The 64940-nt window shown below is 43.2% G+C and overlaps 1 protein-coding gene across 1 annotated transcript; it reads right to left on the bottom strand.

Annotated features, from left to right (window-relative positions):
* Positions 1 to 4269: 4269 nt before the first annotated feature.
* On the bottom strand, positions 4270 to 51291 carry LOC104512263 (neural-cadherin-like). Its single transcript, XM_010155182.1, has 33 exons — positions 51165 to 51291; positions 50126 to 50351; positions 49232 to 49436; positions 47424 to 47535; positions 46334 to 46583; positions 43271 to 43413; positions 40200 to 40372; positions 39070 to 39238; positions 38122 to 38292; positions 37006 to 37178; positions 35771 to 35938; positions 34947 to 35196; positions 34723 to 34850; positions 33669 to 33855; positions 32778 to 32921; positions 30941 to 31224; positions 28832 to 30446; positions 26982 to 27075; positions 25623 to 25807; positions 25180 to 25409; positions 21566 to 21843; positions 20503 to 20717; positions 19377 to 19504; positions 18695 to 18822; positions 16161 to 16284; positions 15418 to 15598; positions 14369 to 14535; positions 13452 to 13602; positions 11441 to 11621; positions 10234 to 10478; positions 7443 to 7597; positions 5177 to 5350; positions 4270 to 4431 (listed from the first exon to the last, which is right to left on the bottom strand). The coding sequence occupies exons 1-33, from the start codon at positions 51289 to 51291 to the stop codon at positions 4270 to 4272; spliced, it is 7323 nt and encodes a 2440-aa protein (XP_010153484.1).
* Between the last annotated feature and the right edge of the window lie 13649 nt (positions 51292 to 64940).

Here is a 64940-nt window from a genome sequence, read left to right as displayed (position 1 = left end):
TGCGGAGCCGTACACACCCCTGTCCTGTGCATCCTCTTCTCACCTGCGGGGAGGTCCGGGGAGTTTGTAACCACCTCGAGACCCTTGGGAGTAACGGAACGTCATCGTAAGGTCGTGTGCTTGTGTAGAGGGGACACGCTGGGTTCCAGAGAACCCAGTTCCTCAAAACCTCCTCGTTCACCAACAGCTACCAACACCGTGGTGCAAGCTATTGATTTCAGTCCCCAGGAAATGGCTACGGTTTTTAGCATTTCTGTAATTAAGAAAATGCTCATCTTCCTTCTACTCTCCTAATCCTGCTCCCCCTGCGGCCCTGTTTCCCTTCTAAACCTGCTGCACCAGCCGGTCGGTCGGCCCTCGGGGCAATCAGCTTTCGCACAGCTCGGCTACACGTCGCCCGCTTGCAGCGGCGTTTTAGAAGGGGAAAACCACCAGGATTAATGCAGTTGACAGGCAGACAGATTAAATACGAATATCCACACGATTATTTAAATTTCAGACCTTTACGAATGTTTTATACTAAATAAAATGTTCTTACCGCGTGTTTAAAGTCTGTAAAGAACACGGAAGAAGATTAATAGAAGTACCAGATTACTGAAAATCCCGGTACCTAGGGACCCGAGGATTTTTCTCTCCTCGGCGTTTCTCCTTCCCCCTCAGCCCTCGGCAGGCCGGCTGCTGTCAGCCCTGCTGCCCTGCTCCCAGCGATGCCAGCGCTGAGCCTCTGGCAGGGGGGCTGGAGTACTCCTCTGGCTCCATAAATGTGGAACAAGCGAAGATACGATCCTCCAGATGTGCAGTACTTCAAAGAGCAGCGTGGTAGTTAGAAAAATCAAGTGAACTAATTAGCAGTCCCTGGTAAGAGGGGGCGTAGGGTTTAATAGGGCACGACAGCCCCAAGTGAGCACGTCCTGTTACTGAGGCTCTATCGGCGCAAGGTCCTGTAGCACCTCTACAACGTTTTCTGACCTTCAGTTCCATCCCGCAGAGGCGATGTCTGCAACGACACGGGCAGCTCGGAGCCTGGGGCTCTTCGCAGCGTTCGTTTACACACCAGTGCCACAGCGGTGCCGAGGATCACAGCGCGCATCCCCCGCGCCAGCTGCTTCTCTGCGCCTCAAATCCCCGAACAGGGAATGGGCCGATGGGTAACGCAACCTGAGTAATTCCACTGGATGTGAAGTTCAGGGTTTCCTCCTTCTCAGACTCGTCGTCTGGTTTGCTGCAAAACCCCTGACCGCGCCACGTGTGAAAAGCACTGGGACGGCTGAGACAAGCGGGGGCTGCAGCCCCGCCAGCTGCAGCACTCGGGGGACACGATCGGACGCCTCCGGAGCGCGTACCTAGCGCTTGAGTCCACCCGCCCCTTCCAACAACTGCGGCTTCCCTCGGCTTTCCGGCGGGCTTTCCGGCGGAGCCGCGTGCGTGACTCCCCTGCGGAAGCGCCCGACCAAAGCTGAGAGCCAAGTCATCCAACAGAGCCCAAGCTTCGGTCCCGCTTGCAGATGTGCATGGAAAAGGCGGCACAACAGAAGGCTTACGTAACGTTCAGGGGTGCCTCAGATGGGCGTGAGGCAGGCAAACGCAGACAGTCCTTGCCCTGAGGGACTTACAGGCTAAATTAAATTAAAACCTGCCAAACCCAGCAGCGTATCCACAGCTCCGCGAAGAACACAAGGTACGCAGACGAAATTACTGCCGGTCGGGGAAGGGACAGATGTTTGTGCAGGATGCGGATTTACTTCACCACCCACATGGTCTGCGACTGCTGCGAGTGCGAAACACGGAAGCTGAGGCACCTGCCCTGTGAACGCTGCAAGGTGGTTCCTCACAGGTGAACAATTCAGTGAAACTGCCAACCCAAAAGCCACAAGACCCCGCACCGGATGGGAATCAAACGAGTAGGCGAAGGTAAGGATGGCATTCAGCTCTGCCAGGCCACATCACCCGCAGCCTGTGACTGTTACTGGATCATCGCATCACTGGATGGTTTGGGTTGGAAGGGACCTTAAAGATCATCCAGTTCCAACCCCCCTGCCATGGGCAGGGACACCTTCCACTAGACCAGGTTGCTCCAAGCCTCATCCAGCCTGGCCTTGGACACTCCCAGGGATGGGGCATCCACAGCTTCTCTGGGCAACCTGTCCCAGTGCCTCCCCACCCTCTCCGGGAAGAATTTCTTCCTGATATCTAATCTAAACCCCCCCCCTTTCAATTTAAACCCGTTACCCCTTGTCCTGTCACTACAGGCCCTTGTAAAAAGTCCCCCCCAGCTGCCTTGTAGCCCCTTCAGGCACTGGAAGGTGCTATAAGGTCCCCCCGGAGCCTTCTCTTCTCCAGGCTGAACCCCCCCAACTCTCCCAGCCTGTCCCCATGGCAGAGGGGCTCCAGCCCTCGGAGCATCTCCGTGGCTTCCTCTGGACTCGCTCCAGCCGGACTGTATCCATCCGATGCTGAGGGCCCCAGAGCTGGACGCAGTGGATGGTGTGCTCACGATTTTACAGTGTGCCACAAGCACATGCAAGAGCAGGGTACCCTCCAAGCATTGTTTGGGAAATGTGCAGATAACCTAGCCTGCAGGCTGAAATGACCAAGACACATATCTATTTCTATATATATAAAAAGCCAGACCTCCCAAAACAAGCTGCTGATGGAACAGTAAGCAAAGAAATTTTAATGTCTGCTACAATACATCGTTGTATGCTATTTTTTAATGAAACAAATTTATTATCTTTGAATCTACATGGCATATTCATATTATCGGCTGATAATAACATATAATTTACATACGTAAAGAAACAGCACTAAGTAAGATTCTGTTCTTGCTGCGCTTTACTCCATTTATACATACCAGTGGTGTCAATTTAAATAACAAAACCTAAATTAATTTTATGGAGCCTTCTCTCTTCCAGGCATTGTCAAGGTTAAGAAAAGATCCAGAGCAGTAGCTGGGCATTGAACAGTCTGGAAAAGGGGCTGATAATTTAGAGCATAATGCTCTACCCCCTGCAACTGCTGGTTTTCCCCGTGTTCCTGTCCCTAGCTGATTTGCTACCAGAGGGTACCTGAGGGAGGCCTGCGTTGTTACGTGCCGTCATTCGTGGGTTTGGGAAAATCACAATCTTTGAATCCCTGACTACTGGCAGGGTTTTATCCCAGGATTTATTTCTTGAAGTCCCAGTGCTGAGTGAAGTTCTTGTTTGAATACAAGAAAGACCTTCAGTGTTCTGACATCCTAAAGACACGAGGTGTTTCGGCAACTTGCAAGGGATGTTGCATTTTTTCCTCACTGGAAATGCACCTGCAGCCAGGCAGCTCTCCCTGGCCAGGCGTTACTTGGCTACAATTGCAGCTGGACAGTGCTGCCCATCTCCAGCCTCTCACACCTACTTCTTGCAGGACTTCTATGAAAGCAGGCTCAGCAAAACACGAGGGGCAGGTTTAGATGCAGATCACAGGGTTCTGGCTGGTCCTTAGTTTAGGCTCCGTTTGGTGGCCCATTAGGAATGGCAGATTAAGGTGAACTGTGGTGTTTGCTACTGAAGTTCCTAACGACTGACCTTCCAGGCTACCACCTTAGAAAGCCTGTCCTTTTAATTACGTGTGCAGCTGCAAGCAGCTGATTTGACGTGTTGTGCCTAAATTCAGTTTGTATGAGCATAAGGGGATTTCGTGAAGTTGTGACCAAAGGCAAAGACCACCCTCCACGCCGCTTCGTTCCTTTACCTGGATCCGAGGGCTCCCATGTGCACAAGGTGCTGTAACTGCGGCTGTCATGAGACCAGACGGATAGAATACAACACGGACTGGATTTCCACAAGAAAAATATAATTTGCTTGTTTTCTTCAAATAAGGGCTAAAGCTCCTACTGGAAACAGTACACAGAGCGTGCTTCCTCCATGCTGTGACCACCACCCCAGGAACTCTCAGAGCCCCTCATGACCTCAGGGACAAAGACATCCCGGTATTCCGTAAGTGCTGCAGGTGAAGGGCTCGGTACCCCCCGGGAACAACGCAGCCTTGGGAACCTACAGGTCTGCGTCCATAGGGGAGTACAGTGCACTGAGTTTCTCAGACTTGGGTGCCCACTCTGGAATGTCCTCGCACACCGCACCCTCCTCCGGCCCGGGGGAGCTCGGGGTCCTGCGGCCGCTTGTGACCGAGCCTTCCCCTTCGGTGCAGAAGCCCCGCAGCGAGCCCCGGGGCAGGGCCTGGGGCTGACGGTCAGCATCTCTGACGGCCGCTGGCAAGAACCCACCGAAGCCTCTGCTAGAAAAAGCGGCTTCGGCAGCCGCTGGGGGGCCCCTGCGCGGCTGGGGACACGGTCCGGAAGGAGCTGCTTGGGTTTGATGGTTTCTCCTTCTTTGTGTAGAGGGAAGAGGCCGGGCCGGGCTGCACCGACACCTGCAGTTCTGCCATGTTGTAGGCGTCCTGGAGCGAGAAACCGTTCACGTTAAATTAACATTCCCTGCAGGTCCCAACATGTCACAGTCAGGGGGAACTAAAGAAGGAACGGACCTGTGGCAGTCCTTCTTTGCCAAGACGGGAGGGACTGGCTCGTTCAACCCACTCGGCCACCCCCACTGCGCCTGGGACAGCCAAACCCACTCGGCCACCCACACTGCGCCTGGGACAGCCAAATCCCACCACGGAGGTGAGAGCGCACGAGGAACAACCGGTAGCCAGCACTACCACAGTTAGGCTCAAAATCAAGTCTCATTTCGTATTGGAAGGTAAATAAAACTGATAGAAATGCTCCACATTTTATTTTGAAATTCAGATCTGAATATTTTTCTGTCATTAAACACCCACACCGAGTCTGGCAACCAAGGACGCTGCAAATAGCACGCGAAGTCTTGCTGCATTGTGCCCGAAACGTCTCCTGCGGCTCCTGTGAGCGTTTTGTCAGTCTGCGGAGCGACCACCAGCCGTGTCACACGAGTGCCCTGACGGCACAAGCCACGTAACTGCCCATTACCAAAAACCCCTCCTGGTGAGGCAGCGGCCAGCGCTGCCCGGCCATCCCGCCGCCGTTCCCGAGGGGCTGCCAGCACCCTGCGTGCTTACCGCGTGAACCGCTTACGATCTCTGTGCCAGCTGAAGGAGAGCAAAGGCGTGTTGTCCTACAGCATCCTCACCTTCCCACAACCCAAAGGGTGTCTCTGGACTGACTTACAGGCAAGGGAACGTTGGCAGGCTGAGAGACAACTCCCACGTGACTAGTGGCCATCAACGACAGAGCTGTCAAAGCAGCACGTTCCGAAAGATTACACTTGCTCTCGCACGTTGAAATGCACGTGACCGTTTTATAGGAGATTATCCGCGGTAATCTTCGTGAGCTTTGGCTGAACTTCAATCAGAGACACAGAACCGCTTCAAAAAAAAAACAAACCCCACCTGCAATCAAGAAGCCACCGAAGTGGCACAACTGGGCCTTGGGACGGGACTGGAATAGCCGCTCCCATCCCTCCACCCAGGCACTCGTTACCACTGGTGCCGATCAAGGCGAGCCCCACAGCGCGGGTGCCCGTCTTGGGCACGCCCCACGTGTGAGCTGCACGACCCCATCCCGCCCTGAGCATGTCAGAACACATGGCTACGGCACAATCCATCCGCCACGGCAACTCCCGTCGTACGAAAGGAAAGTGGGAGACAAACAACTCGGCATTAAGCAGGGCACTGGGAAGTTTTAGCTGCAGCCCCAGGAACTGCAAAGTTTGAGTCGTTGAGGCACAGCACACGGAGCCCGCAGAGGCTTCACTCCAAGCAGCGTCTCTTCAAGTCAAGAGCCTCCGATAAAGACCGTCAAGTGACAGATTTGATTCCACTGCTTGAAACAAGGCGCGTGTGTTCAGAGCGCTCCCCAAGTAATTCAACATGTCACACAGTAACTGTGGATCCCCTCAGCCTGTAAGACCATCTGGGTGTAAAACTGCCAAGTATTGCAGAAGTTAATCTTACTAAGGAAAACAGGATTTATGCATATAGCTGCCTACGTTAGCACATGGAAAATGCCCCTGTGTTATGTTCACACTAATTCAAGAAATTAAGGGTACAAGTGAAGATATTTGGAATTTTGGTACAGGTCACATTTATTTTTTTTTAATCACTGGCATTTTTTGATCCATCACATCAGTGCCCTGACTGTTACTACCTCTGCAGAGTCACACCACCTCTTGAATCCATGAAGTGAACAGTTCCAAAGGCAGCAATGAAGTTCCTTAACTTTTTCAAACACAGCAAACGTCTATAGGTCAGCAAATCACCTATTTAAATGGTTCATCTGTAATATCTGCAGTTTCCCTGCAAAAAGTTCTGGATTAAACTGATATCAGAAGGATATAGACCAGTTGGAGTGCATCCAGAGGAGGCCACGGAGATGCTCCGAGGGCTGGAGCCCCTCTGCCATGGGGACAGGCTGGGAGAGTTGGGCTTGCTCAGCCTGGAGAAGAGAAGGCTCCGGGGAGACCTTATAGCACCTTCCAGTGCCTGAAGGGGCTACAAGGAAGCTGGGGGGGACTTTTTACAAGGGCCTGTAGTGACAGGACAAGGGGTAACGGGTTTAAATTGAAAGTGGGGAGGTTTAGATTGGATATCAGGAAGAAGTTCTTCCCGGAGAGGGTGGGGAGCACTGGGACAGGTTGCCCAGAGAAGCTGTGGATGCCTCATCCCTGGAAGTGTCCAAGGCCAGGCTGGATGAGGCTTGGAGCAACCTGGTCTAGTGGAAGGTGTCCCTGCCCATGGCAGGGGGGTTGGAACTGGATGAGCTTTAAGGTCCCTTCCAACCCAAACCATTCTGTGATTCTATGATTTTATGTAGGAGGCCTTAAAACAGCCAGCAGAAATGGTGATACTGCCTGTTTGGGGTACAATCTAGTGTACTATAAGTACAAACACAGCTTGTTCACTAGTGTGTTTCTCTCCAAAACAGAAAAATGCAGAAAGGTTCTTCCACACCCACCACGTGCTTTAGGGCTTGGGCGGAACACACCCAGCACCTCGGTTTCTTAACCCGTCATGTCTGAGTAACGGCTGGGAGGAACAGTCGGCAGGAAGAGACTGCCCTTGCAGATCAGCTCACACCAGGCTCTTTTGGCTACGGCAGGAATTACCGCTGAGGATTTGGTGGCTCCTAAGCCACGAAACCAAAAGCAGCAGCTGTTACTTCTTTACCGCTGAACTCCCCCTAGGTTCATTTTTAAACGTGCACACAGGATCACTTGCTTTAGGACAAATTAAATCGATAGGCACCTATCTCCGCTCAACACAGGCACCCTCGTGTACACGTCCCTGCAAATCATTCACCTGCTAATTGCAGTCCTGAATCAGCTGGAGAAAGGAGAACTGAGGCTCTCGGTTACAGAGGAAAGCACAAAATACATTTTCACTAGCAGAGGGAGCCGCCGATCCCCTCCTCGCTGTAAGGTAACAGTGGGGCTTACCTGGTCTTGTTCCCCACCCCCTTCTTCGTTGTAGTTGAGGATATTTTCTCTGATGTCCTCCAGATCCTCCTGATGCGCAGAGGCGTGGGGAACTCCTCCGCTGAGCGCTCCGCGTCCCTTCCAGCGAGCCCACAGGAACACCGCGCCGAGCAGAGCTGTGTCAACACAGGAGCCAAACAGAGCATCACTCAGAAACAGACACACACGGCCGTGCCGGGGGTCCTCGGGCAGCACCCCCACCCCGCAGCAGCCCCGCAGCCAGAGCCAGGTCTGGCAGATGTTGGGTTTTGGCACCCTTCAAGGTGAACAGCAAAGACAGCAGAAGAGGCCTTTAACGAGCACTTTAAAATACCCCTTTAAAGCACAGGGCGGTAACCAGCTGAAGAGGGGCAGGCCCAGGCGGTGCTCACGGACCCCTCCGTGCCCGTTTGACGTACCGAGCTCAGCCTTGGAAGGGAAAATGCACACCGAGGGGCAGCGCCTCGGTAATGATGCGTCGACAGTAACACACGACCACACAGAAATGAAGCACAAGAAGACACGAGACAAAAGAGGAAATGACTTTTTATGCATTTTACTAGGAAAAAAGAAAAAAAATCAGGCACATTTTGCCTTAGTGTCCATGAATTTCAACGTTTTTCTGAAACGCTTAGGTGCATTTTACACACCGGCAGTTGTAAAGCTTCGACATCAGACTGAGCGTTCTGCAAGCAAACTGGCGCACCACTGCGTTCCCAACCCTGTGGAAACAGATGGAAGCTCCTAGGAAAACCTCAGGCCATCGGACCCCACAAACTAACGAGGTGGCGGATCAGGGACTACGTGAGCTCGGGTCTGGAACTGGGGTGCCTGGAGTCCCTGCCCCGTGCTGTGCTGGGCAGCTACGCCCCGCCAGCTCAACCAGCCCGTCCAGATGTGCAATTACCGCTTCCACCGTGCCCCACCCCCCCTTAACAGAACGTGTCACACAGATGTTCACACGCGCGGTAACTTTTTGGCAGTCATTTTTCAGCTGAGCTGTTTTTGAGATACTCAAGAAGTCTGAATGTTCCACGTCTCTCCCAGCGAGGTACCCTGACAGCTCACAAACAGCCAACACCTAAAATGAACCTACCCCATGTTCCAAGAGCGGAAACCGGTAGAAGTGCCCCCACTGAAGACAGGATCTCTTCCACACAGACATCAAGCGTAAGCTCCTGCCTGATTTTCTGTCGTTAAAAGCCTCCCATGCCATTTATTGTTCCTTTGATCCACAGTGTTTGCCAGGGCAGCTGCGAGCTCCCAGGTATCCCCGTGTTTTTATCGGAACAAAAGGCGCTGACGTCCCCTCCTGGCAGGGGAAGGTTCCTGTGATAACCGACGCACGTGAAGCTGCCCAGGTGTCGATTTACTGAAAAGGGCTCCTTATTTCAGTTTAAAAGATGGAACCACGTATCAGAAAAGCAGCTTTTCTAATCTAGCAGAAACAAATTTATAATCAAATCGCATGAATTAATCGCTTTCAAGTACACCCACCGCTTTGTGGAAGCTGCATCAGAGAAAGGGCAGCTGACACCTTGAAAACAAGGGATTTTATTAAAAACTCTAACACAAGTTAGCTGTGTGATACCACCACTGTCAGTGGCATCTACCAAAACTTTCACAACACGCACACCACTTGGTTAAAACCAACTGTTTCTAACTCCTCATCTAGCCCTGAGAGGTTGGCAGGATTATTAGCTAAGTTACTGATGGCTTTTCAGCACCAGCAGCGACACAAAGTCAGCTGACAACACAACTGCTCTGACACAGCAAAAGCCCTCCTCAGACGTAACGAGCCCTGCTCAGCGAACTGGGATGCCAAGAGCTGGGGAACCAGTCACCTTCCCACGTTACTGGCTGTTCGTATTCGCGTGGCAATCATAGTGCCCAGCAGAGCTGGGGCGAGCGATGGTATTTCAGGGAGCTACAAAGGGATGGAAAACAGTCCACCATACCTTTTCATACTCTTCCTACAACTTCTGAATTGAACTTAATTAACCCTGTGAAAGCCATGAGAAAAATCCTACGGTGTTACTCCACCAAACTTTCATGAAGTTATCATGAATAAACAAGGACTGAAAGATGTGATCCACTCTTCCTACAACTTCTGAATTGAACTTAATTAACCCTGTGAAAGCCATGAGAAAAATCCTACAGCGTTACTCCACCAAACTTTCATGAAGCCGGAATAAACAAGGACTGAAAAATGTGATCCTTCCTCACTAGGGAGATCCTTCTCTGTCCTTCCTCTTCCTTCTGAGACCCATGCCTAAGCCTGGAAGTGGCTGAGGAAGCCAAAAGCAGTGGTGAGGAGCTGTGAGACAACTCTGAAGAGGCGAGAGACTGCTCCCATCTGACCAAGTGTGTTCCTGCCGGGCAGCGTATTTCTGCTCGACTGAAAAACCTGCTTCATGCTCCGCAGTACGTGAAACAATGCTTGTCTGGTAGCAATTCCCACTCCCGCTGTTCAAGTGAGTTCGCATCCAATTATGCACCAGAACGGAACTTTAGCAATGAAGTGAAAACGTGCAGAAAACAAAACTGCAAAGACTTTCCATCGCTCATGGATGTCGATCCACTTAGCACAATGTGCACATGGGGATGAAAAACAAGTTACGGATGGAGCTGAGACCATGGCAAAGAAATGAAGGCAGAGTCAAGTCTCCATTAGGAAACGGAGTTTTCCAGCAGGAGGGTGAGACGACTATTCAGGACAAGACGGATGAATGAGATCACCAAAGGTAATACAAGATGTAGTTGCCATAACTACCTAACAGCGCCAAAAAGCAAATGCAGATGGCAAACATGGAACTGAAGCTCAGGCCGGTGTCCTCGTGAAAGATCGCCAGCGTGACCTCACAGTTACGCCCGGCATAGCCATCGGGGCAGTGGCACTGGAACTTGGTTGGCGACTGTGAGATGCAGGTACCGTAGTTACAGGGCCTTTTAGCACACGCGGTGTGGACGCACTGTCTGCCAGTGGCATTCTCCACAACCATGTGTCCTGGAGGGCAACTGAAAAGACAAAGGCAAAACGAAACCATGAAACTTTGAGAAAAGTAGGCATGAAACACAGCGTTTTAAGATTTAAACACAGCCTTTGCTGACACTCCATATGCAGTTTCTGGAGTAGCTACTAGAAGTGAGTTACGTTCGTTACAGCGCTGTGGTCTTTCCTAAAGCAGCCGTACAACAGCGAACTCCACGACTTTAAACCCTTACATCTGGGGCTTTCCGCACTCGGGTAGTTCCACCGGCTTCTGCAAGATTACCCATGTGAAAAATAGCTGGATTAGGGTCTGCAGTTCTGCCCAGGCAGGATAAGCTGCGCTGCGCTCTTTCTGTTTCCATCACAGTGAATGTCCAGGGAACGGTACCTCTCTAGAGAACCCTGTGTGACAGTGGCAGCCAGGGCTGCTCACAGGGTACGTTTTCACAGCACAACCAACGCGAATCGGAGCTGTCCTGACCTCAGCCCCAGCCACACACAAGAACTCTGAGTTTATGATGCGGTGCTTCTACAGCAACCCGAGTGGACTGCAAGGGAACAGAGGTCGCAGCTTGGGAGCGCGTGGGACGCTGGACTCTAACACAGAAAGCCCACCCGCAGCACACAGCACCCGCTTCACAAGACAGTGCTTGTGTGCTACTGTCCCACCCCGCTCCAGCTAACGAGCCTCTGTTCCTGCTTCTCGGGGTTTACACACGTCCTGGGTTTGCTGCTGTTCTTTAAGGATTTTCAGGTAGGACAGGCAGCTGAAATGGTTGCACATTCAGTGGCCACACCAGCTGAGGGTAGTACCTGAAAGGACAGCCTTCTCCGAGTAACCCGATGCCCGCGCAGGCACCTGGATTAGTGTCTCGCTGCAGTTCGACCGCTTTGATGAGAGTGGCAGTGGCAGCCTTCAAGTTGCACACACCCCAGCGCCCACCCCTCCCCACCTGAAGCTGGAGGGTTTTCTATTTCCACCCATTACCTGCATTCATGCATCATCCACAAATCAATGCAAATGAACTCCTGGTTACAAGGGTTGCTCCTACAAGCCTCGGAAGAACAGCCTTCTTTGACGCCCTGGGCACTCAACACTGACACCAGCTCCTTCGCCTGAGCATCCAGAGGGATCCTGTAGTTATTAAATCTGACATCCTTCATGCATCCTGAGGCAGGGCACAAAGAGACTGCGTTATTTTTTTTTGCAGGAATGAGGTGAAGCAGCTGTAAGATTTGGCAGGTTTTGTTTAACAAAGGACTCAGGCTACCAGAGTTTAAATCTATCACTGAATGCACCTGAACTTTCACGGCATTGTTCTCCATTGTCTGAATTTCCTAGAGTTTTGATCGAGATTTCCAGTGTTTTCCACAAGAACCAAGTGTTGCTGCAAGCCCCTATCTGCTCGTGTTCAAAACAGTGGAACACACAACCCTTCACTACGTTTTAAAGTCCAAATATTATGGAAAACCCTTTGTATGTGGAAAATCTGTTATGTTCTTCAATGTGCACCAGTAGAACTTGTGTTTGGTTGATTTTTAATTGCAGTTTACAGATTAACCTTGTAGAAGAGCAAATCCCAAATAATGGGGTTTATAACAGCCCTGGGTCTCTGGTAGAAATTTTGAACTGAAGATGTGTGGCATTCACTTCATGTGTACAAGATGCCTCAATGTACAAGTACAGACCTTGATGAATTAAGTATATAACTTCAAAGCCCTTAAACATTTCAGCTGCTTAACATTAATTCTCCTAAATAGAATGTTCAAATGGTTACAAGAAGACTTCTTTAATCTATTTCCTTAAAACCAAATACTATTACTCCCATAAATAAAAATTCAAACTATGGTCCCTAGTTCCCAGCAAAAACTTCAGTTATTGGAATACTTTAGTGAAACAATAGAAAACATCTTTTCCTAAATAATGTGTGATACACTTAGGTTGCCATTTGTTATTCTACTTAATGCATATGCATTTTATACGTTTTCCCCTTGCACTTTTGTGTTATTCTCTGAAGTACTTTCATCTGGTGAAAGCTATCCCACCTTGCTTCAAATGGATTTACTAGAATCTGGCTAAAGAGGTGAAAGGCATGTGTGAGAGAGATGATGGACAGAGACCAGGTACACACCACGTAATGGTGTGCAATTCCTTCCCAGTATAAAGTATGGCCTGCGTACCTGTGCGTTACTTACACTGTGATTTTAGGCAAAGGGTGAGCTGCCAACTGAGGACAGTAAAAAGCTGTTATGGACACCTTAACCTTACGTTTCTCTGTATATTTCCAGGCTGAACATCGATTTGTTTTTTAAACAGACATCATGACTTTGCCCACTCAGTTGCTAAAAACTGAAATTGTTAGTTCTAATTCAATAAACCATTTCTAATTTCAGTTGACGCTTCACCAGAGTGGCTGTAAAATCCAGTAATACAAAGGCAGTGCATAAAGGTAACAAACCAGGGTTGGTTGTGTGCTCTGCAATGCACGTGTAGAACAGGAGTATTCCTTTCAGCACAGGGACAGCTGTCTTTGGCAAGGAAAGAGAGCTGCCGACTGGACTGACAGAACCACACAACAAACCAGTTCTGTGAATCCAATGCAATGAGCCAGCCACGGTCCAGCCGGGAGAAGCGTGTGGATCTCCAGGAACAACTACTCTACATACGATCAAGTGAAGCGGGTACCATCTTTGTTCCAAGTCCAGAAGCTAACAGCATTTGCACACCATACCTTTTTCCTAGTCAGAATAGTTTATTTGCCTTTTGCAAAGTGTTATGCAAGAAGTCTCTTTATTTTGGGCTCTACAGAAACAAGAAGGCGTCTCACAACATGCCTATGTCGTCCCAATAAACCTTCATTTTTACAGGTCCACATTCTGAACAGTGAGATCAGGAATTCCTCACCTTGAAAACTCTTGTTTTGACTGAATGGGTAGGTGTTTCCAAGGACCAAGCTGCTGGGGTTTTCCTGCTGCTTTCAGAATTTCTCTCTTCCCACCTCCTTCATAAAGGCGAAGAGTAAATTCATTTTCATTTCTCTCCAGTGTGATATGATGCCATTCACCATTATCAATGTGGTAGGAGGGAAGGCTTACAGAATAGTCTCCATCACCCAGATTATATGAGACCACTAAGAATCCCTGAACAACCTTGTGGATAATTAACAAAGCAGTAAGAGAGAAAAGAAAAGTCATCACCTGGCGTTTTGTATTGCCCTGTAACTGTCACATTACCTGAACTAAGACCTGTACGTAATCATCAGTCCTAAGGCATTCGTTTAAATTCGGGGGACGTTTACACTGCACATACAGTGTACTATAAGGATACTTCAGGTGCTACTGAACTGAACACTGGGAGTGGTGTACTCACAGTAGTGAGTAAATCACTCGGGCTAATTTTACCCTGCTTCTCTCTTGGACAAATTGATGGGGTTCTTCAAATGGTTAAGAACCGGGTGTGCACTGACAGCTCAAGCCAGCCTGGCTGAAGGGGTGACTCGCTCAGCGGTACGCACAAAAGGAACAGGCTGTCATTTTGGGAGGCGGATGTTGTTAGGACTGCTACAGGCACCGGTCCTGGCAGGGTCTGATCTATGCAGAGTCGGCCACTCGTGACCGTGGCCGAACAGGACAGCAGGGGAGACACACTACTCATCCTTTTCTCTATAGCAAACCATACTTCACTGTAACTGGCAATAAATCCATTTGAAACTCAACAGGATACCATGGTTGTGGGGTCAGGGTCTTAAGTGAAGGATCAGAGCTGTAAGTGTCCATAAACTGAATTCCAAATTTTTGTGCTTAGCGTAAGGTTTTCTGTTCTACTTCCAACTCTTAAGCTGATGTTTCTCTGGGCTAACTATTCACTGGCACTGATTTAACCTTATGCCACTACTGTCTGGGACTCCTTGCTCACCTGCAAGGTGATGTGTTCATCCTTATTTCGAGACAACATGCTCGTGATGACGCTGTCGGGCTGCCGTGTCCTAACCATGGCTTCAAACAGCGTCCTGCGGGCAGGCACGCTGACAGGAAGCTGATAGCGAACGTGACTTCCCGGCCCAAATGTATATTCCTTGGCAACTAAAAGGACAGGATAAAAGACCTTTAAAACATTTTTCAGGGAGAGGGAAATATTACTGTTTCCATGTTTTTCACAGTCAGAGTTGAAAGTCACAGACAACATCGCCACGCACGGCATGGATCCATGAGACATAGCTCATCTTTTGGGACACGTCCCTTTATCTATTTCCAGAAATTCCCCAGTCACCCTGACACTTCATCCTCCTCTGTAAAGAGGTGACCTCCCTCCTGACCTGATCCTGCTAATGCTTCTCCTGACAATGCTCAGGCGGGAGGACAGCGGGAAAGCAGAAGCTCTGACCAAAACAAAAAAAAGAGGCTGCAGACAATGTATTAAGTACCACAATCAATTTTTGCAGCCTGAGACTCTATAGTTGTCTTATTGCTGCAAGCTTTGGCTCCATGAGGCCTAAAGAAATCCTGCAGTTCCGAAAGCACAGCTCCTGAAGCCAACAGTCTCCTCCAGACACCAACAGAGCAGTCATTTCTAATGTCGGTACTGCAGTTCTCACTCTGCACAGTACGTGGTACTGGCACACCCACATTTAAGTTTGAGAGCATTAGATATTTCTGAGAGTGTAAACATGCAAATTCAACCAATTGTGAGAACAAATAACCTGGTTCACAATTCTTCTGTTGTGCAGTTACACAGTTGCTGCACAAACCCTCAAGACTAAAGAGATTATCTGATACCCAGAGTAATGCCTCAAAGGGAGTAAGAAAAGAAATGGTTACAATTCGCAGGCAACTACACTGAAACATGGCTTTACACGATGTAAACACCAGAAACCACCCCGGCAATCGCTACCTGCCAACATTTTAAGGTTTCTGTATTGTACAATTAACCCGGCTACCGATAACGTAGCGGAAAAGGGGCTTCACCTTTGTCGCATCGAGAGCCGTAGTAACCCGGCAAGCAGTGGCAAGCGAAGGAGCCCCAGTCCCCGAGACACCTCCCGTGGACACCACAGGAAGAAGACCCCATGGTTTCACAGCTCCCATCCGTAAGCGCGCAGCCGGGGAAGCTGTTGAGGGACTCTGCGGGAGACTGAAGGTCATACACCTTCAAGAGAAAATCGTGTGACAGCGAAGTATTATTTAACAAACACTTGCACTTCATTCTTAAACAGGAACAGCTATGCCACACCACAGTCTGCTCTCCATCTGCACTGCTTAGGATGCCAAGCCTGCTTTTTGACAATCAGATTTCCACTGTCAAGAACATATTTTGCCTCTGAATAAACTCAACTCACTACGAAAGCAAAAAAACCCTAATGTTTCCTAACAAAGCAGGCAGCTGGCATAAATACACCATGGTACCACAGCCCTGCACAAGTTCCTGGGATGTGCAAAGAAGCTTGGAAGTCAGCTGTGTGAAACAAGGGATGAACAAGGGCACGGCTTCTGGCTCACCAATACACCCATTTCTAACTAAGAAGTAACTTTGCAGGGTAGTTATTCTAATCATAACAGAAAAATCCAGAGTTTTCTTGCATTTTACGTTGACACACGTGGCCACTGAATAGGCTCATGGAAGCAAAAGTTTCAGGTATAGTACAAATCTCCCCAAAATTTAATTTAGAAGTTTACTCCACTGCTAAAGCAAAATGTTCCACTTCTCCTACCTGAGTATCCAAGATGACGTTGCGCAAACAACCAGAAAAGTGTTTGTGTAGCAACTGTGGGTAGGAATATGGCAGCGATTCCTTCACACCACCCAGCTGTAGAACAGGGTTCACATTCAGATACCTGTAAAAATTACACAAATAATAAAAGTAGGCATGAATTTGCCTTCAAGCATAGGCATTGCTTGCCATATGTGATAAGGCAGATAAATAAACACCTACACTGTATTTCCAAATCATAGAGGCTTTAAAAAATAACCTTATAGCAGCCTTCCAGTACCTGAAGGGGCTACAAGGAAGCTGGGGGGGACTTTTTACAAGGGCCTGTAGTGACAGGACAAGGGGTAACGGGTTTAAATTGAAAGTGGGGAGGTTTAGATTGGATATCAGGAAGAAGTTCTTCCCGGAGAGGGTGGGGCGGCACTGGGACAGGTTGCCCAGAGAAGCTGTGGATGCCCCATCCAGCTGGATGAGGCTTGGAGCAACCTGGTCTAGTGCAAGGTGTCCCTGCCCATGGCAGGGGGGTTGGAACTGGATGGTCTTTAAGGTCCCTTCCAACCCAAACCATCCTGTGATTCTATGGTTCTATGAAAGAATGCAACTACTTCATCTACTTCTTTCTCTCAAATACAGCTAGGCAGTGAGCATAAGCCAGCCCTTCAAAATAAAGGGTAATTTCTTTTTTAAACGTGACAGGGAAGGCTGTTTGGAGTTTAACTGTGCGACACTATTACAATTCAGGTATTTTTGTGTTCAAGTCAGGAACAGCTCTAATATTCTAGAGACCATATTCTCCTTCAAGTGCTTCTGTGTGTGCACATTCATTCTATACTGTAGGAACACTACAACAAAAACTGGTTTGGTATGACGAAGGCCAGAAACCTGAAAGGTGAGTCAATGTGGTCTAAAAGGTACAGTACATATGTCCAGGCACTGCAGTGTCTCCCAATCAACTCTGAGCCAAAGAATTCCTCATATTTTAGTTCTCATAGAGTTTCTTCTTCCCTGAGTTATCAACCCAATTTTTTTATTTTCCTTTGTTCTTCTATTTTTCCCATTTTTATGTGTTCCTTTCGTGGCCAGGAGGGCTCCGTGCATCTGCTGAAAAGGCTTAACCCCAGTGCTAATCAGCATTGATGGGACTCTCTGTTCCACAGCTCAACTATCTTTGTTAGTACAAAGGTTTCCCTAAAACACACCCCGAATATTCCTCACTGTAACTTAAGACCCTGTACACAAAAGACTGTCTAAATCCTCTTTGCCGCATTCATTTATATACACTGAGACTTATCTCATTCCTCAGTTTTCCCTTCTTTCAGTTAAGTGACCTCAATTCCTTCACTCTTCAGAGGTCTCAAAGGCAAGCCGATGACAGCCATTCTCTTCTCCGCTCTGTACCCTGCTGGTACACACCTATCCTGCACCATGGTGCCCAAACTGGACCCAGGACCCCAGCCGAGGCCCAGCAGTGTGAACCAGACTGGGAGAATTCCCTTCCATGTCTCAGAGATCCACCCATGTGGAGGTGTTATTCACACTAATGTGGCATTGCCACCTCACGTTCCGACTACCCTCCGTATCTTCCACTGGTACGTTGCAGCTGTCCCTTCTATTTGTGAGCCTGGTTATTTCTGCCTACATGCAGCTCTTGGCCCTTTGTTGTAGGTGGAAAAACACAGTGTACTTCCAGGTCCTATTTTCAGTGTGCTGAGATAATTCTTGATGTTGGGCCATGCCCTCCAACATACGGGTCATTTTTCCCAGCTGGTGCCAACAGCATGGGCGACAAGCATCAGTCCAAAGGAGCAAAATACACGGAATCCAAACCCTTGCAGAATGCAGCTGAACACAGCCTTCTGCTTTAAATGTCCTAATTGCTTTTTGAATAAGATTTTCCAACTTCCACGGTTTTAACGTATGACTGTTGCAGACTATGTCTCATGGGGAGACACTGCAGCCCACCGTCAGGCCCGCCAGCACCGGCCTCCTTTCATCAGCAGCCTACCCAGAATTCCAGGCTGTGAACAGCTGAGGTCAGACACATGCACTTCCTCTGGCTCCGCTGTAACGGCAGTAACCTCGGACCAACCGGAGACCTTAAGTGTCATTCTGCCTGAACACCTTCACCAAAGGTTGTCAGTGAGAGCCCTCAGGCTTACACCAATCAGATAGGAAGATTCGCTGAGGATCCCGAGTTATTGCCGTTAGAAAGTCAACTGGTCTAATTGCGTGAGGTTTTCAAGAACAGGCATTTGCTAAAGACAGTGAGGGAAACCCTGTGGGTCAGGGAGGGTACACAGTGCCCACAGCAGCTCCAGTACAGGCCACACAGTGTACTGGGGTTGTCATTTAGTATTGCAAGACCACTTGGAGGAAGACTTCGTTCCTTAAAATCTGTGTAGTGACTCGGCCCAGAGGGTCCTAGAGAAAATGCTTTTATGCTCCCAGACATTAGTAACTTTGCTTCAATTTGATAGGTAAAACGTTCAGTGCCTTAGAATGCACTGCCTTCCAGCGAATCTCCAGAAATGTACCTTGCTCTCCCTGGCACAGACCCAAAGACTTCACAATTTGTACGGTCTTCCGTGGACAGCCATTTGCCTACTCCTTCCATCTCTGAGACAACAGCTGCACTGCAGTGATCCAAAGTGAACCGAACATCCTACACCAAACCATAGGAATACTGAATTAATACTGAATTAAGAATATCTGTAAAATTCTATAAACAAGTCATATAAAATTTTCATCTTTTTCTTTTTGCATACCAAGCAGAAAGAGCTGGGTTTTTTTCCTGCTCTGTTTTCCATCTTGCAATAAAGAGTAAAGGCAAAATGGAACCATTTAACAAAGAAGGCACTTAACTCTGCACTTCATTTATGCTTCTGAGTAGTTTAACCACTTTCACAAAAACTGTAACTGTGTGCACCGAATGTGCAAAATGCAACTAAGACTTTATGCATATTCCACGTGTGTTCCAGAGCTTAAAAAGCAGAAAAAAGATTCCTCTTATTCCAGAATATGGATTACAACACAAGTAAATTTGGAATTGACAATGCTGTCCTCCCAAAATTTGTGTTATTCAACAAATCTACAAGCACAGAATACTACATGTAATTACCCAGTCCCTTTTTCCTACCTGTTTCTGCACAGGCAAATGTTACTGGAAATAAAAATATCCTCATGTGGGAGAAAAAAAAAAAAAATCAAATAACTGACCTGACCATTGATTCTGACTTCTAGTTGATGCCATTTTTTGTCTGCTACATTCAGGTGACTGGGAAACTGCAGCATCACAAAACCTGAGCCGTGGCTCATCTTCAGCACAGGAATACCACCGGAGAGTTCTAATGCAACAGGAAAACGAAACTGAATTCAGAGATGAGAATCTCCCCAGTCTGGATATTTTAGCAGCAAGTGAATGTACCGCTTTAACGGTTATTGCTAGTCATAAAAAAGTGGGGTTCACTATAGAAATAACTAGAATTATATTCTATGACTTCTATTATGCAGACATAATCATGGAATATAGTATTTCTTTTTCTACTTTAGATTGTGCCACTTCTTTGTCACAACACTGGAACTAGTTCCTGATAAGCAATCTGCAATTTTATAATGCTCTAAAACAACTAACACATGCAGGTTTTACTCCTTTCCATCTTCTACCCAAATTTACAAGTAACTGCAAAACAAAGCAAAAAAGAGGTTAATCATTAACAAGAGCCAACAACTTTACCTTTCAGTTAAAGATGAAAATACAAAATACCAACCACACTAAGTGACTAAGTGTCACAAAAAATAAGCAGTGGTAACCTTTTACACATGTGTCAACAGAAAGCAGTGAGTTCTACATGTGTACAGATTTTCCTACAGTGCCATGCTAGGGCTGGATTCATTGCCTGCTAAAAAAAAAAAAAGAGTGCAAAAATGCCCCAAGACTGCAAGCAGTTTAAGGGGATTTCCTTTTCTCACCAAACTAGATAAGAATGATGTGCAACTAAGATTGCATTCATCATGTAATATCTATCTTCAAAGTACCTAAATTCCTTTCTAGTACTACAGTTTCCCTAAGGGGATGGTTTTTTTACATACACCAATCTGTCTATTTTGCTTTCCCCTTGATTTCTACAACTCTGAGATGGACCTAAAGCCATAGGTGCAGGCTACAAAAAAAGGTATCAAAGACAAGAGACCTATTAGGACACATTTCAAAATACTTTCCAGGCAGAAAATAAATTATCTTGTAAGGTGGAAAGACAGAATTCATACAATAACTATTGCACTGCTCACAGGCAACCCATTCCCAAAAGACACATAATTTTTGCACATGCTTTTGCAGAAGTACCTATTGCAATGAAGTTTTCTGAACTCCCAGGTTCTGGATTTGACAAAGGACCACTGTACAGTAAAAGTCCATCTGGAACCATAGTAATAAACTCTAGAGAGAGGGAGCTTTCAAAACAAGGCCTGATGGGACGAAACCATGCATATCCATTTCCATGGAAACTGTGCTTAGTCTGCTGGCAGTCTGGTCCATGAAATGAAGCAGGACAAAGACATCTGAAAGAGCACAAACAAAAAATATAGTCAAAAGTCACCAATGTTCAACTTTATTGTTTGTTTTACATGCAATAAAAGTAGCATTTAAATCACAGTAAAAAACCAGCAGCGAAACAATCAAGATTTTAGCAGAGTCTCAGGGGTGCTTGGCAATTGTAAAAACACTTTAAGAGTACAAAGCATACTTATCCACTATATTATGTCCTTCCGGAAAAGGTATTTTTGAGAAGGATGAATTGTTTCACTAAATAAGTAACAGAGAACACCACACATTAACTGGTCAACTTATTACAGAGAAAACTCAGGGAGGTTAATTCCTAGGATAAACGAGTGTAATTTCATTAAAGGAATACTGGTGCATGCCAGGTGATGCTGCAATACAGCAAGTTTCCTGTCTAATGTTTTCTCAACTCTTTATCACTCGTTGTTTAAACTACGTGTCACTCCCCCCCCTACATCCTGCTGCTACCACTGATACTCACCTTTATTCTTACTCTTCTGGAAGTGATAAAGAACCAGAGCACACTTCCCACTCCTTCACACTGAATTAGGTGCTCTTAAAAACTACACGTGTCAATTATACTGATGTTTTTTTCCCCAGGGTTTTCTTTCTAACTCACAGACTACTTCCACCGCTTTCAGGACTACAGCACTATTACTGGGCCATTAGTAAACTTTACTGCCATTAGATTCCCACTCCAGTGCTCTCATAGGTTTGGTTTTTTTTGTGTCTCCTTGTTTCAGAAGTACCTTCATGATTTTTTTTAGACTTGTACCTTTTAAGCTCCAGTTGACACTTTAAAAATAGAAGAAAACCAAAAGAGCATCTGCCGTACAAGTTTCCTCACCTGTAACCATTCGAAGTGTCAATACACATCCCACCATTGAGACAAGGGCTTCGAGGGTAGGAGGAGCACGGCTGATGAACTCGGTCCCTAGCTGAACAGGTGCAGACCGCCTTGATGGCTGTTGTTACCCAGACAAACGACACGCTTCCAGCATCCATCACTGTTGGGATGTCACTCACGGTGAGGTCGTTCGTACAACCGTGGCCTTCACTACAGTTTGCGCTCCTACATTCATCTACATCGATCTGGGAAATGTTCAACTGTAAAGCTGACTGGACCTAAGAGAAAACAGTTTAACACATCACCAGCCTCTTCCTAATGAATGCTTTTACTTACTCCTTGATGTCTGAAAAATCTAACCCATCACAGACTTAATAGAATGCTTTTGTTTCTTCAGTATTAATTAGTAACACCCCTGACTATACAGGTATGTTGGTTTCAGTCAGGAAAGAGTTAACTCTCTTCACAGTGGCTGGTACGAAGCTCTGTTCCTGGATTTACCCTGAGAAAAGCACTGACAAGGTGTCTTTTCAGCTGGTGCTGGGCAATGCCTGCACCAAATTCAATGTCTCTCTCAGCTTCTGATGCTGCAGCTCGTTCCCAACTCTGGCTGCAGGCAGTGTGGGGGACACACAGCTCAGACAGCCGACCCACACTGACCCAAGGGGGATTCCATGCCACAGCACGGCATGCTCGGGGCATAAGCGGGGAGTGGGCTGGGGGGCCATCGCTCTTTTTGTTCCTTTGCTAACTCCTCTGTTAGCTCCTTCACTCCTTTGCTAACTCCTCCGTTAGCTGCTTTGCCAAATCCTCTGCTGACTCGTTCATTCGTGAGTTGGTGGGGTGGTTGGCTTTCCCAGTCGCGCTGTCACTGACAGGGTTCGCTGAGACTCTGCTGCGATTGCTCTCAGGCTCTCTGGCTCTGACTCTCCTACTCAGGACCTGGCTGTGTGTTGGTCAGTGGGTGGTGAGAAATCATGATATGTTATATTTTCTATTATTTGAATTGCTTATTATTAGTAGAAGTATTTTAATACATTCATTTATCTCTATATAATTCATTACTGTTCAACTAGTTCTTATCTCCGTTTTACGAGCTTCCTTGTCTTTTTCCTCCAATTCTCCCCCTCTGCTGGGGAGGGGGGAGGTAATTGTATTGCTGGCCGGAGTTAAACGACAACAACAGGCAAGCAAAATGATTTGACAAACGTAGGAAAATTCTCAAAAAATTACACTAGCAATACTTCCTAAAAACATCAACATTGACACCATCGACGGTGGCGGTGTTAAACCTGTACTGGCCTACCTACATGATTTCCAAGGACCAAAGCTCTGAGAGCAGTGACAGACACCTTCCAAGCTGTGCTGTCTGCCTCACGCTTCCCGGCACCCTGGCAGCAACAGGTGTGCTAAAGCTCAAGCCAGGATAAAAATTATTCCTTATGAGTTATACTCAGACATTATTTCTTATGTTCTCTTGTGCATATGGATCTCTGTACAAAGGAAAATGCAGGGCTGAGCTACGTACAATAATGATGTCTACAGACAGTGGCCTGACAAGACCACTTTGTGGCAATGAGGATTCAGCCTCCTCATTTGAGCCCCCCAAACTCACCTCGAGTGTCAAACCGTCTGAAACAAAATGCAACTCAGCATACTGGATACTATATTCTACCCTGCCTCAATCTTTGCTAGTTCATTGTTTTTATCATTAATTGGGGTTGAAATGCATGAGAAATACTTTAAAAATAAGCTTTGAAAAGACCAAAACAAATACATAAATACTGAAGCGCTTCTGATTTTTTTTGTTTTTTAACTTATGCAGTCATTTAAACTCTGTAAGAACTCTGACCTGCATAATCCATTGTCAGCATATCCTCAAATACCATAACGTATATTGAAAAACGTGGCCCCACAGACATCAGATATGCTTTATAATGCCTCGATGCCTCCCGCCAGCGCAGCTTCGTGCCTGCTGCCCGCGGAGTCTATAACGCACGCTCAGAGAGCTATAGGAACACACAGCGTACATAAACAACCTCGGCGCTTTACAGTATTAGGATGGATTATTTTTCTGCTAAATAAAGCTGTGTCCCAAGGAGGTAATGCAAACATATTATTTATTTAGCAATTCGATGAATAATTCCAGCGCTAATTACTTATTCGCTATATTTATAGTTAAACACAGTACAAGAACTCCTGGAGAAAATTCTCCAGCTGTGATTGGTTTTCTGTAAACTATTGGTGATTACTCACTAGAGCTATTCATTAAATATTGAAAGGTGATTCATAATTAATACAAACATATTTTTTCATTAGAATATGTGAAGCAATCCCCTTGTTACCACTTTGATTGATTCACCTGCCATATATTATGGCACGGAGTATTTGGAATCTATGACATTTCCTGTATTATTGTTGCAGTAATTCAATAAATATGCAAAAGAAGCAGTCGTTATGCTTCATGAATGCTATCTGTCTCTGGTATTTGCTTCTTGGTCACTCTGAAGAGTCTCTCATAACCCACACTACTATTTAAGATAGAGTAAGATGCAGGCAGGTGGTAAGTTAGGATATTCCTGTTTGTTTCCCAGACTCAGGCAGACCCTACCATATTCACACAAATGGAAAGCGCTGTTTTCTCTTCAGGAAAACCCTCCACTAAGAGGTACCACGTATTAAACTCCATATGCCCCCAGGGCCACAGATGACATGCCAAGAAGTGCTGCCTTAGCCAAGCAGTGGCATCTGGCCTTTGTGCGAGGCAGCAGCTACTCAGCAGCATCTGCAGGACTTCAGCAAAGGCAGAATCTGGAGGACTACAGACATAAAAGTGCAGCCAAGACAGACTGTGTCTGGATAACAGAGTTAGAGGACATGCAGGATCTGGGCAGAGAGTAGGGCAGTTAGGGAACATCAGGAAGTAGAAGAAAACGTCTTGCATTCAAAAACTATTTTCCCCTTCTAACAATGAAAAAAGTTAGGGTAGGGTGTCAGTTTGTATTTACGTCGTTCTTTGGTGAGTTAAATACAGTCACAAAACTCATTATCTCCATCTCACTTCGCTGTTGTAACCACCCTTCTAACCTGCACGTTCCTTCCAGCAGCATTTTTTGCTATGGGCTGTCATGTTTCTGTACAGTACAATTCCTACCTGGGTGGCATCAAGCCTCTACTTAAGTGTCTAACCACACGCTGATGATTTGGGTATTTCCACCAGCATCTGGAACGTCTAAAAAGCCATAGTTTCTCTGTACTACAGTACCACTTTGGCTTCTAGGGACTCCTCTGGTTTCATGTCAAAGTCTGATAGGTTACACGATGAAACACTGACTGGAGAAAACAGAGTTAACTGCGCCATGAGGGGAATGGAGGGCTATGTTTCTGCAAGGAAAAAGTGAGCCAGAAGTTAGTACAACTATAATTGTATGGGACTAAGAAGGGACGAAGCTTGAATTAAGCCCTTGCTTGACAAGTGGTTTTGTCCTCAGTGAGGCAAAAACCCCTTGATCTGTAGATCTAGCACATTCTTTCACTGAGGTTTGGGATATATACCTCACAAACTCAGTATTCGGGTGAATTACCCAGATGCACGACAACCCTAGAGAATATACCTCATTTTTAAACGCTGCCATCTCCGCATGCAGTTTCTCAGGTCTGTAATAGGCCAAGCCACCTCGGACTGAAAATCTTACATCTGTCTGCTTTCCATCAACATTCATCACGCTGAAGACAACGATATCACTAAGCTTAGCAGGTAACATTTTTGCTAGCAATTCCTTGAACTCGTCATGCCTCGTTTTGCCGTGGTCATCTCTCCTTATGAATGCCTCTGCTGTGACATCTGAGTTTGGGATTCAAAAACAAATCAACATTAAATACTGGGAGACCACAGGTTAATTTCTCAATTTATTTCTTATTTAATGATATGGAAACATACTAGAAATTACCCTGCAGCGATAAGTAAAGCACATATTGATATCATAATGCCTATATCACACAACCATTCAGTTATAGAAGCAGCTGATCTAAACTCTCATCAGCAAGTAAAACTAACCTGATAGACGCACAGTGGCTGAGTTGTGTAAGGCTTCATTTTCCAGCTCTTTGACGTGGATTTGTACTGTAGATATAACATCAGGACAAACTCCATCAGAAACTCTAACTTTTAAGTTGTATATTCCTTGAGGAGTGTTATCCACCATCATCAAAGAACCAGTCCTCTGATTTAATCTGAAAGACCTAGACATAAACCTTCAATTAGAAGCCTTAATAAATAAAAATCAAGAACTCACTTTATTAATTAACATCATTCAGAAGGTCTTAAGCGTTACTATGAAGGTCACAGGATAAAAAACTTATGGGAATTAGCAACCAACTTCAGAGAAGCACCAGAAACACCTTAGTTCAGAAATGACAGTCTGCAGATCTTATAAAAAGATATTTCTGCCTCTCCCCAATCCTGAATAAAAGCAGCGTGTAGTTGAACCACGGGATTCAACATCAGCATGACGGGCAGGTCTATGAGATAAGTAATAGAAAATGACAAAACCATACAAAGTTATTCCAGATGCTCATTTATCCATCTGGAACAGGATAAAGTCTGTATGAAATGTCTGATATCATTTTTGTTTGCCACCCTCAAAGGGACAGTAATCAGTAATTATGGAAATATTCCATGACTGCCATTATGGAACAGTAACCTCTTAATATGGAAACAGGCCCAGGGGCTACTGACAGACAGAAAGTCAGTCTTCAATCTGGGGCTACATAAAGCTTTTAAACTGTTATGCACAGCGGAGACAAATTCACATTCATTTGCACCTCTATTTTCTGTATGTTGAGCAGCATACAATTATGCTATATGTCATCTCACTTTATGATAGGAAAATATAATGTATAGGTAGGAATTGAGGATCCAGTTCAATACTGCAATTAACAGAAAAAACTCCACTAATTTAAGAGTCACGGTTCTTGCACATAATCATAAATTTAGCCATCAATGGAGATCACCAAATTCCCTTCCACTTCTGATGAAATGATTCTATTCTGCCCATTTAAATTTGGGATTTGTATTCCATCAACTCTAACATTTGAGGGCAAGCATTAAAAACTCTGCCTATTTTTAAATTAGTTCTTAGAGAATGCACATTTTAAAATAAATTAATTATGACGTCTGACTAAAAATCCACATCATGGTGTGATCCTGCATTCTCCTGGAAAAAATATTTCATGGATTAATTTCTTAATACACAGTCACCCAAGTGAGAAAGGAAAAGAGCATTCAGAAGGTGCATCCCTTAATACACTCAATAACCCGGCTTTATGCACATCTTGAATGCAGCGAAATACATGGCGAGTAAAATAATTACAGGAGCATAAATATTACTCATTTTCACACAAACACTGTCCTCACTTGAGCAGTTTTCCTTCCGAGAGAAATGTTTTATTGTCCCAGTCATCTTGATCTGGTGCAAACACTTCCCCAAGCACTGTCGTTGACCATTTTCCTGTTGAGATAAATTATAATAAATCTGCATTTAATTTTTGCTTTTCAGGGCACGTTGTATTCTGCCGCATTCATTACTGCGTTTATTATTTTCAGATGCCTGCTCCATTCAGTGATGGTTATGATCCAAGATTCTTAAAATAAAGCACAGCCTGCCATACGATTTCTGCCAGTTCTGGGAAGGTGAGTACACTAGGGATGTCACGTGACAGAAGAAAAGCTGAAAACAACACAGAACAGTAACAGGGTGACAGGTAAATACAACCCCTTGTAAAAATCTCAGACCAAAAAAAAATCACCACAGCAGGAGTTAATCCCAAAATGTTTCATTGCTACTCTATTTCAAACAACAGAACAGTGGAATCCAGCAAAAGAGGGAGAGCATCTTGTGGGGTGCAGCTGGGAGAGAAGGACACGACTGAAAAAAGAAACGGGCAAGAAGCCACCAAAACGTGCCAGTCCTTGGCCCTTTTTTCAGGCCGCTGTGGGCTGTCACAGAAGTGGAACATCCAGGCAGCCATTCTAAAATAGCAAAAGGAGCAACTCGAGGGGAAGAGACCTCTGAATTCTACAGCCAAGATCCGGACACATGGGAAATTTTTAAGGTTCAAATCTGGAGCCAATCCACCCTAGAAACTTCATTCTCTCATTTCTCCGGTAGATCTGGCCACGTTTTTTTCTAATTTAGGCGTGCTGAATTCAGCAAAATAACTCATTGCAAAAATACTTTCCTTAGAGTGATCTTTAACATCCATCAGAAATTCTACCACTGCAGTGACAACTGCGACGTAGCCAAGTCTGTCTGGAACGCAGGATCTGGGGAAAGGCGTCATAGGCCATGCTTAAGAAGGGCCACCAGCACTAGTTTGAGGTCAAGTTTTACAGGCGTAACAGAAATTCAAGACGAGTTTTAGAAAATACTATTCAATTGTTCATCCTCTGCTAAACCACTCTGACCAGAACACGTGAAGCACTCACTTAACGGATGCATTTGGTCTGCTCTGTCCCACTAGAGCGTTAAACCTCACGGTGCTGCGGCTGTGGCACACACCACCTCCTGCTCAACCACCTCCTTCAACCAGGCACTGCGCACCACCCATGAGCACATCCAGAAGGGCATCTTTTTTTCTTTTCAGTTCAAAGACTACACGTTCTAGGGAGCACTCGCATACTGTACCCAAAGATTATTCTTTTCTTAAAACAAGCACTGACCCAGCTTTTGCTCAGACCCCTTCCTGCCAGCAGAAAAACCTCCCTCCTCAAGATTTCTATTCTGCCCAGTCACACAGGGGCTGTCACAGTGGGGACAGGATTGGCCTACAATTTCTGGGCAGAGCTCCCCTACGAACCTCTGTTTCTCTAATTTGGTACAGTTCTGCCACCCTCATCTCCAGATCTGACAGCATCAGGTATTTTCCGAATCATGTGTGCACACACAAAAAAAATTGTCCTCTGCGTAGGTGAAAAGTAGTCAGTAGAAAATAGATATTATCGGTTTATAAAATTACTCCTTTTTCTGCAAGTGCAATATATACTTGCTTGCAAATAAAGAGTTTTTTGGTGGATGACCCCTAGGGTCTGAGCTTTTCAAATACACACCTTACTCGTTCCACTTTATCGAGTAGTTTACAGAAATGGAGTTTCAGTGTCAAAATACGTAAACCATTTTGCAAAGAAATTAAGAACCGCAAGACAGAAATTATATGTAAAACTGTGTTACATTCATGAATCCGATATAATCCCCAGACAGCACTTACCTTTGTAATGGTACACATATACTTCCTTATGGCCAGATTCATGGCAGTTGTCATTCTCATCACCGATGGTTATAGTCAGGGTGTTTGTAGAGCTCATAGCTGGAATCCCACTATCTGTTATCACTATTGGCAGATGAAACACCTTCTGCTTTTCCCTGTCAAAGGACCTCAGAGCAGTTATAGTTGCTGTGTCATTTCTGTTATCAGTAAGAGAAAAATCCAAAGCATTCCGATAATCTGGTGGCAATGAAAATGTAAAGGGCGGCCCATTTTCTTCACTGTCTGGATCGAACGCATGAAGCAGTTTTGATGTGTGGTTCATAGACACTATTTCAGGCCTTAATATGTTTTCCCAAACCACAGGCATGTACGGTGCCTCAAACCTTGGTCCATTGTCATTAACATCAAGCAAGTGGATCAAAACTGTAACGCTTCCAGTGCGGGCAGGTGTCCCTTGATCTGAAGCCTGCACAACTAAACTGTATTTTTGAATGACTTCACGATCTAGTGTATTTGCCACAATCACGTGACCATATTGGTCCACCGTAAATTGCCTCATAGGATCCGAATCTGACTTTATAGAATATATAATGTTGCCATTCAAACCAGAATCCCTGTCTGTAGCTCTCACTGTGGTTACTGTAGTACCTACAGGCATGTTTTCAAAGAAAGGGCTCGTCTGAACGAACTGAGAAAGGAAAACTGGACTGTGGTCATTAGAGTCTTCAACTTCAACCAGGCACACTGCCATACTAGAAAAATCAAGATCTTCCACCGTGATAGTAAGATTAAACTGCCTTTCACGTGCATTCTCAAAATCCAATTTTTTCTTCAGTCGAATAGCGGCACATTGCCATTCTTTGTCATTCTCGATATAAAACTTCTCATCGGGGTCTCCCCCAATGATACTGAATGTTAAGTCAGCACTTTGTCCAGCATCTCCATCTGTAGCACACACCTGCAGAACCTCCGAGTCGATGGCACTGTTTTCGGGAATTGTCGCCTGCCACATCTGTTTTGTGAATTTCGGAACGTGATCATTGACGTCTGCAACCCAGATAGTGGCAGTGCCAGTTCCTGTTAGCCCTCCCCCGTCCCTGGCTTCAACGGTAAGAAAATAATTTTCAGTCCTTTCTCTGTCTAGCGTTCCTCCTGCTACACGGATGGTACCAGTGCTGGGATTGATATCAAACATGTCAGTACCAAACTCATTTTTCACATTCTTTGTTATCCTGTAGGTCAGGACAGCATTAAGACCTACATTTGGGTCATCACGATCAGCTGCAGCCATTTCCATGACTAAGGTGCCCGCAGGAGCATTTTCAAAGACACTCCCGTTGCAATCATCTGGCATGCACATGAACATGGGTGCATTGTCGTTTATGTCCCACACGTTAATCATTACATCAGCAAACCCCGTGAGTCCTTCTCCGCCCTCGTCGGTAGCCAAAACAACAAATCTCCACTGTGCCCTCTCTTCCCGATCCAGCATCTTGTGTGAATAAATGCTGCCCGTTTTCTCATCTATTGTGAAAACCTCAGCCGCGCCGTGCCCGTGCAACGAGTACCGCAACTCTCCTTCATCCACATCGCTGTCAGGATCATTCGCCATAACCTATGGAAGGGTTGGAAAACAAAGACACTGCCAATGACCGCGTCATTTCCCACACCCTGCTGCACCCGGAAGCACGTGACACGCTACTGATATGTGCATGCCAGGTGAATGGCAACGGAGCGGTGGCTGAGGGACGACTCGGAGTAGGTACACACGCTTTGCACTACAGTAACAATGTAGCTGTTCTAATAATGCAGTACTACACTTCTTTGTATTTGCAGAGGTAAGTTAACTACGCTGTTCTGACAGCTACTTCAGAATGTCCATAATTTGTATTTCAGTATCACAAATGATCCATCCTGCTTATCCTACTTAGTATCTTTGTAATTATGTTTCCATAAAAGTCCATTTATCTTACTCTGTTGACAACAAAACTCTTAAGTAAAACGAAATTTCATTAATGTACCTGTGATGGATTATTATTAACATAATTGTACCAGAGCATCTGTGCTCTTTCACTGAAATAGTGGAATCTCTGAAACTGCATACACTACCTGAAGTACAAAGACTGGTAACCCATCCAGTTCCTCAATTATACTTCCATAGTATTCATCGATAGAGAAAACTGGAGTCTCATCATTTTTATTCATGACATTGATGATGATAACTGCATAATCTTCCCATTTCCCATCAGAGGCCAACAAGTGAATCTCATACTTTTTTGTTTCTTCATAATCCAGCGGTTGGGCAATAAAAATGGCTCCTGTTTCTGATTCTACATCAAGTACTCCTCCTGCGTTTCCAGCTGTGATCTGGTATCGTAATTTAGCATTTGTACCTGTCAATTAGCAACAGTGTCAGAAAACATACATTTCTTGAAGTAGATTAAAACATGGAATGTTAAGATGAAGTACAAATCATATGCTAACTGATTGCTGGTATTATAGTTTCGTAGTCTTAAAACACGCAGCTATGTCAGATTACTTATCAGTATTTTTAATTATGGTATTTTCAATCATAACTTGTGTCTAATTATACCAGACTGGATGAGGCTTTGAGCAACCTGGTCTAGTGGAAGGTGTCCCTGCCATGGCAGGGGGGTTGGAACTGGATGGTCTTTAAGGTCCCTTCCAACCCAAACCGTTCTGTGATTCTATGATTCTGTGAATGAGCTATTAATTCTGCTTTTACTTATGATCCCTCTGGCAAGGTTATGGGACCAAAAAGACAAATTCTTAATTGCTAACACCCAGCACGTAAGAATGAGTTAGCATAAAATACGCCATACCATAGAACCAGTCTGCACTCATTTACGCATAGACTTTACCAACAAACAGGATCATTATGTATCAAGCCAGAGGAGATAGTCTCACAAGACTTCTCAAAATTTCAGACACAGTACCAATTTGCCAATCATTTTAGACTAAGTAACGCCTTTCAGCCTTTCTGCAAGCTCTGCCCTCACATTACCATTCTTCTCCTCTTTCCTCCTTTCACAGCCACATCTTTAATCGGTTACTTTATGAAGAGGAGAGAAATGAAGTGCCATATACACATCATATCAAGTCCCCTGATCCGACACTCTAGAGTACATTTACAGGCAGCCTAAGTAACAAATCAAAAGTTCCTTGAGTAGGTAAATCCTTCTTCAGCACAGCTTAGCCACATTTGCCTCAAGCTCCTTGGGCGGGTGAGGAATCAAGTGCAGCCAGGATGTACCTGCACTTCACAGACCTACTGATAGAACAGTTCTTTGGGACTTGAGCAACAAAAATGATGCTTTCATTATACAGCAAAGTCAAATTAGTAACACACCGTGGCCAAAAGGCTGAAGTCTGTATCGTTCCCGCTCTCATTTCTGAGCGCTGGTTACGTACCTGCTGTTACATGACTTACGGCAGAATTCCTGGCTGGTTTATTGGCAATACAATATAGCTAAGACTCACCATGTGCATTTAGGAAGTTCAGTTTCAAATAGGAGAATGTGTACCAAAAAATTAAAGAACAATACAACTACACTTTCCAGAAAGAAAGCAATTGAATCTCACTGAATTCAAGCCTGATTCATTCTAGATAACCAGGACATGTTTATTGGTGCCCATTTGTAAGAAAATTATATGATCTATAGTAAATTTATATTTGTTGGCACAGAAATTATTCCCCATCATCCCACATTAATGCACTGCCTCCCGAAACAGGAGTTATTTGACTTATGCCTCACAGCTCCATTACGAACTAATGTTCATGCCCAGTAAGTTCACATTTAAAGAAGTTTTAAAATCTAGAGACAAAAAGACATTTTCCTTTCTAACACCACTAAATACGTCTTGGCGTGCTGAAATTAACTCATTAATATTTCAGACAGAGCTATGGGGAATTCCAATACTTTACCTTCATCTTCATCATTAGCACTGACTGTAATGACAGTCGAGCCCACATCCTGGTCTTCATCCACATTTCCTTCATAGACACTTTGAGTGAAAACAGGCTTGTTATCATTCACATCGCTGATAAAAATGCGCACGTAGGCTGCGTCTGGAGAGACAAGAAACAAGAGATTAAAATACTCATCTGTGCCACTCCTGTCAGCTACAATTCCTTAAGCTGTCTAGCTGCACATTAAATGAAGACAAATACGCAGACAATACAGAAACAAACCCTTAGGGTTGTGGACAATATATATACCGACATTCCTCAAAAGCACTTGGATATCAAATGAATGTCACATCCAATTTGTTTGAACAGATAATATGTGAATAATTGATGCCTAACAGGGCAATTGTACAGTTTGTACTCATAACTTTTTGTCCTGAAGCCACAAAAGCCAAATTTTTAGTCTTTATTTCAGCACAGCCATGGATTGAGAATGGAATTTTCTATCTTGAACTTTCCTGCTCCATCGTTCGTAATTACTTTTGACTGAATACAGTGCCATATGCAGTGCTTTCAGAAACACCACCACTTCCCAAAGATCTGCAGCCTACAGATAATGGGTGCACCTCTGCTAGCTAGGAAATGCTCTCTAAACTCTAACTACGAAGCCCTAGTTTTAATTTCAGAACAAAAAACTTGCCTGATCATCATATAAAATACCTCTTTCCAGCTCTGACACAACTTTGCACACACAGTCAAAAAAAAAATCCCTAAACCAAAACAACGGACAGTCTTTCACAGGTTCACTTGAAAACAAGGAAATTATCATTCAATTGTGCATTTTGAAGCTACTGTTTTCAGAGACCAATGCAGGTAAAATCATGCTTGTCACAGACATCTGTCTCTTACCAGAATTTGGCTGCCCATGTTTTCCAGGTCGAGCTGATTCAGAGCCATCTGCTGACTTGACTTCTAGGAGATAAGACCCCCTTTTCTCTCTGTCAAACACTGAGGCAGTGTATATTGAGCCTGTCTGTGAGTCCAGGCGAAAATGTGTGTAGTCTCTGCCACCGTCATGTAACAGGGAGTAAGTTATCTAAAGGATGAAAAATAAGTTGTTAATCTGTACTTTCCTTTTGTTGGATAGTTCACAACTCATTACGTGCTTAAAGAAAGGAAGAAGAGTCTTGTGTCTGAGAACTTGGTCACAGCCAAGAAAGCTGGGTAAAACTGCCAGCTTAAGCAATCTAGTTTGAAGTCAATTAACCTCCCTGAACGTTGACTGCCACCCTCTCAACAGAAATAAATTTGTCTTGTCTGACCCGTTCCCAAGTTCTCCAGTTCCTGTTTGCACAGTGCTTGTGCAACAGCACTCACGCTCGGGGAAAGGTCCCAGGCACCATACAATAGTACAGGTGAGCTGAATCTGAACTTGCTCAGTACCAAAGACCATGTTCTAATCTCTGTTACATATAAGTTTCGTGCACTTGACTTCAGCTTGCACTCTTGCTCTCAGGATATGCCTACATTTGGTTTTACACTCGTAATGAATGTAACGAATACATCCACTTCCGGTGCTAACTTGGCATTTCTTGTAAGGATTCAGATTTCAGTACCCCCAGTGATTTACAACTCACAGAAGCTTTAAACCCATTTTTTTTTTTTCCATTAGTTTATCTAATCACTTTTAGGGTCAAAGCAGAGCATTCTACAAGTTTTTCACCTGAACTACAGGTTGTATAAATATTTCTTCTTAGTTTTCTGCCTCACACCTACTAGTTTTAGTTGCATTTTTCACATGGCAAGACAGAGAAACATGTGATTAACTACTTTATTTCATTCCATGCTTCCCTACTACTCATCCCTTTTCTAGGTTGAAGACTTTGAGCCTATTTAGTTGTTGCCCATACAGAAGTTATTCCGTACCTTTCATCATGGAAGATGTAGGTCCCCGCTTGCTTACCTCACCATTCCGACCAAGGTCAAGGTCAGTGGCAGACACCTGAACGACGAACATCCCAACAGCAGCTCCCTCTGTTACCCAGGCTTCGTAAATAGATGAAGTGAAGAATGGGACGTTATCATTGACATCTGAAACATCAGAAAGGGTGCATAAAGAGAAAACTATAAAACTTGAAAGATAAAGCACTACGATTACAGTAGCACATCACTGAAGAGCTTACACACCCGTTACGTTAATATAGACCGTAGCGAATGCGGCCAGAGGAACAGCAGCAACGTTCTGTGCTCGAACGCGCAGCACAAAGTTCTTCGTTGTTTCGTAATCCAGTGGCTCAGCAACCAGGATTGAAGCAGAACCATCGTGTCTGTTTGGAGTCAGGTAGAAACGAACTGGCATGTTGGTCTCCGGAACAAGTCCCTCTTCTAGGTTATAGGTCACACGGGGATCACCGAGGGGAGAAGTTGCTCTGATTGTCTGGACCGTTAAAGAAGTTTGCATAATCAGCACTTTTGCAAGTGCAGCAACATTTCTAAAAGCTTCTTTGTACTGACTCTCCCAGATCTTTAGCTCTCACCTGAAAACACTAGGACAAGTACTTCCTGACACCAAAACTTAACCCTGCCTGACAAATCGACAGGCCTCAAAAAGCTGCAGCCAAAGATTACCAGTCATTACTTGTTTGGTTACTCATGCTTTTATCCTAAAAAAAACCTGTATTTTGGAGTTACTTCATAAAGCTGTTCCAATTCCGAGCAATCAAATTGAACAACTCCAAGTACTTCAAGCCCAATAATCATTTCGGGTAAACCGGAAGCATTCAAAAATTTGGAAAGTGTTGTCCAAATGGGAAGGAAATCACATAGTGGTTGCACACATATAAATTAGAGCAAAAATGCTGGTTACAGTTAGCATTTCTGAAAGAAAACTGATCCGAGATCATTGGTCCTTACAATACACGAAGCTCACTGTATTTAAGCAAATAAGCAATGTTCAGTTACCCTATAACCTTACAGCTACAGACAGACAAACAAGTCTGTCCTAACCTTACCAAAATGGATGCATCTCGCGTAGTATTCTCTGGAATAACAACTTCATAGATGTCTCTTTCCCACTGTGGAGGCTGATTTTTTGCACTGGTAATAGTTACCGCAAGTTCAACTTTACTGCTCCTATTACCTCCATCCGTAGCAATAATCTCTCGAATTATAGAGGACCTCTGCACAGTAAAAAAGGTTTCGTTACAGAGGGTTGTGATCAAGGCACAAGGATTTCTTTTTCCAAAATATACGAATACATAAAATTAAAGGCACACTTAAAAAACCTGCACAGAAGAAAAACATCCACAACTGCAGAATGCTGGGCTCAGAATATGAAGTAGGTGCAAAGTTGCTGAAAATTCTGGTGTTTGATTTACTTAAGATTGTTGGGGAATGCTGCTATTTGTCTCAATAAACCTTAGCAAATTTCACACAAAGTTTAAAATAAAACAAAAAAAAACCCACAACACTTTGTGGATACCTTGAGTTCTTAAGCTTACCTACCAGTAGCTTTTGTTATTAGGACTGTAGGGTTCACAGATTTAATAAAGAAAATGTACTAAAAGGATACACCTTCACCAAAGCTTTGCATGTCCGATACTTAGAAGTTAAATTTCAGTATTAGAAATATCTAGTAGGTATTTATGGATTGACATCTGCAACAGTATTTTAGATTCACACAAATTACAACTCTGAAAATATCCAACTGCTATATAGGAATCTAGAAATGGGTGAAACTGGTAAAATTTAGATAACTACATGCAACAGTTTTGTTCATTATGTCTTCACCTTCCTGAGGGATAGCTATGCTTAGCCCACCATGACTAACATATCAAGTTGGGAAGCTGTATCAGAAGCAAAATTTCCCACTCTTTCACATCCAGGTTTGTGTCTTAACTCACTGCCTGTTAGCACAGAGAAGTCCTACACCTGGGTTCTTGCTCTCCTGCTGATGGTCTCAGCCCTCTCATCCTTGATATTAGTTCGCCAAAGCTAATGAAATGGGCAGAACAAGTTCTCAGAGGCAGTGCTGCCAGCTTTCCAGCTGAAAGCAGGGCTTGTTTATATGCAATTCACAGTCAATTAACTCGTCAGGTAAAAGCCTTAGACTCATGTTTAATTTAAACATGACATATTGATCCTTTGATGTGAAGGCGTAACGTGGAGGTAAGGACAAACTCGTGACCTCAGTCCCTTGTATGCCATACTGAGATAGCCCATTTAAAAAGGAAAGCAAGGGCCATACCTGAGATATGGGTTGGTTCACAAACACCCAGCCTGTAGTAGGATTAATCTGTAAGAAGTCTGGTTGTTCATTTGCTATAGAGTACGTAATGGCAGCATTTGAGCTGTAGTCATCATCACGGGCTGCAACCCGAAGAAAGCTGGTCCCAACACTTGTGTCCTCTCTTAGGAAATCTAATGCAAGGAATGGATATTTCAAACTGATCAGTAACTTAATAAAGTACCATGAACATCTTACTAAGAAATGCAGAAATCCTAAAGTAATAATATACGGAAGCTGTAACTTTATCTTCCTTGGAACAATGCCCATAAAAATCAAAGTGAGTTTTTTAAAGAGCTGCTATCACTCCAGAGCTAAGGATCACATTTGAACTTCATCTTATCATATTCATAACCTGGAATTCTTATTTCTCATGAGATACTACCTTTTTTTTCTTTTTGTCTTGTATTTTTACTAAGGGACTAATTGCTCTGTATAAAGTATACATAAACAGAATTTTAATGTACTGCATAAAACCAGAAGTAAAGGACCACATTGTCACAAACTACTTTCTCAGATTAGAAAAGTATAGCTGAGAAGGGTCAGTCTTCACTGTTTTTTATAAACATTATGCATGTCTCTGGGTATTTACCCATAAATAGGAAAGGGTTTCTGCAGAGCCAAGAAGGAAAGGTAAAACAACAAACCATGAAGAATGAAGAAATTCAAATGGGAAAAGCATGTTATCAAAAGTTATTACAAAAATCTATTAATCAGCAAACAAAGGATACAGTCAGTGCTCAGCACTGCACAATCACAGCCCTATTACAACGTTCACATCTCTGCAGCACCACAGAAACCTGGTATACTCAGGTAAGGAGAGATACCAACATGGCTATTGTTTCAAGGAATTTTCCCCGAACGACACTCAGAAAGGCTGACGAGTCAGGACTGTGCTTGTTACACTGCACACTACACAGGACAACAATTCTGCAATTAAGGCAAGTGCATCTCTGGCTGTAATCACCCAGCTGGTCAAAAGATCTACTGCCAGGAAAGACAAAACCCCAAAAACCTTAGACATCAGGTAAGCTCACACTCAGGGCACCGAAACTCTATCCAATGACTCTCAATTACATTCATAGTGGGTGTTTTCAAATCTGGGATCATTGTCATTTTGGTCCAGGATGACAATATTTATCTGACATATTCCAATGAGTGGTTCCGCTCCCTGATCTGTTGCTGTCAAAGTGACAGGATATTCCCTCTGTTTTTCTCGATCAAATACCTGAACAGTTGTCAGAACTCCTGAAAACAAATAAAATACCAGAGTTAAAATACTATGCATTTGACAATGTTCTACATTTAGATGTTTATTTATCGGCCAATACATCAAGACACAACGCTGGTAGGACACCACCTCTGTGCATAAGTTAAGTACAGCTATGAAGTGGACTTCAGGTTCATGGACCAATCAGAGGATTTAACAAATTTCAACAGGTTAAATTGCACTGCTCAGGCAGATACAAATTCATATACACTTACATCTACACACAACTAGTCTTAAATTTAGAGAACAGTGGTAAGTTGCAAACTAACTTTAAGAGAACAACTTTATAAAATATATTTCTTTTCAAGAGCAGTAAGTCCAGGGTAAAGGCACGTTTCATGTCTTTTATCTTCCAAAAGTTCAGCCTGAATTTAGTTTTGCCCTTCCAAGACTTTTTGCTGTTCGTAAAGTGACTGTCATTTGGATAAATCATTTACAAACCATTAGCAATATTGCACGGTAATGTGCACTTAAAATCGGGTGAGGGGTTTTTTTTTAAATGTAGTTACAAAACCACAGAAGTTATTTCAAACAGCTGAACAACTGCATTTCAGGGAAAACACCAGTTCTAGCTCAGAACTGGACACATATGAAAATAAAGTGAGAATATCTGTTCACGCAGTTAATAGTTTCAATTTTGTCTGCTATCAAAAAACTAAATGAAAAAGCAAAGTCTGGTTTTATGCAAGCTTTTCTCCCATCAGTGTAACAAAGTGGTTTCTATGCCGCAGTATCAGTTCTGACATTTGCTTTACCCGTGTCAGGATGAATACTAAATGCTGGCAGGACACCGCCTCTGTGCATCAAGCCGTATCTCACTATACCATTGGCTCCTTCATCAGCATCAGTGGCTTCAACCTGCAGTACAACTGTCCCTGAAGGCTGGTTTTCCAGTACAGAAGCATGTTCTCGATAATGCTGACACTAAGAGAGGGGACAAAATAGAAGAAAACTTAAGGACTTACCATGCCCTTTATTTAAAGATCTACAAGAGGGGGAAAAAAGAGGAAAAACAGAACCAGCTACGCTTCCATTCGCATGCACTGATGTTGTTTTATCTATACCATGATTCATTTACAGACTTTGCTCACTCTTCTGCAGCTATACAAACAACACACAACATGAGGCCACTGAGCACCTCCAACCAGTGAAAATATTTGGAGTAAAAGTTACAGTTGCACATAGTTCCAAATGCAAATATTTTTCTATATCAGCAAAAATCATAAAAACGAGGGCATACACTTGCCCAAACCACACAATTGCTTTGGTCAAAAAGGGATTTCTACAAAGCAATTTTGTCAAGGAAATTCTCAGTCATCTGTCCGAGACTGACATGAACATCATTGACTTTTCAAAACAGGCAACATTGCCCAACAACATTTTAGCCATCAGCAAACTTTGTTAGACAACAGATTTTTAATATGAATTAATATTCTGAAAACATATTCAAGCATTTATCTTTTACAATACTGTACCAATGAAGCTATAACACTCTCATTTTTCTCTCATCAGTTCCAGACACAGAATCATCAAAAGAAGCCTGTGTAATTTAGAGATATTTTGGAACAAGTACACTGCTTAGACAGCTATACCTATCGATTCCTCATATCACACTGAACCTCCAAAAGTTATTCACTGAATCTTATCTTCTACAATGCCACAGATGAGATGTGGTTCAGGGAAGAGACAATGCTCACAAGAGCTGTTCTGCCACAAGAGGAGAACAAACCCTCTAAGTCTTAGGAAAGGGATGGAAAAGATGGAGAAGACAACGGCATCAGGACTCGGAGATGAAAGCAGACCACTTACTGAATAGGTCATCTGCTGCATCACTTGCAGGGACAATACATGCTTAAACATTTACCACACAGCCTCAGATATTTACCTTCTGAAAGACAGGTTTGTTATTGTTGACATCATCAATTTTCACAACAACCTGGGCAGTACTTGTAAGAGAATGGGGCCCTCCAGAGGTGTTGTCATCAGTAGCTGTGACATTAAGTACATATTCTGTCCCCTGCAGCTTAGGAAATGGACTTGAACGAAGTCTAATTAGCCCTGTAAAACAACAAGTTGTGGGGTTTCATTTTTTTTACTACTTTAACCAATTACTCTAATTCTTCTCACTAGTAAGCATGACAACAAACCATTCTCGTTCACCCATTCACCAATAAACCACAAGGCTGCTAGAACTGAACTATGGTATTTTTACAGCAGTCTGACATTGAAACAAAACCAAGACAACGCAAGAGGTTGGTTTATCTGCAGGTATGTCCACAGAGCCAAACAAGACAGCAGTTACAATTCAGCTGACCTGCACCTATTAGCTTTAGTCTATCTGCTGCAGAAAAAAACAAACCAAAATGAAAAATCCAGAGCAGCGTTGTGGCAGAGTTGTGTTGGGTCTGCACCAGTCCCACCAGCGAGCCTGGCTACCGTCCCGTATGCCACTGCGACGAAGCCAGTGCCCTCATGCCTACAGCCGTAGCTACCCACGCTAGCTCAGCTGAATCCAGTGACAGTTTCCCTGCCTGCAGCACAACCTTTAGCTGTACAGGCATATCCTCAGAAACCTGTATTTCCTTACACCCCACTGGATGGGACATAAAGGCACCATCAGAGAAAGAAGCATGACAGATCTGCTGCAAAAGCAAGAGAGACTACAGCTGTGGAGACCAGGCAGTAAGCAGCTGTCACTCTTTTGCTCCATCATCATTCAATCACCTCTATTATTCATCAGGCATAATCGCAACTGTCATTACAACACAGCATTGTCACAGCATCAATGTCACTCCGTTTGCTTGCAAATGCATTGCTGTAGCTGCAGCACTTGTTTTTGACACATTTCCATTTTACCTTGGCATTTCTGTGACAAGGGGGTACAGACTATTATCCTGACATCATTTCTGAGAAGAAACTGCTGCAAGCCACTCTGTAAACCTTTACTGGTTGATAAAGCAACAAATCCCAAAAGTGTTTTGGGAAAAAAAAAAAAGCTAATGTTTCTAAAATTAAATTTCAAAGACTGTAACAATTAATAGGTTTAACAAGTACAAAAGTACATATACATGGTTATCTACATTAAAACTATGGAGCTCATCCTAAGAGATGCTATCAATCAATGTTAAGATTCTTTGAGCACTTACAATAAAAACTTTCAGAAGCACCAGCTATACTGACAGCTCTGTGGCAATCAGGCACATTTAAAACCATCCTCCCTCTTCAGGTGCCAAAGTATCTTTAGAAATTTAACCCTTGGCACCTACAACACTATTTTTAAGTCAGAAAGGATAAAAGGAGATCTCAATAAATTCAGGATCACACCTCAACACTTGCAAGTTACCTGCAGACCATATTCTTGGGAACATTCTAGAATCTAATATTAATATGGCAAAACCATGATTTACATTGAAATGAAAATTTCGCTAAGTGAACTCTGTAAGATAAAGAGAAGGAGTAACTTAGGGAGGCTTACCCCTCCCTCTATATTCAACGCTTGTGCTTTGAAAAAATATAAGTTCAGATTTTGATTGCAGTTCGAAGCAGGTTAAATATAAAGTAGTTTACTTGAAGTTAATAAATTGAAGTTAATTCTATCTCAAAACATCCTCTTTTGTTTCTTCAAGCAACAAACAGCAAATAAATCCTGTTAATTTAAAGGGATATGCCAGCCTACTCAGATGATTTGTGTTTGTGCATTGTTTTAATTTTTTTTTTAAAGAGGGCACCAATGTTGTGGGATTTTTTCCTTTGAGGTTCTAAAAATATGCAACTGCTGAAAAGAATTTTAAAATATGTAAATACTGGTATTTCAGAACAAATTACTTAAATTTCAAAGTATTCTCCACACATTTTTCATCTCATGCATGTAGTATTCCTGGCTCAATAACACTGTTCATGTAAATGATTTAGTCCTCAAATGAAAAATATACTTGTAAGTTCTTGGGTTAACTATTTCTTCTTTAGTCTCATTCCACCTAAAGATGCATCATGTTGTGCCAGTACACCACAAATAAAATCAGTTAAGAAGTGTTTGCTCACACATGTGTAATCAGGACAGACATAAGCACGGGGGTAAAAAAGCCTAATCTAAAAACCCACTTTAAACTGGTCAAAACTGAGCTATTGAAAAAGCTGCACAAAGAAAACTTCTCCAGTCAGAACTGTCATCCCATTGTTTTTTCTCCTCACATGGCTATGTGATCACTAATGGTATCTTTGGCTAATCACAGCAGGTGGATGTCAGGCTTTGAGTGCACCAACAGGCCTCGCCGACTCTTCCTCCTGCTCCTGGGCCTGGGCTGCTCATGGTCGAGCCCAGCGCAGACACCTGCAGCCTTGGATCCAACAGGTAGCTGCCAGAAGCCTTGTCTGTGGCCCCTGCTGACCCCAGCACTGCCTCGCTGACCCAGCTTCGGCTTGACCCAGAACACCCCTCATCACGGCCTGTTTGACCACGGGGCTGTTGGAGGAACCCGGTTTGTATCACCGGTCCTGCTCTGCTCCCCTGCCTGCCTTGCTGTCACCCCGGACTCCCAGTTCACCTTCCCTGCCTGTCCTTGCTGCAACTTGGAAACTAGTGCCCTTGAATAAATGTTATTCAAATCCTTGTTTGACATTTTGGAATGTCACTGTTATGAAAGTAACGTTCTCTATTACGTTACTAAGTCACCCATCACGTGTAATAATGCTCTCTATTTAGTTACGGACTGAAAACAAACAATGAACAAGTAAGGTCAATTATATACAGCCCTTAGGAAAATTATACAAGTTTTTTGATGTTGTAAGTGTCTAGAACAACTACATCTTTTTCCTGCACTTTTTAAAGTATTAGCTTCAAAAATAGCATATGCTATTCAGTTTTTATCATTGCTAGCTAATGAAAACCAAATTCAAGGCGTATCATATCAGAATCAGCATTATGACTGCAGCAGCAAAGCACTAATACATTATTACCTTTCTTAGGGTCAATAACAAAGTTTCCTTTTTGATTCCCAGACAGAATATCGTATGTCACACCATCTCCATCAGGATCAACAGCATTAACTGTAGCAATCAGTGTGTTTGGGCCTGCATCCTCAGAAACAAAACTGCTGTAGCTGTTAAAAGAAATGATGACAACACGTTTATGAATTCAGACAGGAAATAATATATCCAGAACTATGCTTTACAACGCCTGCTGACTGCCTGTGCAAAGGGCACTGCAGAGATGTGTAATTTATTAATACACAGACAAGATGTTTCTTTGTTAATGAGTGAAACGATAGTATTGACGATCTATCCAACCATGCAGGTCTTTCTGTTGTCACCTCCCACAGATTTCCACTGCAAACTTTCAGCAGTATTGAAGCTTTGCAACAAGACTTGGGCTAAATGCACCATTCAGTTTTTATTTAAAAAAAAAAAAAAAAAAAGATGCAGGATTCCCAGAATCAAAGCAAGCATTTGCTAAGCTACAGCACTGCCCATTATGTCCCACTCCCTGACACAAACTGTCAAAAGCCTTCAGTGCAGTCGTTGCACCAGCACGCCTAAGAGGAGAATCAGATCCGAAGGATATGTGCGTAATGTCAATTTTACAAAAATCTCAAGCCCAGACACATCACTTACGTAAGCTCTTAAGAGGCATTATCAGCCTAGGCTTAACACTCTCTGGAGCAGAAAAGCCCCCTGCTTTAGCAAAACCCCAGATATCATAGAATCATAGAATGGTTTGGGTTGGAAGGGACCTTAAAGATCATTCAGTTCCAACCCCCTGTCATGGGCAGGGACACCTTCCACTAGACCAGGTTGCTCCAAGCCTCATCCAGCCTGGCCTTGGACACTTCCAGGGATGCGGCATCCACAGCTTCTCTGGGCAACCTGTCCCAGTGCCTCCCCACCCTCTCCGTGGAGAACCTGTTCCAGATGTCTGATCTAAACCTCCTCACTTTCAATTTAAACCCGTTACCCCTTGTCCTGTCACTACAGGCCCTTGTAAAAAAATATGTATTATTTCAGCTGACGGGATTGAGCATAGGCCCAACTAAGCACAGCACAGACCTGTCCGTAGTAGATAGGCCACAGCTCAGCCATGAGAATGAACTACAGCTGGCTGTACCCACCAGTATGGATACAATACATACGTACCACTGGGTTCAGAGCGCTTACAGACCCACTCTCCATACGCTGAGAAGAAGGAAAAAACAAATGGATGCACACAAAACCTCTGCCTTCACTTTTGCTGTCTAGATATGTGTGTTTGCATCAAAACCTTTGTGGACACAGATTTTTGTCTTCCTCCAATTTAATATGCAATGAAGTAAAAGTAGTAAATTATTCTGGTATAGCTCAGTCACAACCCTCAGGACACTGTCTAAATCTACATCTAGAAAGCAAATGAACTGTAACCGTCATAGTTTTGAACATAAATATAGGGACAGAAGAGTTTGACCTCAGAAGAGGTCTCAAAAAGGAGAAATTAGAACCGACAAAATGATATGGAGCGGTAGCCTTAAGCATTCTGTATCTGAGCTACAGAATACCATGATGAAAGAAAGCTCATAGCAAGGAATCCTAAATTCATACCGGACTGTAAATCTATTCAGAGGGCTAGAAGGACATCATCATCACCTTGATTTGCATCAGCTTGCCACAGAGCATAACATTAATTGCAAACCAGTCCCTCAATGGCATCTAATTTATGCATGTTTGTTATGAATCCACTTCACAGAAAACTTCAACTAAGCTCTGCCTGTAATTCACCTTTGGGTTTAAGATTTTTTTTTTTAATAACTGGAAAGGTAAAGCAAAATCAAACCCTGGTTAACCAACAAAAACTTGAGATAATTTGAATTTCAGGAGAGAAATTAAATTCCAATGCCAATCTATACATAGTTTCCCTGAAAAACTTCTTGTGAATGTTTGGTAATTTAAAATTATCTCTGTTTTAATCATATTCTTCAGTAAACTTTAAATATAAGACCTGGCAGGGTTGAGGATTTTTTTTTTAAACTATGCTTTCTGCTTCAAATTTGTTAGAGAAGTTTACAACATCTTTAATCCTATCACTTATTTCTGATTAAAAAATTATGAACAGATACAGATAATATTCAAGGACCCTAAATAGTAAAACAAATAAATAAATGAAAATACTCTTCTCATCTGAAGAGTGAGAAACAACCTCATCTAGTATTTGAAAATACATGGAGATCCAATAAGAAGGATTTACAAAAGATCCACTCTTCCAGGTCATATCTCCTAAGCAATGTTCAGGAAAGAAAGGAAGGCACAAGATTTTGAAGCCAGAGGTTACCTTTACATAAAATAAGGACTGTCAGAAAACACTGATGATTTGTTCAGCTAAACCATAAGCTTAACATCACCAAAATCTCTGCCTGAGCTTTTTTCTGAGCAACTTGTACAAAAAGTACAGTTTGTAGGATTAAGTGAACTCTGCTTATTGACATTTACTTTGTGGTTTTTATGATTCGGTGATCATTTAGGATTCTGTCATCTAAGCACTTTTCTTGAACAATTATAAAGCAGGGATGCAGTCCGCTGACTGTCTAAGCTTGAATTGCCTAATTAAAAGGCAAAAAACCACCACGTACTTTGGATGGGGGCTGAGGACAAGACTGAGTTGCCTCCTTTTTCTGCCTGATTTCCTTTGGTGGTGGAGAGCTCGTCTTGAAACGTATCATCTGAAATTACTGCATCGCCTCTTTCACTACGTACTGGAAAAAATGTTAAGTGCAAGATCCATCAAAAGCAACTATATACTACCTCTATCTAGCTAGATACGTAAGTCCTCCTATACGTTCAAAGTATGGCTAAACCATACCATTAAGAACCAGGCTTAAAGCATTTTTTTTCCCTGGTAGTAACAGAGTCAAAAGATCATCCTGCATTTGTCAGCCTAGCTCTCAGATTTGACTGAACCGAAGCCAGTTACCACCCTGTAATGATCAGCCTGCCAACCAAAAGGAAAAAGCAACAGTAAAAGACAAAGATAACAGAGTTTTACAACTGTGCATTTACATTGTCTGGGAAAACTCAGGAGCTTCATCATTGACATTTGAAACATGGATCCTAACAGTTGCTGTCCCAGTCTTCGGCTCTTCCCCTTTATCTACAGCCATAATTACAAACTCATAAAGATGGTGAGGTCGCTCGTAGTCCAACCGTGTCGCTGGAAAAATAGTACCATGAGAAGTAATACTGAAGTCTTGACTCAAAGTGTAATATAGTATTTCTGCATTCTCTTCTGAATCGCAGTCAGTGGCTGTCACTATTGAAAGAGAAGAGAAAGACATTGCCTAGATCAAAGTTTGTGAATTGGAATGTTAGAATTAGCATGTAGTATAAAACTGTAATAGCATCTGTCTTGGCATGTGGCACTTGAAATAATTTATAAAACTTTGCTATCCTCTGTCCTTTTTATTGAGCTAACCCCTGCCTGTTTATTTAAAAAAAAAAAAGAAGGTAAGTCTCCAGCTGAATTCAGCCACCAGACCTTGCCTTTGTGTGCTGGATTTAAAACTTTTTATAAACATTCTCAATATAAGATTTTTGCCATTTACATAACCAAAAATTACATAATTTCCAGAGCTTCATCATTTAAAGCTGAAGTTATTGGTTACATTGGGAAGAAGCAGTGTCTTTTTCTCAAGCATCCAAAGAAAACCTCACACGCAACAGCTGAACCGTGCAAGAGGCTTTTAACACCCAAGAGCAGCATTGCCTCAGCGAGCCCACGTGGGACTCAAAGACGGGCAGAGGAGGTGAGCTTGTGAGTCCATAATTTCTGATCCAACATCGCTCCCTTCCTTCAAATAAAGAAAAGTTGGAAGATTACTACTATAAGGCTGCTGCTATGACACCAACCACAACTGAAGTCCTGTTACTTCGAAATCCTACCAAGATTTGTTGCCTTTGTCTCCCGTCCACCAGAACTGTGGTGGCAGTAAATAATTACAACCCAACTCCAGAAGATGCCATTTGCCTTCGGAGGGTTGCAACTACCCATGCTGGGGCAGGTAATTTTGTCTTCTGAACTGAATGCTAGTTAGTGGGAGGAAAAAAAAAAATATTCCCACTGAATGTAACAAATAGTTAGAGCAGTACTAACCTTGTAGAAGCGCAGTTGTCATACTAACTGTTTCAGGAACTCCAACTCTGCTGTAAATCGACTGATCAAATTCAGGGGCACAATCATTCACATCTGTGATTACAACCAAAACCTGAATGGAAAAGAGGGGAATGTTAAACAGCAAAGTGAATCAAGGCAATGACTTCATTGCTCTAGAAATACCAGAAGGTAGAATTTCCCAAAAACATCCCTGAGGTCTTCAGAAGCTACAGCACAGAGGATAAGCCATTTTTTTTCAGTGAGAAACGTTGAAATATTAGATTCAAAAATACTAGGAACTGCCAAAGCCAGTCCACTACAGGAACATTTTCCACTAACCCTTCAGCTCCAGTGATTATCTCCTATTACTAATTTAGAGGAAAAGGGACCATCTGCTTTCCAAGCATCCTATTTCCATTATCTTACCTTCCAACACTTCTGTGATTTGTAACACTAAAAATTCTACTGCCACGTAGATTACATTTTAGCAGTATAAATCTCCAAGACCAAGGTCTGAATTCAATTATAGCAGCATAAATCAGACAGAAATGGAACCAATTATGGTAAAGCAGGTAAGAAATTCAATTCTGCTTCTAACATCTCAAAAAAAGTTTTCTTGTTCCTATGTGACATACGAGTCCACAGCTGCATTCTTTACAATCCAAACAGTAAGGAGTATGTTAAATTAGCTTTTATGGTGGTTCATACTGCTACACCGCAGACTGTCTGAAGTCAGCTGAGGTATTCTGCATCACAGTGCAACAGGCAGACGTATACTCCATCTTCCCTTACATCGGAATAAACTGGGAGTTGCTCTCTCATAACTACTGAGGTTATATCTGTGTAAAGTAGTACAAGTTAAACTACATTTAGGCTAAATGTATTTGTAAATCATGTCATAATCCTCTTTCAAGTCATATTCTACTACTCTTAATCTTGTAATACGTAAAAGGGTCAATAGAAATTATCAGCCTCTGGTGTGCTAGAGCCACTGTTAGTTACACGGACCCACTGTCTCTCTGTGTCTTCCCACTTGTTCCCAATAATTCTGTCTCCTGTTCCCTCTATAGCATACATCTTATCTCCTGCAGCAGGAACCAGCCGTTGTATTGCATGGATTTCCTAGACCAGTCAATCCTGGAATTCAAACAACTGTAGTAACTATATTCAGAAAGGCTTTTGCTGTCAACTAGCTTTCTAAAACACCACAAACCACCGTCTTTTAACATCTGGGAGTTTTTATTACTTTCTCTCTGTACAAGTTCACTTCATGTTCTTGATCCAAAACAAATCATTTTCTGTTCTGCCTTTGTTTTAAATTGGAATAATCTCAAATACACATCATACTTTATGAAGGTTTAGAGTAAGACAAAACCTCATGTTTGGCTTTTGTGCATCTGTTTCCTTATATTCCCAAATAAGACCTAGGACCTATGATGGGATGGCATATTGATCCCTCAGAAATAGCCTTTTCAGCATAGAATCATAGAATCAAGTGAAGCTTTGGGTTGGAAGGGACCTTAAAGACCATCCAGTTCCAACCCCCCTGCCATGGGCAGGGACACCTTTCACTAGACCAGGTTGCTCCAAGCCTCGTCCAGCCTGGCCTTGAACCCTTCCAGGGATGGAGCATCCACAATTTCTCTGCCTAAACCAGCCCTTAACATCTACCCACAGACTTTTAAAATGGACAGTAGAATAGACATCACGAGCCAGGGAAACGGGAGTCCCTAGTTAATCTGTGCAGAAACCTGGCAAGGCTGAAGGAAAGTGGAAATACTTACCCACTGCAGGAAGAGAACACCCACCTCAGCTGCACTACTGAACTGCTCCTCATTTTCTTCTGCTCTGACCAAAAGGAGATACTGGTGTTGGCCCCTCTCATAATCCACACTCCGAGTTAAACTGATTGCTCCTGTTGCCCGATCAATACTGAATAGACCACTAGGATTAGTTAGCAGACTGTAGCGCAGAGATTTGTTCTGATATGATACAGCAGCGACTGTAAGAAAGCTGCATTAAAAAAGAAAAAAAAAACCTCTTAAGCTTAAGTACTACAACATCCGGAAAGGTGTGACAAAAGTTATACATGTCAGAAATGATGGTCCAATCCTGTAGGGTCTGACCGCAGCAATACTCACTGAGATCAGTGATGGCTGTCCCTGAACACCAAACTCAAACGTTTTGTTACACAGTAGTTCTATCATCTTGAAGTTAAAATTGATATAGGATTCTTGGAAGGAGCAAACAGTAAGGGTTAAAAACACAGGGACAGAGGATTTCGTTTTTGTTGCAACTCAGTTTGCCTCTTCTAACCTTCTTCTACAGTAGTGATGGTTTTCAGCCAGGAAATGAAAAGTTCAAGCAAACTGCAAAAGATTCATTTTAGTAACGGCATTGTAAGTTTGCTACTCCGGTCATACCACCCTGAAGTTTCGACAGGTAACTGCAAAAGGATAAAAGCCGGTCGCTAAAGGCGTACATGCTACGGGTTATACGGGGCAGAGGTTTTTAGCTCTTGTCTGGCACTTTTTTCCAATGAATTCCAAAGTGTTTAAACTGTATCTTGATCGTTTCTATTAAGGTATTCATATTGCTTCTCATGGTATCTATTTATGATTCACAAACAATGCTGAGGCTTTGGGGAGATGAAACAGAAGTTAACCTAGGAACACAATCTCACTGCATTAAGTGTTACTTACGATTTCCCTGGCGGCATACTTTCAGGAATATAAACCAAGTATGACATGTTGGTGAACTGTGGTGGTCGAAACCCAGCAAGTACAGAAACAGTGGCTGGAGACCCTCTGCTTCCAAGTTTGTCTGCTGCTAGGACAGTCAGTACATACTCCTTGTCCCTCACCAACGGCAAACCTGTCGTTTTAATCCACCCAGTGTCCTTCTCAACTTCAAATCTGTCTTCACCACCTAAAAGGAAGAGATCCATAAATTGTTGTCAGCAAAAAGATTTTTACTTGGTTAAAATGAGAATGAGAATATGGTATCAATTCCCAAGTTGGTTTTGGCTTAGAATCAGCAGGCACACAAAAATTCACAAATTTACAACTTAGAAATCAGTAATTACATTCACGATTACACCTTTAAGTTGCATTTTACTTCTCTAGACAATTATCACTTCTTTATCCTCCAATTCTTTGCTGTTGTTTGACACTAAGTATCCCTTACCAGAAAATACCCTGCCAGAGTCCTGGCCAAGAGGAACAAATTCACCTTTGGAGCAGTATTGTTGCTCCCCTTCAGCTTAGTTTTGAACTATTAACTGAAGTTTCTTTTAAGAGCCCCACAAAGAAAACTAGCTTTGCAAAGCTAAGGCACAACCCAGACCCTCCAGCATCTGTTAGACATGAGCCAGGAGCACAGCTCCCACAAGGGAAAAGGAGCGGTAACCCCCTGCCCAACCAGGCAGTGCCGCAGAGCGACTGCTGCTGCCGCTGCAACCCCCGTGCCAAAGCCCTGCAGAGCACTGACCGCTCCAGCCCCCATCATCCCCAAGGGGACGATCTGGGCAGGAATCCAACCTTGCAGGGAGAACACGCTTCAAAGCTGGCAAATCTGTCCATACCCTCAACAAAAGTTGATTTCTTTCCACACACAGAGCTGAAGGGTTAAGAACTTTTTGCAGGAAGAAGGGAAGATCTTCCACTAACAAAACTGAGGACAGAAGACAAAAAAAGTCACAATAGTGAAGCCTAATACACAGAGAATGAGATTAAATTTTACCTTCCAAGAGAAAATATTCTACAGCTCCACGGATTCCTTCATCTGCATCCAGAGCACGCAGCTTGTATACTTCAGTACCTCCCACAGCTTCAGGGGAAACCACAGCCAAGAAGGGGAAGGGCTCCATAGCCCATTCAGGTACGTTGTCGTTCACGTCTGTCACAGTAAGGGACAAGGGCACCACGTACCAATCCTTTCCTAATGGTCACAGAAAAATGAAGAAATATTTAGACAGCTACTTAATGGCACTCAGAGTAACAGAAACCTGAGTATTGTCTGCAATACTGTTGGCATGGAATCCAAAAAAGCTTGGGTTTTAAGGCTCTTCTGCAATCAACAACATTCAGACACAATGACGGAAAAAAACCAACCAGCACATCTACTACTGAACTGCAAGATCAGGGCCACCCATGCTATATTGTACCAATAGCTCTTTTTAGGAAAGATCACACAAGCTTAAATTTTCAAACTTTAAACACATTTTCTGAAAAGCTTTTTGCTAAAAAAAAAAAGTTATCAAGAAATATTTTGTTTACGCAATGATTACAGCAACTCTGAATTTTGAAAATTAAATGTTTGTTAAAAAACAACCCACCAAAACAAAGCACCACAGAATAGAACTATTCAGTTCTCCAGAATTCGGCAACAGATGTTCCTTAAGAACTGAGGAAAAGTATCTATGATACCTCTGCCATTATTAATCAACCAGTGAAGACAGTGGAGCTCCTCAACAAGTAATAAATATCCAGCAGGTATCGCTGGAAAGGTGGCAGAAAGGAAAATGTCAGACTGAAGAAACTGCTCTGAATCTCGAGGAATGGAGTTAAGCATCCTCTTAAAGGAGGAAAAGGTGGGAAAATATCCCGGATGAAGAAAGTGTCTGAATACAAGACCAAAGGATGGGATTAAAATCTACAAGAAAGTGATACAGAAGACAGAAAGCCTTCTTCTCCTTAATAAATATATCTACACTTTCAACTAAAAAAAGCGTTTCCTTCCATCACACACAGCTAGCTCAGGGTTTGAAGCAACTTTTTAGCTGGGGTAACACAAGGCTGTGACAAAGGGTGTATATTTTTGGTACAGCTAATATTTGCCAGTAACACAAGGGAGCAGAGTGTAGACGTAACTTAGGCTGCCTGGCCAGCGTGGCTCCCAAGTGGACTGGCACTGACCTTGCATAACGTTTTGCTGCCGTAGCCAACACGCGTGTTCCTGCAGTCCGCGCTTAACACCTCCGGCCCCAGAGAAGTGGTGTAAGCAGACCCTGTCCGGCTCTGACAGCCAGACAGCTGCAGCGACACGGCACTACGCCCCAGCTAACAAGCCTGGGGAAGTGACAGGGAACAAGGTCCGGGTAGAAAAAGCGGCCTACATTTCCAACATGATTTATCCACGAGTTTAATAATGGATGTGAGGTCAGAATTTTTAAAGCTGATGGTGTTACTACCTGATTTCAGTATTTATTAATTATACATACATGAAAACATATTTACACACACACATTTATTTTCAAAATAGCTTTACAAGTAGATACTCCGAGGGCTGGAGCACCTCTGCTATGGTGACAGGCTGAGAGAGTTGGGCTTGTGCAGCCTGGAGAAGGGAATGCTTCGGGGAGATAAGAAATTCTTCCCAGAGAGGGTGGGGAGCACTGGGACAGGTTGCCCAGAGAAGCTGTGGATGCCCCATCCCTGGGAGTGTCCAAGGCCAGGCTGGATGAGGCTTGGAGCAACCTGGTCTAGTGGAAGGTGTCCCTGCCCATGGCAGGGGGTTGGAACTGGATGGTCTTTAAAGTCCCTTCCAATCCAAACCATTCCATGATTCTATAATTCTAGGAACTGAAACAACATACAAAGAGAAACATCTAAATTCATCAGCTTTAATTTAAATCTAATTAATAATACAAAGAACTTTGTATTTAAGATTCTAAAGATGAAAGTGTTGCCAAAATGTCTAATCTTGTGAACAGTGTTATCTTGCTATGGAGGAACATTCTCCCAGGAAGGTGTCACAGCTATACTCTCCCTCCTTTCCACTTCCTTAATGGCAGCATTACATCTTTCTCCAAAAAAACATCCATGTTCCAACTAAAATACGTTACTTTTGTCTGATGTATGCATTTATTGATGCTATCCCTTCACTCCCACAGCAGTACGAGTGTATCTTTCACATCGATCCTTCACAAGCTTCAGCTTTTCCCAATTAGGAACCTCTGTCTGATGGCAAGTGGCACATTTAGTACACCCTATCATAATCTGCAATCTATAAACAACCAGTAAGTGGATTGTGTAAAGAAAACTCCTTGGTGCTGTGATTAACAAAGCCAAATATAAGTTTCTTAGTTTAGATTCCTGAGACTTAGTCCATCAAGACCTTTGAGTACTTTCTATTCTTATTCTGAAAATTCTTTTATTAGAAAAATCGCCCAAGATAATCACAGTTCTTCTTACTTAAACTTGTAAAACTGTATTAATTCATCTGAATTTTAGAACTGTAACTGAGAATACATCAATTTTTTTTCCTTTCTCTAATGAGCAACAGAAAGTGTATTGACAGTAACTTGTTAAACTAAATGAATTTATTTGTAATTGTATCCTGTACCTGACGCCTAACGCCCCAGGGAATATCATATCAGCACATATTAAGATAGCATATATGAAAAAACAGTGGCTACAGCAAAACGAAACTTCTCATTTATCAAACAGCGAATGACAGTTTCCTGAAAAAGAACCTTAAACATGCCTTGTGCCATCACAGAACACGGATACGTACAACACACATTTTTACACTATCATCAAAAAAACGCTCAGTTACCACATACATCCAAGTCTTCTAAAGCCTTGGGTGTCCATGGCAAAGGCACCCACTTCACAGCGGGTAACTGCGACTCCGAGGTGAATCGGGTGTGTTGGGTAACGCGCCTGCAGTTGGAAGAGCTGGCAGGCCGTCTGTAAGGATGCTCAGTGCAGTTTCTAGCAAAATGTTCTTCATAGCGCTGTACGTCAAGTCAAAGTTTTCAAAGATCAAATCGAACTGCTTCATTACAAAACCAGACTGGCACGGAGGTGAGACTCCTGCAGCCCACACTGCTATGGCGCTGCCCTCGCAGTCCCCAGCTCTAATTCTCCCCGGCACTCAGACCGACGGCAGAGAGGAGCTGCACGCTTTCCCCGCTGCTTGCGGGTGATGTTAAACTGCACGGCACAGAAGCCAGAAGGAGCATCAAAAATCCACCTAAAAATCACCATGTAAAAAGTAGCGGCATGGATATTACCCACTGCCATACTAAATAGAACCAGGTGTGTTTCAGAGTTGTGTTCCGTGTCAGAATGTGCGTTCCACAAGCCCCTGGGCAGCAGTCGAGACACCCAAGGAAAGTGCAGCAGTGGGAACTTAGATGCTGCTGTCAGCGTGAGGCTGAAGGACACCACGGTGACCCACAGCAGGGCGAGTTCTAAGGGAGGAGTGCCACATGAGATCGGGGGCTCCCTGAATGCCCTGAAGATATTAACTAAAAGGTTGTCCAAAAAGAGTAAGTGCAAAAGGGAGACATTGGTGTCAAAATTGCCTGTCTCCTCCCAGAACAGGCCTTGCGGAAGCCATCACAAGTTTGTAAATGCCCACTATTAGCTTAGTTTGCCTGGGCGTGCTGCAGGCTTAAAATAGCAAGCACTGAATTAGAGGCTGAACTAAGAACCTTTGAAAATCTGCCTCTATAACAGCAAGATCTACCGAGGATTTGAGTGTCACTTGGGTAACCCTGCCAGGAGTAGAAAGGTTACAGACTTCTGGCTCTCAGGAGCCTGGAAATCAATATCCTCATCAACCGTGAATTCCTTCTGTTTCACGTTCTGCTGAAGTTCTTGACGTGCATTTATTCCTCTATCCAAAAATAATTCATAACTGAAGAATAACTGATTTTTACCGAACAATATACCTGGATACAAATTCCACTCTTACCACTTACTGTGGGTTCACTAAACACTGACGCACTGTACCTAGTACGTCATTATACCTGAGAAATACCTCTTTAAGGAAATGGTGGAAAATGGCGTAAGGACTGAGATTAAGCCTCACATGCCCCAGCAAGCTTTATTAATCAAAATATAAAAGGACTTGAAAAGGGTCCTCCAGGTACTTGTGTTTTAATAGTTAAGAGACCTTGATGTCATTGGACATCTTGGCAAGATCAAAGCTCTCAGCAGCACGTCGGTTACCTCTGAAACGCCCGAATGCTCTTCAGAATGTTGAACTGCAGTGCACAGGATCGAAGAGACAGGCGCAAGCGTCTCCGTTGACCAGCATACGTAACCCCTGCGTATGACCTCACAGAACTCACTGGTATATTACTTCTTCCATCAATCACAGGCAATCTGATTCACAGGCAAAAATACTAAATAAATCATCACGATTTCGCCCTCAGACAAAGGCAGTCTGGAGGAAAATGGCTGTAAGTTAGTTTACCCTCGACTGCATACTATATATCAAAGCAAAAACTCTAACAGAAACACCAAACAGGACTGTACTTCTCCTGAGACCTACAAATGTGACCTGACAACTTGTAGAAGCAACATCAGGGTGTGCAATGAAGCAGGACGGGACAAGGACTTGCCAGAGGACGATGAGTGTGATGAAGAGACCAACATGGACAATAACGTGCAATATATGTATGTCTACCGTGACAACACATGAAGAATTTCAAAGTATGTGTTCATAAATGGGATTTTCTAAAAGTCTAAGTCCACATTCTAACGTGCACAGCAAACACTTAAAAGTTTAGCGTTTGCTGTAATTATCATTACATATACACTGTAAAATGAAAATGCACTCTCTTATTTTGTGACTGACATATCTGCTTTCCTCCTGAATAGTTTTTTTCTACAGAATGGAGTTTAAACTGAACCTTTAAGTAATTTTTAATAAGGTATGTAAAATTCATTTTCTCCCCTATTTATGAAAATGATTTGTGCTTCCGGACAGCAGAAGGAAGGAAATTTTAGAAACATACATCCTCGATAGTTAAGGTGTCTCAATGCCTCCTTCCATCAAAACACCCCCACATATGTATCTTGCAGATATATTAATTATGTGTGTACATCAGCACATTAATAGTAGGCGTACATTATCATGTGACCTCATTTGTATATTATGACTGGTAGTAGTTCATTGGTAGTGTGTAAGCAGTACATAGCTACATTATGGGAGAAATAATATGTTACAATTCCACTCAAAATCTTAGCAGAAACAGCTTAAAACTGGTAATCCTCTGTGGATTTGGGTTAAGTCCTACAGACACACAGACGGGTTCTACTTAAATTATCTGTTCCGAATACCAGACCCCGACAACAAGTGGAGATACCTGCAACGATATTCAGCAGTGCAAGTCAACCCCCCACTGAGATCCCAAGGCAGGAATCTGACACAGGCTGAATTAGCCCTAAAGGAATTTTCACACTCTTTTGTACCATACTACCAGTAAGAAATTCCTCAGTATTAAACACTACACACTTGACTTTCGAACCAGGTACACCGTAGGTATCTTTCACACTGCCGCCCATTCAAAAAAATCCTACTAAAACAGTTCTGCTAATTACATTGTTGGCACACATGCAGATTTTGCATTTGACAGATTTTCTTCAGACAACACCAAACTTTAAATCCCTTTCTCACAGACACTGAGCAACAAGAGAGAAAACTCTGGATGGCTCTTGCCGCACGTCAGCATGATGGTAACATAACACTGGGACATCTTATATTACAAATTAGTAATTTAAAGTCATATAGAGAATATTACTTCATATTTAAAGAGGTAAAGTCATCTTTTTATTTCCTCAGAAAGTATTTTTTCCTATTTTTTCTTATTTTTCTTATTTTCCTTCACTACAGAAATTTATGAAAACAGATTCTGTGGGACTGCTTTTCCCACGTATCTGCAACACCACTTATTTGCCCTTGGCAATACCTAACTTAAGCCCTCTCTACAGCTCCAGCCCTCGTTTCTATTTCTATCAAAAATTAAAACTAAAATTATAAGATCTAGTCTGGAGGTTTTTCCTACTTTAGCTGCTTAATTCCCTCAATTCATGTATCATCAAAAATCCTTCTTAGGGCAGCTCATCCTGAAGTCTTCTCTGATATTCCCTTCAGTTGGAATTACTTCCTTCTAACTTCATGCTACTGACAAAAGCTGCAGAACTGAAATTCCTTCCCTATCGACAAAATCAATCTTCATAATCCAATGCTGAAACCTCACCACAGGTATCTAGAACTGCTGATTTTTCATGCCTATCTGTGGTTGAAACCTGATAAACAGAAGGATTTACTACACCGCCTTACTCTGAACATGAGCTACGTGGGAATGTAACACACTAGCCGGCCCGAGTGTCTGCTCACAGGAAACGTGTGATGACTGACACGCTCTTCATGACTTTGGCCATGACTGGCCATGACTGATGCTCTTCATCCTTTGGAAAAACAATACATCAGCAAGATATTAACTGACTTGCTGGGAAGTCTAACCATAGCAAAAATGCTCCTTAAAAGCAGCGATAAGTAACAAAGACAAATTAGAGAGAGTCTCTAAGATACCTTTTGTCAGGCCTGCCTGTAGGCAAACACCTTGATCCACACAGCTAACGACATCAGCTCTCTACTCCTGCTCCGAGTTAGAATCCAAGCAGGATCCAGCTGCTGAGTTTTGTCCCCAGGTGTTAAGACTTCCATCATTTTGCCTTAGCTACTTTTAGCGCTACCCCTCCCCTGTTTAACCTCTGACAGCTGTGTAAAGCACAGGCCCCCTGAGGACACCGCTTTGGCACAATCAGAATTACTGCACATCCCCTCACCTTCCTCCCAGACCACGAGGTCCTGGCCGTCACGCGGGCAGGATTTGTGCAACATCTAAAATCTTCCTGGTTTAAGACAAACTTCACCTTTTTGAAAGGAAGTCACTTCACCAAGGAAAAGGACGGAAAGCTGTTATTCAAGTGCGGATCAAGGACAGTGTCTGCTCTCAGCCTCCTCGCTAGGGTCATTTTTCTAAATCTCCACAATCAAAACGCCTCATTAAACACGGTTGTTGAGACTGAGAAGCTTTAATAAAGGCAGAGTTAAATATATAGGAGAAAACATGAAATTTTAAATTAATTATTCAAAGCTAGAAATGTGATCTTTTGGTGACATACAAGCCACATCTGATTAATAAAATATACGGTCCTTACTTTTTTTAAAAATAACACTCAAAAAAACACCAAAAAACCCAAACACAACAGAAAAAACCTTAATACTCATATGCTCTGAAGCCTGGGTTACATACTTTGTACAAAAAAACTTGAGAAAACTTCTAATAAATAAGTGTCACAATCCTGTAACATAAGTTGTAATTTTTCACGTCAAATTTAAGACATATAGAGGAACTTAGTAGTTAGAAGGAACAGAAAGCCTTTTCTTTTCTTTTGTTTTGTTGGGTTTTTTTAAGTTGCTCCAAATTCTAAGACCTTCACCTTACACAGACAAATGATTTTTGAACCCTCAGGGGCTTGTTATTTGTTTGGGTTACTGTGAGTAAAATAATTTGAGTTCGGGTGAGCGGACATCAGTGTTTTGAGGAGGTTTTGCCCTTATCATACTGACCTCTTTTAACAGCTCACCCTTACAATGCCTTCGTGTAAATCAACCACTGACTTAATGTTTGGGAAGATATATTTCCAGAAAAAACTTCTGAGTGCCCTAAGCCTCTGGCCACAGTCAGGAGAAATGTCCATACCCCTTTTCATACCGTAACACAAGATAAGAGCTACTGGGGTTTGTCCTCAGTCCTACTTTATATCCTTTAAAAAATAGAGCAATTATGCATGAGCATGGCTCTACTGTCATTTCTGAAAATTCATGAAGTTACGATGGGCTACTTTTAAGTACAGTAGTTTGCTCATTCATAAAACATAACCCTTCTAAAGAGATAACTGTGAGGGGCTCAAGCTGTGGACAGCCCACATTCCCTCCTCATATGCCTCATCTTTTCTGCAGCTAGAATAATGACAGTCTGTCATGTCTCTGTTCCTCACCCTCATCTGGCTTCTAAAACAGAAGCTAAAGAAAGCCAGAAAACAAAAGTACAAAAGTAAAGAAAGCATCAGAGGAACTAAATGATGGTGGCAGAGAGGATCTTACCCAAAATTACCAATTAAAAGAGAGTAAATTGATAACCACATTATCAGGGACTTCCAGCGTGTCCCTCTGCTGAGAGTGGCAGGCAGAAAATCCAGGCATGCCCAGATGTGAAATAAGTTATTACAAATTAATAATCACAACAGACATCCTTAAATAACAAATCATGTGTCCTAATAAGTGATTATTGATTGCCAAAAAGCATTATCATGAGAACTCAGCTAAAGAGGCAGCAGCTACCACACCACTACCAGGCAGGAAGCTCTCCTGACATTTTCCTTAGAATTTCTTGGGGAAAACCTGCTTCTTTTATTTGTAGCCCACCACGTGCAAGGGAAAAAAAATAACAAGCCACCACACTCGGGAGCCTCACCAGCACAGCCAGCTGCTGTACTTCTCCGTATCATTATGCACAGAAACTCTTTTGAACTGACACTATCTGTACTGCAAACCTAAACACAAGAGACAGGAAATGATTATTAATTTTACTTTGCCAGGAAAAGAAAATGAGAAAGAGAAACCTGGCCATGGCAGAGCACGTATCAACATTTATATGCACCACCAGTAAACTGAAGCCTACTCATACCACACAGAACTCGGCATTAGGGCTAGGAAAATGCAACAACCTGGTACCTGCCGAGTGCACCGTTACGCCAGGGAGAAAGGACACCACGCTGTGAGACCTCACAAACATTTCTTTGCAGCAAGGAAGACAGACGGACAAACCTCAGTTTCCATTTCAAACTGTGCTGAGGAGTAAGCTGTCATACAGACAAAGCCCTCCTTACCCTCTGAAACCCCTTCGGCTGTATCGCCCTCAACGGTCATCCCAAAGCTGGCGCTTCCTTAGCACTTGCTTTTAGATATAAATACCCATTTAAATAAGTAAAAATTTTTAGACGCATAAGATTAAGCATCTAAGGCAATCAAACTTCCTATGTAAGAAGGAAGGAAGCCTCTTTAATCAGAAAAAGGAAAAACAAAAGCCGAGTTCACGTTTGAAGCACTGCGTATTATTAAATACTGCATATTAAGTGAATCAAAAGGAAATTGTCTTCAAAATACTGAATTTGTCCCCTATTTATACTAAAACACTTTGAAGTCTAAGGAAAATTTACTGCTGGCTAAATCTCAGTCTCTCTTTCATCCTAAAACCTAAACTCAAACTTACCAAGAAAGTTTAAAGATATTCCATCTACAGGTTTGACAACTACGCTTCTGAGTCTAACTGAAAAAAGAGGGGTTAGGAAAAACTGAAATAAAACTATTTTGTAATCAAATGAAGTGTAACATCACTGCCACATCAGTCAGAGAATCAATGTCCAACTGGAGATGCTATAAACCAGCTTTGAGGAAGATCCTACCCATATGCTCTGGGATTTACTACTTCCATCAAATAAATCGATTTGCGCTAAAATTTAGTTAGATCTTAAAAAAAAAAAAAACACAACACTTAACATCTTTTGCAGAAACTGAATGTTTGAGATGACAGCCAGAAGATCTAAACAGCTTTGGTGTTCCAAGTCCCAAAAGTCTCACAAAGACATTGTGAATCTGACTGCTTGGAGCAGAAAGCACAGTATCACAACATTCAGGCTGAATAAACATCAGCGTGGTGCTCTAAAGCTTCCCCAGACATTCCTTTCTACCGTGACTAAGTAACACTCCAAACCTGTGAGCACACGGTTGCCCTGAATGCACACAGAGCGTATGTTTTCTTTAGACTTACACCGTGAAGCCCACTGCCGTTACACCCAACACGTCTGCGGGGTAGTAGGTGACAACTTCAACCTAACCCCAGCTTGAGGGGTAACTGGTAACACGGCTGTAATTCATAAAAGAGGTAGTAACAACTCTAAAAGACAAACGTCACGCAGAAGCTACTTAATTCTTAGGGATGATCCACACAGAATCAGTGCAGCTCTAAGTGACGAGGGCCCCGGGTAAGACTAAAACAGATGATCCTTGGCTTCCAAGCAGGCAAACCTACAAGGTTTAAAATATGCGTAGCCCTAAAATTGGTATCTCCACTCTCTACGTCGAATTTAAACAGGACAAATATACTTAAAATGTAAGCGACTGCTGTTCACTATTTGGAAGGGACGTCAAATATCACCCTTCGCAAATCCTCTGATAAGAAAAAATGAACGGCAGGGGATTACAAAGCTAATGCCCATGGATGAAGCAAGGTCAAAGGAGCTTGAGGCGACAGAGGATTAGAGGCAGGATCTTTCACGCGCTTCCCCCAAGCATTAATGGAATAATAACGGCTCCTTCTCAAATTAAATGCTAGCTTTATGTTTAAAATATTAATGTGTATGACAGTCTAAGCAATTCTACCTTCTCTTCACTGTGTAAAAACTTAACACTATGCTCTGTGAAGGCAAAATAAACTGTCCCTCAATAAACGAAATGGGATAATCTCTGAAACGCTACAGAAAATGTAAGCATAACCCTCACTCCTTCCAGGCAAGGTTAACCGAAGAATATAGCTCAGGGCTGGCTGACCAGTGAGGTCACTGAAGGAATTTGCTCATCAAGGCCCATGTCCCAAAAAACACGCTCATGAAGTTAAGCCCTGAAATTTTTGAATCCTGTTTAACATCTTGTTGCTCAAACTAACGTACAAGTTCTTCCTGGTGTTTCAATTGTGGGGTTTGTTTCTTTGTTTTCTTTTAGCCAACATCTTGAACTGGGAGTCCGGGGTGACAGCAAGGCAGGCAGGGTCCTCACGGGCCCTGAGCAAGAAGAGCAGAGCAGGCCCGGTGATACAAACCTGGTTCCTCCAACAGCCCCGTGGTCAAACAGGCCGTGATGAGGGGTGTCCTGGGTCAAGCTGAAGCCGGGTCAGCGAGGCAGTGCTGGGGCCAGCACGATGCCCGTCCAGGTACAAGCACACCCCGGGGGAACTCAGGAAAAGGGCTGGGCTTAAGCTCAGCTCCCAAGGTGTGGGGCAGAGGCCCCAGGCAAGGCTTCTGACAGCTGCCTGTAGGATCCAAGGTTGGCCGGCTGCAGGTGTCGGTGCCGACCTTGACCATGGGCAGCCCAAGCCCGGGAGCTGCAGGACCCACTACTGTACTCCACGACCCAACAACCCCATTGGACAGGTCAGCCCTAAGCTGAAAGGTAACATCCTACCAACCTATGAAAACTATCAGGCTTCAGGGATCTGTGAGCTCTATTTCTTAAAACTGACTTCTGCCTGGTTTTAAACCTTCCTTCTAAGAAAGCATGTGAGGAACTCAACTGAACTTGAACTATAAAACAAGACAGCATCTCCTCTCCTGTCCAGGGCCTGGAATTATTACTCTTCCACAATACAGCAGAACCCACATCATAAAAAGGCACTTAGCACTACAGGTCCGGATTTTTTGGTTACTGCTTTCCAGTAACTACTGCTTCCAGAAAACATAGAAACTGTGTCAAAACAAAGTCTACAAACTATCAAAGAGCTACAGAAAGATACACAGTGAATAAAGAGAACTAGAATTGTACTATTTCCTCCATAGATTGCAGTTAATTGCATTAACATACACAAAATAATTACTATTTCAAAGAATACCAAACAAATCATGGAATTTTTGCCAGCTACATTAAAAAAAAAAAGAAATTATAAATATGTTCAGACAAAAAGTATCTACAGCATGTAGCTGCACTGGTACTGACGATAGTGGTAAGAGTGGTTTGTCCACAACCACTGCAATAAATCTGAGAGTTCAACTGCAGCTTTGCCAACAAAACCAACCCTGAGTGCCAAAGACCTCTCCATACTGCAAATGCCCCGCAAAGGTATGCCTGACGCAGGAAAACGTGTACCAGCACCAAGCCTATGGTCACACCATGCACTTCTACTAGGAAATACTCCACGTAGTGAGGAGATTCTGCTACGTCGGCAGTTACTTCCCGTCCCTTCAACGAGCTGCAACTCAGAGTAAGAAAACCCTTCTTCAATGAAGATGTGGGAGATACCTGGATACTGAGGTGCTAAAGGTCTGGTTGCACGTGGAACAGAATTCACTTCAATGGAACACCAGCCCTGGACACACTGCCATGGTGATTATCCAGGTCAGAAATGAGAGGAAGCAAACAGAACAGTATTTAAAATTCTATTCTAGCTGAAAAAAAAATAAACAAACCTGCAGCCTGTTACATATCCTTTGTGTTCCTCTGAATACAAATTAATTCAGAAACAGGACGTCTACACAGCCCCGTTTATGAACTAACAGGCAAGGGCTGTCACATAAACTAAGAAGAAAGGCTGCTGAATGTTGCCTTATCTCCATACACCAGTCCACTTGCTACTATTTTGAGAAGTCTCCACCAGCCAGAAAAAATAGTATCGGTTTTTCTTCCAAGAGGTGTATTAGGACCACTTGTGCCACAAAGCCTTTAAGCATTTTTTACTACTTTAGATAATGAAGTGCACATTACGAATGAAGCATAAAAAACTACACTGAAAAGATAAAGGTCAAAGAGGGTAGACTTCATACACTAAAGCATCTAAAAATCTTGTCTCATTCCCGATATCATTGCCTGGGTTCAAGAAGAAAATTAATTAGTGGTTAATTTTCAATTCTCAGCTACCAGGCAGCAAGAATTTGGGGAGTAGAAAATGAAAAAAATATATTAAAGGAATTAATACAACTTTATACTGCTTGGACATAAATCAACATCTGGTACCATAAGCTCTAAATGCCAGAAAACTAAAGCTGCTGGAATGTTTATGGCTGTGTGCAATGTAAAATGAGCCAGCACAAATGCCAAAAGCAAAGCCAACAAACTGGAGAACAAACCTGGACTTACACTTTTATTCACAAAAAAACTCTTTAATCCATCCTGAGAGCTCAGCTTTGCAAATACTTTTGGGTTTGTTTTTTTCCCCGGAGCTTTTGCAATCTTCTGTCTTGTCCTTATTTCAGATTAATTAAAACTTCTAGTTCTGCCACCCATCTTTCTCCCTCTCCTATTCAATCCTTTTGGTTACCTTTTCTCACATTACTGAAGTTTGGCTTGTGAGTAAGAAGAGACATAACCTTCTAAATCTCTTTCAAATACCTGTGTCTTAACTCCTATAAAATGAGAATGGAAGCATTCTGCAACTCGAAAGCGTTTTAAAACTGTCAAGTCATTATTAACCTTTATCTGATGAAAAAAATAGTACTAATATAGGTGTATTTTTGAATTTAGGCTCCTTTAAACAAACCTAACATCACTAGCACCTGAAGTACGCCATTTGTACTGTCCACAATTAATTGCTGCCTACCTAGTCTCCGAGAGTCAGAACCCAGTTCTACAATTCCTTACTACTTCATATTAGCAGCAATGTATCAGGCTAGTGGAAAACACTCCGAACTATTTAGTAAAACTACAAAATGGTGAAAAAAATACGTTGGTTTGGGTTTTTTTAACTGGGTTAGCAAGCACGGCTTTGGAAAGAAAGCACCGGCATGACAGAGTGACAAGCTGTGTTCCAGGCATCCCCAGACTTGTACGCTCCGGCGGGACAAGAGTAAGAACCATCACAAAGGTGAGACCAGCAGTAACCGGGGGTGAGGTTAGCTACCACTTTCCTAACATCTTCCTGATCCTGACGGCGGGAGCTGTGAC

The sequence above is a fragment of the Eurypyga helias genome, unplaced genomic scaffold (genome assembly GCF_000690775.1).
Source record: "Eurypyga helias isolate BGI_N326 unplaced genomic scaffold, ASM69077v1 scaffold2217, whole genome shotgun sequence".
Lineage (NCBI taxonomy): Eukaryota > Metazoa > Chordata > Aves > Eurypygiformes > Eurypygidae > Eurypyga > Eurypyga helias.
This window is presented reverse-complemented; position numbering and strand designations above follow the sequence as displayed.

Excerpts from the sequence above, each read along its gene's own strand:
- LOC104512263 (XM_010155182.1), bottom strand. The coding sequence starts at position 51,291 with ATGGAGCCCTTCCCCTTCTTGGCTGTGGTTTCCCCTGAAGCTGTGGGA. Across the intron at positions 18,823-19,376 it reads AAGTCAGAATCAATGGTCAG|GATGTTCGGTTCACTTTGGA; the intron begins GTCAGTTATTTG and ends GGTTTGGTGTAG. Across the intron at positions 7,598-10,233 it reads TTGCTTTTTGGCGCTGTTAG|CTCTGCTCGGCGCGGTGTTC; the intron begins GTAGTTATGGCA and ends GTGTTGACACAG.